Genomic DNA, 71,760 nt, shown 5'->3' on the forward strand with positions numbered 1-71,760 from the left:
CCGGGGCACTCACGCGGCTCTGAGACGTCAAGCGCGTCCAACCCAACAACAAGCGAAGGCATGTAGAGAGCGCTCACCGTCAACATACTCAAGCTAGGAAACCAAAGACGGTCGGGGTAACGTTCAGACAGGCAGCGATCCACCCCGAATACACGAAGTTTCTTGAACGACAAAGTCCTCCAAAACACTGGGTGGTTAATGTTATGTGAGATTTTTTCCATACTAAAAAACGTCAAGGCCCAACCCAAGCGCGGATGTATGGCAACCCCGGCCCAAAGAATAGAGCCCGGGATTAAGACAAGTCGAGCTCACCCCTGAGGGGACCTCTCATCCCGACCTCCAGGCGAGCTCGACCTCCAAGCGAGCTCGACCTCCTGGCGAACTCGACCTCCATGCGAGCTAGACCCCCAGGCGAGCTCGGACCCCAGGCGAGCTCGACCCCCAGGCGAGCTCGACCCCAGGCGAGCTCGACCCCCCGGGCGAGCTCGACCTCCAAGCGATCTCGGCATCCAAGCAGGCTTGGCCTCCAGACGAGCTCGACCCCACGCGAGCTCGACCTCCAGGGCGAGCTCGACCCCCCAGACGAGCTCGACCCCAGGCGAGCTCGACCTCCAAGCGGTCTTGGCCCCAGGCGAGCTCGACCGCCCAGGCGAGCTCGACCTCCAAGGCGAGCTCGACCCCCCGGGCGAGCTCGACCCCCCCGTACGAGCTCGACCACCGAGCGATCTCGGCCTCCAAGTGAGCTCGACCCCAGGCGAGCTCGACCCCCCAGGCGAGCTCGACCCACCAGGCGAGCTCAACCTCCAAGCGATCTTGGCCTCCATATGAGCTCGACCCCCAGGCGAGCTCGACCCTAGGCGAGCTCGACCCCCCGGGCGAGCTCGACCTTCAAGCGATCTCGGCATCCAGACGGGCTTGGCCTCCAGAGGAGCTCGACCCCAGGCGAGCTCGACCTCCAAGCGATCTCGGCATCCAGTCGGGCTTGGCCTCTAGAGGAGCTCGACCCCAGGCGAGTTAGACCCCCCAAGCGAGCTTGACCCCCCAGGCGAGCTCGACCTCCAGGCAGACGACCTCCAGGCGAGCTCGACCTCCAAGCGAGCTCGACCTCCAGGCGAGCTCAACCTCCAGGCAGACGACCTCTAGGCGAGCTCGACCTCCAAGCGAGCTCGACCTCCAGGCGAGCTCGACCCCCCGGGCGAGCTCGACCTCCAAGCGAGCTCGACCTCCAGGCCAGGTTCGACCTCCAGAAAGAAGTCCAACCCAAAAGTTGTGAAGGCAATCCCAGCCCTGGTAAAACTCACAAAACCTGAGGTTCCCTCCGGTAAAGCTCACAAAACCTGAGGTTCCCTCCTGTAAAGCTCACAAAACCTGAGGATCCCTCGAGTAAAGCTCACAAAACCGGAAGATCCCTCCGGTAAAGCTCACAAAACCAGAGGATCCCTCCGTCAAGTTTCCATAACTTTTCACATTCAAAATCCTATAAATACCTCCAGATTCCTCATTTGGAGGTAAGCTCTCACACTCACAAAAACCTCTGCTTTTCTCTCTAGAACTCAAAACACGTCACCTAGACTAATGTTGAGCGTCGGAGTGCCCGCCGGAGGAAACCCCTCCGCGGTCCTTTAGTTCGCTTTTCTCTCTTTTCTCAGGTGACGAGTCGTCGGAAACCCTTTTCCGGTACGGCGAAGGTACGAGTGTTGGGACAACTTCTCCGTTCGACCACCGCGCGGTCATAGGGTCCGGCCCTAGACCGAACCGCGGACCGGTTCTCGTGTTGATCCATTTTCAGGCATTAACAAGTACCAAGGTGATTCCCGTGCATATTACACCAACGATAGCAAAGAAGAAGAAGGCGAAATGGAGATGCAGATGAAGATGATAGAAACGAAGAATTAGAGCTGTAGCATATGATAACATAATAAAAGAGTTTTTGTTGTCCCAATACTTTGATTTGTTTGAGTTTAGGAATAATAACCATTATGCGTTTAGGATCTCTTCTAACGTCTAGCAAACTGTCTTGTATATATAATGTACTCAATGTAATACATAATGATTATTTTTTAATTAAGTAATCCGTTTATAAGTATTCATATTGGTGAAACGTAATCGATGATAAAAAGTGATGATTTATATTTTAAAAAAAAAGTGGCAATTTTAATTAAGAACAACACTTGTAAATTTATTGTAAATAAGCTCGATATAATTAAATAAGACATGTAAGATGAAATTTTTAAAATGTCATCAGAAATAAATTTACAACACCAACTATGACATTTAAAAAATGTCACTAAAAGTTAAGAACTTTTTCCAGCACCTCATTCAATGACAAGTGAAAAAATGTCGTAAAATATTTTTCACGACATTATTTACATGTCATTAAAACCCATTTTTCTTTTAGTGGTAACAACATAGACGTACTATACATGACGATATTCTATTAAGAATACATTTAAAAGCGTTATTTTATGGTGCGCGATGTCGCTGAGTTTTGTTGGTCGGGCGTTTTATTATTTTCCAATTGATGATTAGATAGCACGTACGTTGCATTGAATATTAAAAAGCTGCTAATGTACTATAATAAAGGAGAGTCAAAATGGAGGGTTGGAAACGACGAAAATGGAGAAACTTGGATCTGTCGTGTTTTTTGGGGAAAAAATCGTTGTTACATAAATTGATTTCCAGAATTGAAGAAACAAACAAAAAAGAGAACACCAACAAAAAAGAGAGTTAATTTATTTTCAATAGCTTTAAATATAACCATATTGTTAGAAATATTACGTAAAAATATTTATTTTTTTCGGGAAAGATAGACAAACTTGGTCGAAAAAATAATAAAATAAAATAAAAAAACTAGCGAAATAGCCAATTAAAACGTTGGCAATTGCTAAACAGCCAAGGTTTTATAAATATTAGGTAAATAGCCACTACGATGACGTGGACAAATCATATTTGTTTTCAATTCCAGAGCGTGTCCTTTTATCATTTGAATCTGAAAATTTTTAAATTTTGAATTTTTCAAATTTCCCAAAAATCAGTGTTAACAAAATTTCGGTGGTTATTTCGGATCCTTATTTTAAGCAATTGTAATATACGTGGGTTATTTATTCCTTTATTAGATTTCCATATATATATATATATATATATATATATATATATATTTGTCGTATTTATTTATTTTTTTACAAAAATTAGCAACTGAAATATTATCTGATTCTTATATAGTCGAATCTTATATTTGTTTACTTATTAGTTTTATTTCCTTAATAGTTGTTTATTCTTATTTAATTTGAAGCGCTCATTCTGTTTCATTCAAACTTCTGGAAATTGCACCGATCCACACCATGGCTAGGTTTTCTTTGATTGAATCAGGTGGGGTTCTTTCTTTTTTTGAATATCTCGGCCGTTTTCGCACAGGTTTACGTTAAATTACCCTTTTATTTACGTATATTTATTGTCGTCGTTATTGTGAGCGCCTTATTTTTTAAGGCAGCTGTTTTCGTTCTCGCCATCGTGGTTGAGCCCTATTAACCACGTTTGCAGTAAATACGTGTTAATATTCCAATTTAATAATTTTTTTACTTGACAATTTCCGAAGTAAATACGTAGAAACAAAATTATGTAAAATACCTAGACATCATATTCATGACCAACTTCATACCTAAATCATTGACATATACATGCAAACATATTATCATTATTTACACATCAAGCCATATATAACCCGAAACCCCCTAATCTTGTCTACAAGATTTAACAACTTTGTTGACTTGACAATTTCTGCAGTAAATACGTGTAAGTCTGTGTAAACTCACTTATGTTTAATCTTCGTAAATACACAGATGAAGAAGATGAACCCAATATCGGCGTCCATTCAATACTCGTTTCTAAAAAGCTCATTCTTTTTTCTTTTTCTTTTTGTGGGTAAATCTCTATCGAAATGAAGTAAATACTAATTTAAATAAGCACACTTCTTCTAATTTCGGCAACTGAAGATGCTCGCCAGGGAAGATGAACGGATTTCCTCGTCGGGGCAGAAAGATGAACATCCGCTTTTTCGGGAACCCCCTTTTTTTTCTTTTTCCAAATATGGGGAAATGAACCGATTATGGCTCTATGCATGCGGTTATCAATTTGAAAGTTAATGCCCTTGATTCGCGCATTCAATTCCAGATTTACTTTTTATTAATTAAATATTATTAAAAAGTCTGTTTGGACGGGAATGAATTTGGGACAATTTTGTAAACTCAGCCGTACCATTAAAATCTGAGGGCTATTTATCTAATATTTACAAAAAATTGGCTATTTAGCAATTTCTAACGTTTGAGTTGACTATTTTGCTAAATTACCCTAACATAAAACAATATGGTTGAAATAAAAAATAATAGACAACAACACGGTAGAACAAGAGAATGATGGAAATAAAGAAAAAAAGAAAAAACGTCGAGGACTATTCGACGGTTTCCTTAAAGAAATATTGCTCTCCCAGGGTGCTGGAAAATCGACGAGCAATTTACCTCCCATGATACAACGCCGAAATGAGAAGAGCTTTGGACCAAAAGAACTTCTCCGGCGAACTAAACCCGACTACAAAGAACACAAAGCAATTTATGGAGGAGAGGAAAGAAGAGATAACACGGATTTGAGGTGTGTTCGAATGAGAGAAGGAGCCTCCCTTTTATAGGCTAAACCCACCTACGGTTACAATGTTTAAATCAAAACCGTTCAGTCTTAATTCTCCAACCTTAATGCCAAACCGTCCAACTTAATGCTCCATCCTTAAAGCAAAAACGCCTAACTTAATGCTCCAGCCTTAATGCAAAAAACCGTACAGACTTAATGCATTTTAATACCATTACAAAGTTCAGGAGTTTTTATTTGTATGCCAAAAATGTGCCATTCAATGCATGGTACATCATTAATTCCCATCATAACAAAATAAGTTATTTGTGGAGTTAAATTTTATGAAGTGAAATTTCAATAAAAAGATAAGGATTACCACAAACGAGCTCGAGCCCGGATCGGCTCGGCACGGCACGGCATGACCGACCGGACGGACGGCGGCGGCGCGCGTGTGTGGTGGACTTGGGCTTCCCTAAGTCCTTGCTCATCTACAAAACTAGGTCACCCTTGGGAACTCAAACCCTTTGGCACAAATTGCATATATAAGCTTACTCATTTGTCCATTCTCACTCAATGTAAGACTCTTGTATTTCACTTCCTAAACAACTAATGTTTACACAATTAATGTGTTTCTTAAAGCACACTTTTAGCATCAATTTCTCATTCATTACAGCTCCAATTTTGGCGAACTTATAACCAATATTATACCCCATTCCATAAGGAATAATAATACCCTGGAATTATCCAATTCCATTGAGTGAACCCCACTCAAATCTTTTCCAAAAATCAGCTGCTCATACGATAATAAATACTGTTTATTATCCATAATCTCCACTTTATTCCTACACATATCAGATATATGAATCAAGATCATGGAATTCAACTTCCTCGGTGCTTCTGGGTTGCAATAGAAGCTTGTGAATTGTAAATGAATGTCCATAATATTCTTTCATCTTCTTCGTAATAAATTATATTAAAGGAATAAAAATTAAAATCAAACGAAGGGGAAAAAACGTAGGAGCGGAGATAGAATTTTGATTTTGGAGCTTCCAAAAATCGAACAAAAATGGTGAGACTAATCACAAAGTTTCTCAAAGAAGTATTGAATAGCCTCCACAAGACTCTCAGGAACAGGAACAACCATTAAGGTTTGCCTCAGCAAAATTCGACTATCTCGTCTGTAAAGTTTTTATTTGATTTCTTTTGATTTCAAATCGATTTTATTTTAGGCCATTGCCTAACTATAATTATAAGGGGACGTTCGTTACAACCAATGGCCTAAAATTGAGCTTTAAACATAGTAATTTATTTATAAAAAAAAATTTCAGGCTTGTTTTTTCTAAAATTTGAGGCTTTAATTATGGGCAAGAAAAATACACTAGTACAAAAAATAGCAACAAGTGCGATTTTTTTCGCACCTGAAAGTCAATTTTCGCACCCAGTGATACCTTTGGGTGCGACTTTTTCGCACCCTAAAGTCCGCACCTAAAGGTCGTGGGTGCGACATTTAAGTGCGACTTTTCGCACCCAACTTTACACAAAACATAGTTGAAAAGGCGGGGGAAAATATCGGGTGCGAAAAATCGCACCCAAAAATTTGGCGGTAGAGCTTACTTACTTACTTCATCATCAATACAGCATATTACCATCATTCCCTTGTCATTGAGAGACAGAATACTTACTTAATTATATAATCGATTTGACTCCACGGACTCGATTTGCCTCTGAGACTCGCTTTGTTGCTGCTTCAGCCTTGCGATCGTAGCTCGGAGACTGTCGTGGTCGTGTTTGATCGGAGACTATCACAGACCCACACAAACAGAACACACAAAGGCTAAGAACCGGATCTGTGTGTGGAGCAGAGAATCTACAATTTAAAAAAATTATTAGAGCACACAGTAAATACACACACACACATACTCAAAGACATGAAAGAACATGAAATATCCAAATATCCAAATATCACAGAATTCAACCTGAAGGTGTGAGCAGTGATGGCTTGAAGCAACTGGGGAGGGCTCTTGAGGCAGGTGAGGATCACGGACGTGACTTCCTCAGGCAATTCCGCGTCGAAATCAAAGCCCAATTTAGTGGTGGCTTCAGATTCAGGACTGGGGTGCACGCCGAGTCCTTCGTAAGCAAGGAAGGAAGTGCGAATCTTGTCGAGCATGTGGTCGGCCAGAGACTCGCATGTCTTCCTTATGTTTCTTTCACGGTGGTCTCGATGAGGATGACTTCGTCCGCGGACTTGCTTCCGCTGAAGCTCACGACTTCGGTCAAACTCAAAAATCAAAATCAAATGTCCAAATATCCAAAAACGATCCATTGTAAACACAATTTTGAGCATAATTGCAATCCGAGAATCATCAAAGCACGTCCAAATCAAAAACCCCAAATTTCAAATGAACAAACCTAATTTTCGGCCAAAAATTTCAAGGAAAAACCAAACAACAATTTCAATCCATGAATCCGAGTTCTAATCATCACAACCAAGTTTAAACAATCAATCATCAAAAGTCAATCAATTTCACCAAACGAAGAATCCAAAAACCCTAAAATCAATTCCAAAACCTAATCCTAAAATCCATCTCAAGTTTAATTTCTTACCTAATCTTTGTGAGATTCACTCTTCTCGGGGGTTACTCTCTCTTCCTCCGGCGTTCTTTCTCGGGCGGCGGCCACGGCGAGCTCGCGGCGGTGGCGCTTTGCTCGGTCGAGGCGCGTGGTGGAGCTCGGTTGGTGCGCGAGGAACTGAGCTACGTGAAGACGAAGAAGATGAAATGAAGGAGATGTATCGGCCGATACTCTTCTCTCGGCTCTCTCTCTCATTCTCTCGGCTCTCTCTCTCATTCTCTCGGTCTCTCTCTTTCCCTTTCTCTCTTCTTTCTTTCCTTTCCTTTCTTTCTTGCTTTTCTTTTCTTTTCTTCTTTCTTTTTTCCTTTCCCGATTCTTTCTTTCACTCGTGTTGGTGAAAACAAATAAGAGGGAACAAAATCCCGCTAAATTTTTAGACCAAATGTTTTGGACTTTTGGGTGCGACAAACACAGGTATGATTAACTTTTGTTTGCGACTTTTCTCACCCAAAATTAAAAAAATCAGTGAAATTTTTTGTGCGACTTTAGTGACTTTTGGGTGCGAAAATTCGCACCCGAAAGTAGTTTTGGGTGCGACTCTTAGGAGCGAAAAGTCGCACCCAAAAGTCATCCGCACCAAAAAACTGTATTTGTTGTAGTGATATTTGACCTTTTGTTCATTAAAAAGTATATGATTTTAGGTCATTTTCTAACTAGTTTAAGCCATAAGCCAGATTTGCATATATTAGGGTGTGAAGTTATGATACAACTTGTGCGATATTTTCGTATGCAAGTGCACGTACTCACTCAAGTAGTTAAGTCATAAGAACGAGTCGATCCCACGAGAACTATGATTAACCAAATCTTAACTAGTTAGCAATGAATTGAACTCAAGTAGAAGAAGATGATTATTAACTAATTTGCAGAAAATAAATAAACAAGAAAATTAGCATGGGTGAACGGATGAGTAGAAGGCAATTACAACGGTTTGGCAAAACTCTCCTATGGTTGGAATTCCTAGAACTACGCACGATTTTTTATTCCCTCTATTCACTAATCACACTCACTTAATATTATCGTTAAATCTCTCTCTAGCATCTAACAACCTATATCAATACCGAGGACCTCAAACCCTAAAAATATGATAAGCATTACAAACAAGAGTGTACACATGACTCCATAGCAGCCTAACTATCTCTAGCTTAGGAATGTATTATGGTGAACTAATCTTTATCCACGATTATGTAATTCTCTCTCGAGCAACTAAAGAATTCTAAAAATCATGAACGAGCTAGCTAATTTCAGACAAGCATTAAACACGAAATTAATTTAAGCGATAGAGAAGATGGACATAAAAAATACTTCAATTAAATAATTATGAATCCAAACCATATTCAAGCAAAGCTAGGCCATCACTCGTAAGCGACGAGAGTAACAGAACATAAACTAAATAAACAAACTCCATAAAAATTATATCAAAATAAAACATAAATAAAAGAGAGTTCGAAGGAATAAGATTAGAAGGAAAAACTCTGAATCGCGGTTGTCTGTCGTTGACGAGCGGTGATCTTCTTCTCCGGTTTCCTCTTATGTCCCAACTACTCAAACAACTAATAAAAACCTAAAATAAAATCTAAGATGTGTGAATGAATGTTTTGAGGTTACAAGGACCCTTTAAATAGGCTTAGGGGTGTTTTTTTCGGAGCAATATGAGCCTTTGGATGAGATTCAAAGGCTCAAAAAAGCTTAAAAATCAAGTAATTAACTAAAACAACGTTTTTTGCCCTAAAAAAAGTGGACAGTTGCGCAATGATTTTGAATGAGCTATAACCTCTTGGTCCGATGTCCGATTTTCGCAAATAAACATGTGTTGAAAAGCTAAGAGAAAGCTCTATTCAAATATGAAACTAGATCATCCAAAATATTCAATTCAAAATCTCAAAATCGTGCAGAAGATGACGTCATATTTCTTGTTTCGCTCTGAATTGCCCAAACGTGTCTGAATCATCTTGAATTACTCGGATTACATCCTTAAGACCAAAATACTCTCTCAACCTGAAAATCACTCACAAACACATTAACACATTAAAAGTCACTCGAGAACCAAATTTAAGCTGAAAAATAAGAGTTTAACGCAAATAAAACGCACTTATCACAACACATAACCCTCAATCTCAATTTTTTATTTTTATATTTCCTAAAATTCATTTAAATAAAAAAAATGCAAAAAGTTAGGTAAATAGTCGACTAAACGTTTGGAATTGTTATATAGCAAAAGTTTCGTAAATCTTAGGTAAATAACCATAAAGATGATGTATCCTAATAAATGGAATTGTCTATTTACGCAAGATTTACGCCTGTAAATATATGGGAGTGATTATTTACCTAAGATTTACTAAACGTTGGTTATTTAACAATGTCAAACTGTAAATATGGCTATTTACCTAATAGACCAAAAAATGATATTTATAGCTAATTTAGTATTTTTAACCCTAATTTTTTTTATAGAACTCGTTTAAAAATATTTGAATACTATGAAATTAAAATAGTATTATTTCATTATTACCCATAATCTCTCTCTCTCTCTCTCTCTCTCTCTCTCTCTCTCTCTCTCTCTCTCTCTCTATATATATATATATATATATATATATATATATATATATATATATTAGCTCCTCCTCAACTAGTGTTTTTAACTTCTTCACTGGTTAGAATTGGAGATATGAATATTTTGCGAAGAGCCATTTTTAAGACTTTATTTTTTTGGGCTTTATATCCTTAAAATATCATGTAGTAAGGGAAAAACAACTTCTTAAAACGCTTAAAAAACACATTTATACCTTTTGTCATTCAAAAAACATATTTATGCTTTAAAAACACATAAATATGTGTAACATTATTTTCATCGTATCCTTCTACGGAAAAGAAAAAAATATATATAAAAAAATTTGTATTTTCAATGTGTAACATTGTAAAAAAAGTTTTTTTTTTTTATAAAATTTCAAAAATAGTAATTTTCAATCAATAAGCAGTATTTGAGATTGTTTGTTATAAATGAAATTTTAAACAAGAAAACAAATCTACATAGGGACAGAGTAAACAAGTTTTTTTTTAAATGATTGTTTACAATTTGAAAAACACCTATTTTTGTGATAAAAAATTTAAACATGCTATTTTTAAGATTAGTTTTAAAAGAATATGTTATTACATGCAGTTTTTGGTCTTACACAAACTGTTTAATGGGGAAGGAACCAAATTTCAGTATGAGCCATGAGCCCATATCAATAAAGTCTCTTAAGTTGAAAACGACGTACACTCATGCTTCAGTTAAAGAGAAGATCTGTGAGAAAAAAAAAAAGTAAAAGAGAAATTGTTGGTTGAATGATATGATAAAAGGATTTGGATATCATTATTAGTAAAATTAAATATTTATCTAAAATTAAGCAAAAGCATGATTATAATAAATGTATTGATGACTCCATAGATGTATATGTAAATAAATAATTTGTTTTGGAAACAAATTCATGATTTAATGACATCTATATCAATATCGTTTCAAAAAAAAAATGACATCTATATCAATAAATTTCAAATTTGCTTACATATTTTCATAGGACCCACTAATCCATCTTTCGTAATTATCTTTGGGTTGATTTGGGATTATACATCTACATAATTTTTTAAAAATTAAAATGTTATGGAAAATAATTTAAAAATATATAAAATAAAATACATGTTTATAAACTAAGTTTCAATTTAAGATTACATTATATATATATATATATATATATATATATATATATATATTGAGCTTAGACTTCAATAGTTAAGAAAAATATGAATTAAAGAAAACATGCAAAACATTTAATTTCAAATTTGACAATACTTTGGCATCTCAAAACACGCACTAACCATTGTGCGTGTAATTTTAATTATTAATCCAAATAAAAACATTAGTAGATATTGCCATCAAGTGGATCCGTGGCGCAATGGTAGCGCGTCTGACTCCAGATCAGAAGGTTGCGTGTTCGATTCACGTCGGGTTCAATTCCCACCACTTCAATGTTTTTCATTTTCACATGAACGTATTCGAATAAGAACAAAGATGCAATACTGTTCACATGTTAATTTGAACGAGAAACAAAAATGTAAATTTTTGTAACCTTGTGGAGTAATATTTGTTTTTCTTCCTATCGGCTTGCTGTTGACGACAGATTTCACATATAGTCAATGAGCACAAGAATTCTCTGAGCATAGTTTGGGACTCTGTGATATGGACAATGTAAGAAACTATATAGTAATAGTAAAATATATATTGAAAATGCAAAGAACAATAATGTGGCATGTGATTGTGTGCATTGTGATATACACATTGGAAAACCGGCATTCCATTTTCGTATGTATAATAAATAAAAGGGAATTGAAAGAAGCAATAATAATTAAATTATACCATCATGTGAATGCACGGCAAAAGTCAAGCAAGGACCATAGAAGAAAGAAGAAGGCAAGGAGAATCTTTTCTGCAACTCAACCCCATTATATGCACAACAAACACACACACACACTAAATATGTATATATATTATACACACACACACACACACCGACACGACAGCATATGTATTGCCACCTAATTGACGTCAATTATTTATAGCATCTCTCGGAACAATACTTGCTCTCTCGCCATGTATCTAAATGGACTCAAGTACTTTTGCTACTTCGTGGGAATAGTGAAAAAAAAAAAAAAAAAAAAAAAAAAAAAAAAAAGTAAGCCTTGGATCAAAGATATCACAGGACATTTGTATCTTCTCCACCTTAAAATGTCTAAAGAGTTTATGCCCATATTATTAAATGAGAAAAAAAGTAGTATGATGTAGTAATTCATTATCAATATAATGCATGTCTTTACCCTTTTATATACACATAATAACGTGGTAGTAATACAAATTGACGTGACACGCTCTAAATTACGTACTTTATGCACTCGGGCTGTGGCCCCTTGTGCACATGGGATCAGCACAAGCCTAGTATCATCATTGTTGTTTTTTTTTTTTTTTCACTTTTTGTTGTCAAAGTTCAATTCATTTGGTAAGAGAATTAATAGTTAATATGCACTTTTTGTTGGTGGTGCATCTTGTAAAATTTGTTTCCGTCTATGAGCTGAGGCTACCAATTGCATATGCCTTTAGTAAAAGGGTGATCAATTGAAATAGCTAAAAAGGAAAAAATATATATATCTTTTTATATTTCCTTTTTTTTTTTTTTTTTTTTTGAGTTGATTATATTTCCTTTATTAAAGTGAATATATCCTGCGTTCATTCCCATACATGAAATGTAAGTGAAAATTTAGTCAAAGTATATTATTAGTAGATGGTTGGAAATTCACTATTAACTAGTATATCATTTGATTAATTTCTCACATACACCTTAGATCTTTGGATGTAATAAAAATATATAGTATATAAAGCGCTTCCCCAATAAATGAGAAACGATTAGTATATAATTACAAGAGATAAAGACTTCAATAATTAAATCAATGATGACATGTATCTTTTAGACCACTTGCATTGGCATGATGATGGATGGATATGATCATACGAGCAAAGGACCTACCATTTACCATTTTACTGTTTTCTTTTACAACACTGAATTCAGCATCCTATTTCCGGTCAATAGTGGGAGTGGAGTGCTTCAGTGTATTTATTAATAGGTAGTTGGTGGGTGAAAATTCGAGGACGTTTTAGGTCACCAAGATCACGTGTATATATATATATATATATATATACATACATATATATATGTATATATACATATATACATATATATATATATATGTATTTTTGAGGAAGAGGGGTTCGGGGTCATCTAATAGAAAATGAATATAACACTCACAGATACGGCTTTAAACTTTCTTGATCCAAAGAACAAAAGTGACTTAGATCGGAAAAGATCGACGCTAACGTTAACGCTAACGCCAAATACAGATAAAAGTCCAATTTGTGCATAAAATGCACCATAAAAATAGAGCGAATTCAACAAGCTCTATCATATATCCCTTTATGGATGGTGGAGAGATCCAACCAATCGTAGTCCATTGACCAGGAAAAAGACACGTCTTCAGTCTATATAGACAAAACCCTAACAGAACTCCCCGAGCGGGAAGTTGGACTACAGTTAACCCGTCTCCATATCAAAACATACTACAACACGGTAATGACAAAGCTGAAACTAAAGAAAAAACAAAACAAGACTAAGACCCAAAAACAAATCAAACTCAACCTACACACAAAACCAGGCTGCAGAATGGTGGCGCAGACCTCTCGTCGTCCAAGAACGACTCCGCGAAGAGCCCAATCGAAGCCAAACCCCGAGGCGAGCGGCAGAGAAGACCTTCTGTCACCGAAGTTTGAGTCGACAATACGCCACGAAGATCTGAAAAATCTCAGATCTGGAAAAGAAAAAACAAGCAAAAAGCTGGAAAAGTAAAAGGAGAAAAGCTCTAAAGACTCCCTCCAGGTCGGATCACACCGCAACAGCGACGGCCGGGTCCTGGAGGGGCGGCGGTGACGGCGCCTCCAGCAACTCCAGGGTTAATATATATTATTTATTTAACAGTAATTTATTTTTTAAACGTAAGAAAATTTAATTGTTAAACATATATTATACAATAGTAGAACCAGATTGATCATTAATTAAACAAAACAAAACTTGCAGCAGTCTTACAAAGATCTCGAACAGAGATCATACTTTCATTCAACAATCAAATGTCTTAAATAGTTGAATTATAGTGATCTCGTCTCCAAAGGCCATTTTAATTCGGCCAAAACGATCACGAAGAACTGTCTCACTTCAGAGCATTGAAGCCTCTCTGTTAATAATGAGTAAAAATGGAGTTTTTTTTTACTTTCCGAGTGGAATACTAAAGCACTTATATGATAGTTCGAGATAAAATATTTGTCAATGTCCCATTTGATTGTTATGCTTACAAAATTTAAGGTACTCTAATTTGTCAATGTCCCATTTGATTGTTATGCTTACAAAATTTAAGGTACTCTAATTTGCCAATGATATACATACATATTAGAATCCAAAAGGTTAGTTCTTGTTGTGGTGATGTTAAAATTGAAGGCCCAAATAAACTCTAGGGAAATTCGTCGAGAAATAGTAGTACGAAGAAATAACTATAAATTAATATGCGAAATTATCAACAAACATAATAGTGGTTAATTAATTATCTGAAGTCAACAAAAATAAACCGCCAATTATAAAAAATACATACAAAAAACTTGACAAATATAATGAATCTAACACGTTACTACTAAAGCTACACAATCTTTCGATCAGCCCAAATGCGTCACTGTGCGCTATGTTGTTTCTTCTTTTTCAGTATCCCGTTGGAAACTCGCACTTGCCGAACTCTGAAAAAATAAGCAATAAAGAAAAAATTCAGCAAAGCATTGGCAATATAAAATAATATAATATCTTTGACTTGACATTGATACCAGAAAGAATCAAGACCCAATGCCCCTTTTCAACTCTCAATCTAGGCCTAGTCCCTATTATCAACGCATGCTACGTATTAAAAAAAAAAAAAGGTAAAAATTCCGAAACTCATGCCAATCTTGTCTTAAAAAAAAAAAAAAAACCGCGCACGATAAGGAGCAAAAAGCTAACGTACGCCGGTAGCGTAGAGAACGCCAGAGTTAGAAGTACTAGTACTACTAGTGGTGCCAGCCAACTGACACCAATATGGTCTAGTCTAGTCTCACAGAACAAAAATAAAAAAATGTATATATATAAAAAGACTAAAAAGAAGCAGCGCACGATAAGAGTGAAAACACTAAAGTGCGCCGAAAGATAAGAGAAAACTAACTGGGTGGTTGAGTGACGACGTAAGCAGCGCCGCCGAAGAAGCAAGAGCCCATTTGGCGGGAAGACTTCTGATAGAAGCTATTGAATGCGTACGAAGAGTGAGCCTCCACCGTGTCGGGATGGTAACACTCGCCGTCCGGCTGAATTTCCCGGCAGTCCGCCCCGCCCTCGCCGCACGCGTAGTCAAGCGCCTCCTGAAGCTTCTTCTTGTCCGCCCTCTCGTTCGCCACGCACCACGTCGCTCCGGTCAAGCTCTTCGAAACCCCTCCGCCGGAGCTTCCTCCTCTCTCCGACTCCGCCGGAGGATCTTGACTTCCCTCGAAATCCTTCGCCCCCTCCTCCGTGAAAGCCACCGTGTAGACCTTCTTTCCGTTCGGGTAGAACAGCCCGTAGTTCCTCTCCGAGGACGGTCCGGTCTTCTTGTTCTCGTTGAAGAGAGCGAAGAGGAACACCGTCAGGTCGGCTTTCGGCCGGAGGGGAGTCCCACCGCCGGTGAGGACTCTCTTGACCAGACCGCCGTTGTACGCCGCGGCATTTTGGACAGACGCGCCGAGCTCGTTCTCGTCTCCCTTGGAAGGCCATCCGGTCTCCGTCACCACGAGGTTGACGTCGGAGAATCCCAGCTCCGTCATGGCGGCGAACACCGCGTCGATCTGAGCGTCGAAGAGGTTCGTGTATCTCAGCCCGTTCGCCGGATCTAGAACTCCGGGGTTCTCTCTGAAGAGCGCGTACTCTATCGGGATCACGTCGGAGTTCGACTCGTACGCGAAGAACGGATAAGCGTTGACCATCAGGTAAGACTTAGTCTGACGGAGAAACTCCAGCATTGGTCGGAAAACAGGTCCGGCGAGCTCCTTCCGGAAAGATCCGGACGAAGCCGGGTACGAGTTTCGGAGAGCACTTAGAGCGATAGGGGACGAGACCTTGATTTTGTCGTCTAGTCCGGCCTGGACCAGAGCTCGGTGGAGATTCTTCATGGCGGGAACCAAATAAGCCGTGGTGTTGTGCGGGTCGACGAAGACTTCGTTTCCGACGGCGATGGCTTCGATTAGGGTTTTGGGGTGGTAGGCCTCGACGTTTCGGGCGACCCACGTGTCGGCGAACGACTGTCGTTTTGCGGCGGAGGCGAGGAGCTCGTTCGGGAGGTCGACGGTGACTCGGATTCCGGTGCCGGACATTGCGTGGAGTACGGCCGGGTCTGTGTCGTAGACCTTCACTCTGTTCAGACCCTGCGATCTCAGCAGAGCCACCACTTTCGTCGCCGATGGAAGGTCGTTCGCTATTCGACCGTAGTTCACTCCGATTGAACCCGCCGACTCTGCAACATTATCCATTCGCACTCAACTCAACAATGGCTGATAATATACTTGTATCTATATATATAATGTAGAGAACGTATGTATTACCTGAGAATGTGGAGAAGGATGAGAGTACAAGTGTTATCAGAAGGAACGAGATCACTGAGCGACGGTCCATTGTTTCTCCTCTTCTTCTTCTTCTTCTGAGTGAAAATGTGAGTGAGTGAGCAATGAAGAAGAAGAGAGAGTGAGAGTATTGTGACAGAGGAGGGTATATATGGAAAAGAACTCCGACAAATATTTGCTGGGATCGAGAGGGAAATGGGACCCACGTGGACCCCACTTTCTCAGCGCATCACGATGCTGAAGAAGAAGAGAGCCTGAGTCTCTCTGAGATCTCTCTGCACTTGCATAGTCGGGGTCGATGTTCGCCACGTGTACGGTCATTGTTGACGAGTCAATAAAGTTGCGTAAATATAGAGAGGGTTTTCTGAACGTTGTTTGTTTCTTGCTTTTAGAGTTAAAGCTGGATTACATCATCACACTCGCTCCCATTGAAATTGTATTTTATTATATTAACGTTACCATTTTTTTCGTACATTAACGTTATAAAACAAAAGCAATAGACTATTTCATCAACAGTTTAATCTACCTTTCAAAAAAAAAAAAAAAAACAGTTTAATTTATGCCTGTAATTTTTTTTTTAACAAGTCCAAAATATATTTACGAAAAGAAAAACACAAGTTCAAAATATCTTACATGTTAGAGTTTTTAACTAAAAATCCATATAGGTTTTCAAAAAAAAATGTTAATAATTTAATATATATAGTTTTGGTTACAAAAGGTGCAACAAAAAGGCTTTGGTTTGTTGGATTGAACGATCCAAGTGAAAATGGTCCCAAATAATGTAATTACAAAGGAGAGTCCACATTTACATTTGATTCAGCTATCATCTTGGAAATGTGCTTTTCAACTTCCAGGCCAATAATAGTAATAATAATAATAAAGTCTCTCAAAATAATAATAATAATAATAATAATAATAATAATAAATGGAAGTATACATTAGCCTTAAATAAATGGAAGTATACATTAGCCTGTTGTAGCAGAGAGGGAACATCGTCATTTCTCAGCACTATGGACTTTGTGATGTTTTCACTCCTTCGCTACAAGGAGTCAGTGTCGAGTTTCCATGGTTTCTTATGTTGGAAGAATTGTTAATATAAAAGTATTTATTAACAAGTATATAGGTGATTTGTGCCTAATATTTTAGTGGAGTCCACTCATCGGAATTGGTTCATTTTTGTGTATTCTTATTTCTCGTTGCGACGGGTATAAGATTGATTATTTGTTTGCCAAAATCATTACTATAATGAATGAGAAATTGATGTTCAAAGTATGCTTAAGGAACACATTTGTTGTGTGTAAATAAAGTGAATTTCAAGAGTCCCACATGGGTTTGGTAAGTGTGTTGTGTAGTGTATATATACTATCATCTTTCTTTAGTGGATAAGCAAGTGCAAGAGAGGAGAGTGTGGGTGGGTTAACTCTTAACCCTTCGCGCGCGCGGGCACACACACGTGCGCCGCCCCTGAGCCGAGCCGGGTCGGCTCGGGTTTCAGGAATGTCTCGATCTCGGGTTTGGGTCTTGGGCAAAGAAGATTCTGGAGTCTCTAGAACTCCCATTGACATAAGTCAACACTTGTCTAAGAATAAAGGTGAATGCATCTCACAAATTGAATATGTGAGAGTGATAGACAGTCTCATGAACTTGATGAGTTGTACGAGACCTGATTTGGCCTACTTTGTTAGTAGACTAGCTCAATATACGAGTAATTCAAGTGTTGAACACTGGAAAGCAATCGTGATGGTATTGGGGTATCTACGATTCGCTCGTGATTATGGTCTACACTATACAAGATATCTTGAAGTCATTGAAGGTTACACTAATGCGAGTTGGATATTTGATATTCAAGATTCTAAAGCCATTAGTGGATATGTATTCACTCTGGGAGGTGCGGCTATATCTTGGAAATCCTCCAAACAAACTGTGATAGCTAAATCCATGATGGAATCTGAGTTTGTTGCGTTGGATAAATGTGGCGAAGAAGCTGAATGACTTAGGAACTTCGTGGAAGATATTCCTGATTGGACTAGACCCGTGTCTGCAATATGTGTAGATTGTGATAACCAATCTGCTATTGGTAGAGCACATAGTGTGATGTATAATGGTAAGTCTAGGCATATCCGTCGACGACATAATACCGTTAGACAACTTCTCTCGTCTGGAGTCATAAGTATTGACTATGTTAGGTCCAAATAGAACATTGCGGATCCGCTAACCAAAGGGCTAAATAGAGATCTAGTAGAGAAGGCATCTAAAGGAATGGGACTAAAGCCCATGGCAAATAAAGCCAAGGCAAAGGAAACCCAACCATGATGATTGGAGATCCTAAGAGCTTGGTTCAAATGGACAACCTAGCTGCCAATGGCTAAGTGAGGTCACAGTGGGGGAAAACCCCCGATCCTATTCATATTAAAACAGTGATTCCCGTACAAGGTTAAACTTATAGCTTTTAATGATTCTGTGAAATTGGATTGTTGAGATTTCGAATGAGTAATGCGGGATTACTCTTGATAAAATAATCACATATGTGAGAGAGAAGTGGAGCCGTTTCGAAAGAGAATTAATTGGGCTTTCTTTAGAAACTCTTGCAGAACCGGACGAATGTTCAGGGCCAAAATGAACATAACTATGATAACTGAACCTGTGTCAGGGAGATATTAGTGGGGCATATGTTTATCGTTTATACAAAACGACTAACAGTTCAAGGACATCGTGTCTACTGAGTAGTCAGTAAAGATGGCATATCTTTCCGATGGAAGGTTCAAAGGCTCTACCTACCTATCCTATATTGGTATTGACCGTGGAATCTATCACCACATTGAGTCGTGTCGTGTCTTTATAATTGTCGTCTCACAATTTCATTCATGTGGGGGATTGTTGGAAGAATTGTTAATACAAGGGTATTTATTAACAAAGTGTATGAGTGATTTGTGACTAATATTTGAGTGGGGTCCACTCATCGGAATTAGTTAATTTTTGCGTATTCTTATTCCTCGTTGTGACATGTATAAGATTGATTATTTGTTTGCCAAAATCATTACTATAATGAATGAGAAATTGATGCTCAAAGTATGCTTAAAGAACACATTTGTTATGTGTAAATAAAGTGAATTTCAAGAGTCTCACATGGATTGGGTAAGTGTGTTGTGTAGTGTATATATACTATCTTCTTTCTTTAGTGGATAAGCAAGTGCAAGAGAGGAGAGTGTGGATGGGTTAACTCTTAACCCCTCACGCGCGCGCACACACATGCGCGTCGCCGTCGAGCCGAGCTGGGCCGGCTCGGGCTTCGGGAATGTCTCGGTCTCGGGCTTGGGCTAATCCTTAACTTTTATTGCAAAATTCACTTACAAAATGTTTTAATTCCTTAAATAACTTTTGTGTTATGTTGGAAATTAATTCATAGTGTAACCGTGCATTTAGTACATTGGTTTAACGAATGTAACCGAAGTTTAATGGCTGAGCGGTTTTGGTACGTTTAATGGCTGAGCTTAAACGGTTTGTAACCACTGCATTAAACTCCTTAAACGCCCACTAAATGCTTGGTCTAAAGACTGTAACCGTGGCTTACTTTGCCTATAAAAGCAAGGCCCGAGCTCTCATACAAACACACCTTGAGCCTTCCTCTCTCCCTGGAAAGCAGTTGTCGATAAATAAACTATTATAGAAACAACATTATACCTATCATTATACCTATGAAGAACTATACTCCAAATTTCATTAAACAAAGAAACCGCATCCTTAACGGCAAGAGAATGCCAGTTAACTAGCACGCGAAAGTGTATAACATGATTCTTCTGTCTATCAATAACTGCATGCATTGCACGATGAATGTGAAGAAGTAGACCATTGTCTCGGCAATAATGAGCCAAGGTCGTATTTATGGGTTCAAGCTTTCTCAAAAGACTCTCTTTATTTATATTTAAAAGAGAATTAGTCATATTAAATATATATAACTGAGTTATAGTCTTGGAATGTCTTGAATGCCATTGAAAGTCCGTAAGGTTGGGTTCGTTTGATCCCTCTTCGTATGGTGCATCCCTCTCTTGTATCCCCAGTCCCTCTGACTACCCAGGATCGTAAAAATTTATGATACGTGTATAGGATGTACTCAATGTATCCGAGCTTGCCCCACAGATGTATTAGAAATGATACCTTGGGACGGGTGTAAAGCTAAGAAAATTGCTTCCCCATCATGTGTTTTTCCCCATAATATGGTATTTCTTTAATTCGGCATCGCTCCCGGAGTACGCTTTTTCTCCGGTCGCTTGTTTCATTATTTATAACTTTTCTTTGAAATTGGTTTCTTTGTTTGCAGTCCAGTGGTAGTTCTGACTCATGTGTTCTAGTTCGCTGAAGTCAAGTCAAGTGGTACTAAGCTTGTCTTGTAATTATTGTATCCTAGGAGGCTTTCGCTCAACTTTTCCCGCACCTATGGAGGGCAATAAAAAGCTTCAAGGAAACCGTTCAACAGGCCTCGACGAACTTTCGTTGCCAACCTCTTCCTTTTCCTTTTCATTTCCGGTTTATGTTCTATTTTATTTATTTGCTTTTGTCTTAAATTTCTACCAATATTATTTGTAATATTGATAACATCTTAGTGTTCAGCTGAGTTGCAACCCGGTCAGTTCGCCCAAAATATCTCAAGTATCATTTCACCATCATTGTTTCAATGCACCACCTGAATGACACGGTTTTCATTTTTGTGTAAGGCTAAAATTTACTATAACCTAAAGGGGAGAAAGTAAAGAGGCGATGGGCAAATTTGCTAATGAGGATGGATGATTGATGGAGCTGATTATTGACCCAACTAAATGCTGAATTTTTACGCTTTAATTTTGATGAGGCCTTCATGACCTTCCAGGGTGGGACAACTAACTAGCAGCCACTAGAAAATGACAAGAAGCCCAACGATCAGGATGCTCATATCAACCATAAGGTCAAGGGACAGGTATATGGATTTGAAAAGTCTTTAACCTTTTCTTTTAGGGTTTATTTTCTTCCGATTAGTTTGTAGGGGTTAAGCTAAAATTTTTTTTTTAGATACAAAGACCCAATTCTCTTCTTCATTTTGTTATATTTCATTTCTTTCGAATCCTCCTACTTTCTTGTCGGTGTGTTTTTATATATGTATTTTATGTCTTTTTAATGTACTATTTTTCCTTTCTAATTATTATATCTTGATATTTTGAGCTCGCATATCAGTCCTTGTATAATTAGATTTTATTGGGGATGTCAGAGGCACAGTGAATAAAAAAATAAATTCACTTCCTCGCGATTGTAGGATTTATCGTACATTTCTCAACTTAGAGTTTGATTACATATACTATAGAGTTATTGGCGGCAAATATATTAAATATTTTTCATTTGTTGCAGTTTAATACTCATTCCTTAAAAATTGCGGGAGAAATACTCAATGTTACAATATTCTTCCACCGTTACTACTTATCAACTAAAATGGATGGAAAGACACATATAAGCCATCAAGATGAGCAAAAAAAAAATAAACATCATATTTTTATAATATTTAAAAAATTACAAAAATAGTTCTTTCTCTACCTTTGGCCTAAAATTTCTACCCCTCTAACGCATTTTCGTTTATTTTAATACTGAAAAAGTTTGAATACTCTTTGTTTTTAAATAAATTAATATATTAAATTAACAATAAATAAAGCGCTAGAAGCAATTTATTTAATTTTTCATTTAAAATTATTTATTTTCTACAGCGTTAAAAAAAATAAAAATTAATAATAAATAAAATGCTATCAACATGAAGTTTTCCAAAAAAAAAAATCATATATATAAATATACATGCTCATGTTCATGGTGAGGAAAGAGAGGAGATGAGAGAATATAGAATTTTAATTTTTTTTTGTTTTTTAACATAAAAAATAAGTTTATTTTTAATTTTGTTCATTTAAACAACTTACATGTGTCTTTGCATCCATTTTAACGAACAAATAGTAACATTGGAATGATATTGTAACATTGAACATTTTTCCCGCAACTTTTAAAGAATGAGTATTAAACTGCAACAAACAAAAAATATTGATTATTTTTACCGCCAATAACTCTATAATATATTATGCATTGGTATATTATAAGACACAAGAAGGGGAAAGTGAACATGTAGTTAAATTTTTCTTCCTTTCTTCTGGTGTGAAATGATAATTTACATGGGTGATCAATTTTCTTTTATGGAAATTGTTCATAGAAATTGTTTCTAGGATGTTACTTGAAGCAGCTCGTTGTATGGTTTCTCCTTGAGCATTTATATAGTTTTGTGTTGCATTGCAATCGAATCGAAAAGTTTTATTTTATGAGTCTGCAATTTCGTTTACAAATATGGATGAATCAAGTGGAAAAATGATGTTCTTGACTAGTCTCTAGGAATGTCCCTTGATTATACATATGTGAAGTTTTGAATTATGATTTTGTAATATTATAAATGTTGTTGTAAACAATCATACATGTTACACTACCAAAAAATTTAGAAAGAGGTCGTGCGTGTAGCTTTTTAGGTTTGAATAAAATTATATATTAATAATGATCAACATTTAAAGATAATAAATATCATATTTAAAGTCCTATGTTCTTCTAAAATACCAACAAACAATTGGCCGGAAATCATCACACTAATTCGGCCTTAGGCTACTTGATGTACCATGTTCTTGTGCCGCATTTAGTTTAGTAACTTTTATGCTTTTACTTAAATTAGCATTTTGCATATTACTTATGGAAGCGTTTTATTTTTTTTATATTATAAAACAATATATTTTTCCTGCGAAAAGAGTACATCTCAAAGTTTTTATGGTCAACAACCACGAATTGGTGAAATGATTTTAGGATGGAAATGAAGTCTTCATGGAAATGAAGTCTTTCAATACCGTGAATCCAATTCGCTAACATTATAAAGTAGTTCGTGATCTACAAATTTAGTCCTTGTGGGTTTGACATCTTTATTTAAAAATAAGTATAACCTAATTTTGTTTACTACATGATCCAAAATATCGCAATAGACATCGAGCCCCTGAAATTTAATAATGATTTTTGACGTTTTATCTCCGATGATTCTTGACCTTCCAAAACGGTCTTCCAAGTTTCATTCATCTTGTACAGAAGCCACCGACACATTACAACAAATAACTCCATTTTAGGTGTATATAGTTTGGAGGTTAGAGCGAGGCACATGTTAACAAAGTAATTGAAGACGTGTGAATATCGCAAAATGTGATGTCATCTCATTAGGCTTCTGAAGCTAGGCAAGAAATCAACACATGAGTGGCTTCCTCTTCGAGTTGGTCACATTTGCTACATACTACCATGCCACATCGTAGAGTATTTATAATCCTAGATAGATCATCATGTAACGCTCGCCAAATGAAGATATTGATTTTGTTTGGGGATGTTGAGATCCTATAGGGCTTTCTTCCGCTAAGTGAACATGTTTTTTCCAACATAGTTTCTCCACATAGCTCCTCGAAAGCCACAAGCCACATGACAACCATATTTCACAATAAAAATAACTAAATTGTCAAAATTCCGATTTCACAAACATGGTCGATGAATCAGATGAACTTTACAAAAATTTCGAGCAAAAAATCTTGATTAGTTATGGAGCTAATAAAATCCTCTCTAAACACATAAACAAACTCACTTTTTATTTCTTTCCAATATGCCAATATATACTTGAGCTTACAAGCCTATATATTTTCTAAATAAACTAAAAACTAAACATATTCCAATTCAATTATTATAATACCAATTGAATGAAAAAAAACATAACCACAAAAATAAATAACCATAAACCCAATCAGAAAATAAAACCTCAAAGTAATGAAAATAAAAAACTTGAGATTATAATATATGTAAAAAAAAAGTCCAAATTTGTTGATGAGTTCATTGGCCTTTCTTCACATTAGATACTTTAGATGTTCTCATCAAGCTACATCTTCGGTGACTTGTATCTACAAACAATATCTTTTTCTTCTAAAATATTAACATTATTTATGACCCAACTCACCAGGAATTTCAAATCCTTATGGGCATCATACTATTCTTGCAGAATTTAGAGATTTGTAAGTAAGTAGGCCACTTTAAACATGTGATTTTGGATCTAGCCTATGTTTGACAATTTTTAGGGATATAGTCAAATGGCTTATGTGGCAATAATTAAGGTATGATTTGCCCTTATTTATTAAAAAATTCGTCACTTTCTCTCTCTTATTTTTTTCAAATATTTTTTTTTTGCATCAAAACTTCAAAAATTCGTATCTTTCTCATACGAACTCGAAATTGAGTGATTTTAGATCCTACAAATTCGTGGCGTTGAGATCTTCAAAAATAGACCCATTGTGTTTGATGAAAAATTATGTTTAATACATCATAGTTACGTTTCCATTTATTTTTTTGATAATTTCAAAAATTTCCAGTTATTTCCATATTTAAGTAGTAACGTGATTTTTCTACATCTATGGTATTAAACATGATTTTTCATCAAACACAATGGATCTATTTATAAAGATCTCGGCGTCACGAATCCGTAGGATTTGGAATCACTCAATTTCGAGTTCATATGAGATAGATATGGTTTTTTGAAGTTTTTATGTAAAAAAAATGTAAGAAAAAAGTAGGAGAGAGAAAGTGACGAATTTGTTAATAAATAAGGGTAAATCAAACCTTAATTATTGCCACATAAGTCTGTTGGCTATTTCCCTAAAAATTGTGAAACATAGGCTAAAAACAAATTTCATAGTTTCATTTTGGCTATTTCGCTAAACTGTCCCAGAATTTATAGCGGGACAATTAAAAAGTAGAGTTTCTTTTCGCAAAGTAATGAAAAACATCTATTGAATTGCGGGGTGCATCGACGGAAAAGAGATTGTCAGTGTTGAGTGGATCAGGGAACGTAGAGTCCCTCTACAAACTATTTGAAACACATGATCCTGAAATCCCAAATCATCTATTTCATTTGGCAAATAAGTGGACTTTTCAATGATTTTCACCACTGCTCCTACGATAATCGGGCTATTGACGCTCATATGTTGTCACACAATACTGCAGGGAGTTGAAGATACTCATTGACTAAGCAAGAATGGCTTGGACTAGACTACCTACTTAATCAAGATTTATTTTTCACCCTCTTAGAAAATAGAGTTGCACAAACTTAAGAGTTTTTTGCCATAGCTCCTCTCAGTCGAAATTTTTTCTTTTTCCTCATTAGGCCATATCAGGGAGGCCGAGATATAGAATATGGGGCTGCGTATATCCCACCTCTAAGATTTTTGAAATGCATGTTCAATTTAAGATACAAAATCTAACCAATATGAATAACTTTATTTGGGGTGATGATTTTCTTTGATTTTTGTTCATATTTTAAAATGATGTTTACGGTCACCCTACAAGTGATCATGGTGGTATGAGAAGATCATATCAATTTCGTCCGCAATTAAAGAGTGATTGATTGAACTATTTAGTAAGCACGGTGAGCTTTTCAAAGCCTCTTTTAAGCCGTTTCTAGTCAAGAGAGACAAGAATCTCTCTCCATATAACATAGAGCCACAAAAAAAAAAAAACCACAATAGTGTTCACTTAAAATAAAATGTATACATTTTTGCACGTTGTACATTTATTACTATTATAATTGACATGTATTTACTCACACGCCACCTACTAATTATGTTTACAAAACCAACTGCCACAATAGTAGTAATGGCTACTTAATGGACCAAAAAGAAAAAAATCCAATAGGCGTTCAAAAATGCCCCACGTACATCCAAGCAATAACGAATACATTGATGAACATATAAAGAAAACAGAAATGAATATGATCTCCTTTTTTTTTTTTTTTTTTTTTTTTTTTGCACGATCTCTTCTTCTTCCAAAAAAAAGCGAATATGATTCGGTAGGAGATACGAGTTACTCTCGCAATATCATTATGTATATAAGATTTAGTTATTATCATTTTGTTTAGGAAAAATAACACATATATACCATATGTTTTAGTAAAATATCGAATTTAACTAATTTATCATTGATGTTAGTTTTGATATAAAAAAAATCAAACAAAATCCCAAATCAATAACGTAACCTTCAAATTTTAAAATAAAAAATAGCCCTAAATCGAAATAGACTAATAAAATTCATACCTTCCAAGAGATAGCTTCATTCTGTGTTCGAATTGCAAATCGGAGTTCTAGATTTCACGCTCGAATAATTGATTTTGATGACTATCAACAGTCGATTGTTACCTCTTTCCTCTGGCCGCGTTTTCGACAATTTATAGATTGTTGTTTGTTTTTTTGTTTTTAAATAAATTACGTATATGATACACATGAATAAAGGGTAAAATGAAGTTTATATATCAGTATTAGAGTCAACATCAATAAAAAGTCAACCAAATGATGGTTCGGGCACTGTAATCTATGCTAAGGTAATTATGTCATTTTAATTAAACAGAAGATACAAATTCGATATATGTGTCATTTTTCCTTTGGTTTATTAAATAGATGATTAAATTGTTTTGAAATAAAAAAGAAACCCTTAACCCGTTGAAGGTTTTAGGCCCAGGGCCAGGCCCAGGTATGAAGCTGGGCCGGAAGCTGTATCGGATCATCTTACTTCGGAAGTCAGAGCAACGAGTCATTAGTGTTTATCCAATAAGTTAGTGACACGTGTAAATCCTCACAACACCCTGTGTTATTAGTACATTACAATACCGAAGAAAATCCATCTGCATATAAAATGAATTAAAAACGATTGGTTTCCTTTCCTCGTCTCTTTTTCTTTTCTTTTTTATTTCATTTTCAGAGAGAAAAAGAGAGCCCTAGCTTCGTTGTTGCAGTGAGAGAGTTCGACGATGTCAGGGACGACTAATCAGCAGCCACCAGAGGACGACAAGAAGCCCAACGATCAGGGTGCTCATATCAACCTGAAGGTCAAGGGTCAGGTATGTGTATCTATCTGTGTGTGGATTTGAATCGTATTTAGGTTTATTTCGTTCCGATTGGTTTCTAGGGTTACGCTGCTGTTTTTATTTTCCGTCGAGAACATGGAATGGAAGACGAGATTCTCTGATTCGTCTTGCTGTATTTCATTTCTTCGAATTCTCTGACTCTTGTCGGTGTCTTTATTATAATTTATATCTATATTTTTATATATTTGCCTGTACTGTTTTTTTTTTCCTTCTAATTATTATATATATCAGAATTTTGAGCTCGCATATCAGTCCATGTTTTTATTAGGTTTAATTGGGTTTGATTGGGGGGTTTGGAAGACACACCGAATAATTTTTTTTTTATAATTTCCTCTCGAATGTGTAGGGTTAGGGTTTATCGTACGTTATTCATTTAGATTTTGATTACATAAATTATGTCATGCATTGGTTTCTTATATTAGAAGACAGTTTTAGTTTCAAGGATGTTGGTTTAAGCAGTGTTGTATGACTATTTTCTTGAACGTTCATATATTTTTGTTTTGCATTGCAATTGCATCGGGAGTGTGTGAGTTTTATGAATCTGCAATTTAGTTTACAAGCACTGATAAATCAAGTGAAAGTGAAACAATGGTATTCTAGACTAGTTTCTAAAGACTGTCCCTTAATTTAACTTATGTAAAATTATGATTTTGCAATAATTTAAGTAGACGGTTTACACGTAACACCGACCGCACATGTTAGTAGTTTTGAGAATTTAATAAGATTATATGTTTATAATGATTAACAGTTGAACATAACAAATGTCATCTTTAAATTTCTATGTTTCGTCTACAATACCAACAAAGAATTGGCCAAAAATCATTCAAACTGACTCAGCCGTAGGCTACTTGATTCCATGTTCATCTAAACGATTTAAATTCGACGCTGTCTTTAGTTTGATAATTTTTCTGTCTTTACTTGAAACAAGTGTATTTCCAGATTACTCTATTTGGAAGCGTGTTTTCTTTTAAAAATATTTATATATTTTTGTGGGAAAACATGATATCTTAAGTTTTATAGTCAACAACCAAGAATTTGGTGGAATTGGTTCCAGGATGGAAATGAAGTATTCTTCCGGATCAAGAGAAGCACTCAATTGAAGAAGCTGATGAACGCGTATTGTGATAGGCAATCTGTTGAGTTCAACGCCATCGCTTTCTTGTTTGATGGTCGTCGCCTCCGTGCAGAGCAGACTCCTGATGAGGTCTCTCTCTCTCTCTCTCTCTCTCTCTCTCTCCATTGCAACACATGACAATGAAACTGAAATATAACCTGTTCCGTATTTGGTATTTTTACAGCTCGAGATGGAGGACGGAGATGAGATTGATGCCATGTTGCACCAAACTGGTGGTGCCTCAATTGTGTAATGAATAATCAGTGTTTTATTGGGGTTCCTACTTTTTATAGTCATACTCTACATCGGTGGTTTTAGTTATGAAATATTAGGAGTAAGTTGCTAGTTAAATGAAGCCACCAAGACATCTCTTTTTGTGCTACTGTTATTATGAGGTTGTCTGTCGGATGCTCAAGAATGCTCTTCTGTCTGGTTCGCAAATTCTATCGGATATTATGTGAATGGAATCCTTTTTTTTTTTTCCGCTGCATGTTTATCATTGTGAATTTTAGGCGATGCTGCTGTGTTAACGAGTTGAACCAAACGATGCAGAACCGGCTTACGATATTGACATAGCTGTTTCCGATTTGCAACTGCATCACAATTTACATTCTGGTCTATTTATACATATTTACTTTTTTTTTTCCTTTACCAAAACTTGTGGAGAAAAAGTATTGAAGGAAAAAAAGCTCTCCCAGGACCAGGAGGATTTTCTTAGGGAGTATAATTGTAAGATCTCATGCTGTTGGACATGTTTTGCCTCCAAATGTGTCTCATATAAAGCCTCTGGATTCTGTTAAGTAGCTATCTCCGTTACCGATATTGGATTTGAATTTTCCTTCTGGAATCGGACTGCAGCTAAGATATAAGAACATAAAAGTTAAAAACAATAGCTAAGCATTGATTAATCAATATATCTCATAAACAAAATTATTTATATCAACCCAAGAAAAAACTGAATCAAAAGAACGGAAAACATTTTCTTCTGAAATGTTTAGTCTTGCTTTTATATGAACTTCAATGAACTATTTCTCAGGATGTTTATACTGAACTTCAAGAAGCAAAAATCATGCTGACCGTATTCCGAGTTTCCCGTCTGGGTCTACTTAATCTATACTCCTCGTGTCTTGATCTCCGAGATTGACCCAATAATCTTCGAGTGATCTCATGCATGTGATTATAAATGCTGTAGAAAAAAACCAATGCAGCAAAAAAACAACAAAACATCTGTGAGATTCTCTAGTCAAACTCGAAACCGTGAAAAGAGAATCTTTCTTTGCTCGACAACTTTGATACAGAACAGCAAAGCAGAGTTAGGCATCAATGAAGTAATTGACATGAGTTCTCTACAAAAAAACCCGTATCTATCAGATTAGCAACCATGTGACATAGAAATAGTCGTGATGATGAATTAACGAAGTAGGCTTACCTAAGCCGATGTCTATTACAGGCTGCGAAGAAGGCGACAAATCCATTCAATATACTCCTTACAGCACGGAAGATCTGAATATACAAACAGTTTGTGCAATTAATCAAACCATTTTCTTAAACCGTGTCGATTATTGTGACAGGTAACCATTTTCTTAAACCGTGTCGATTATTGTGACAGGTAAATAAGAAATGCAAAGAAAGAAACCTGGGAAAATAGGTCATTCCAGAGTGAACGCCAAATGGAAACTTCATGGGCAGTTATTGTTGCCTCAGAAGCAGAGGCAAGCCGAACAATGCTACTAATGAACTCCCATATTTCTCCAAACATCTCATATACGGACGTACAAGCGAGAGATACGAGATTGGCGAACCCAAAGATCAAGCGGATCGGTGCATAAAGAACTTCCCAGACTATCCGAATTATAGGATACAAAACTGTAGTTGCTGCAAAACCGAAATATCCCGGAATTGTTTCATTAACGACATTAAGATCTAAAAAGTATTTTAACATCACTAACAGAATGGTGCAAAATACGAGTGATGAAAATATAGCAGGTGACCTACCAATGTTCCATACAAGCGAGACAGCAAACCATATCGGGAAGAAGAAAAACTCCACAATGTCCCCCACGATACTGCAAGAAGAGTCAACTAGTAACCCAATAACCGAGAAGAACCCTTCTATGATTTTGACTGAGACATTCCACACCGGAAGAACAATTTCCAAAACTTCCAGAAGAGGCTCGGCAAGTGGCTGAGCGAGAACCGAAAAGAAAGATCTCGTCGTGCTCCGAATCGTAAGAAACCACTGAACAGCCTTCTGAAAGTTGTGCAGAAACAGCATTGTTCCGAGGCACTTTATCCTCGTTATCATCTCCCAAGTCTCGATCCAATCGAATAGAGGTCCAAACAAACGCGACGCAGTTGCCTTTAGAACTGGGACATTCTTGTACAGATCGTAAAATCCTATGAGCACAGTAACAACTGAGATAAGCACGTACAAAGCTCTTGCCAAGGGACACATCCATGGCCGATAAAGGTGGCAAAACCCCGGGTATGACTGAAGGAATATGACCCACGACGGAAGCCCAGCTTCCAGTAGAGTTAGTAACCGCACGTCGGACATGATTATTTTTCGGAGTGTGAATGGAAGATCACGGTCATTGAACCTTAACAGAATCAAAACATCCGTGTACTGGCTAGCTTCAACGGCATTTCCACAGCTTTCGGCACAAATTTCAGAGGGATCATCAGAACGGGAGTCAACTTCTACTCTTGGACTAGGCGAGCCGGTGATTTTCCTTCTTTTGTATAGTCCAACGGAAGGAGGCGGAGTTTGAAAACCTTTCTCATTTTTCCCAGTTCTAGATAATATATTCAACTTTTTAAAAAAGGAGCCAAGAGAATCATTTCCAGTAGATGAATTCTTGGAGTTGCAATTTTCATCATCATTGCTTTCATCTTCATCATCACCACAACTATCACTATCAGAATCACCATTGCCATCACCATCTTCATCGCTATCGGATAGAATTTCTAGTATATCTTGTTTAGCATCATAGAAGATTCCCCCTGAAGACAAGACACGATTATCAAAAGCAAAATAACAAATCTGTAATTTGAAGCAAACAAAGAAACTAAAAAACCAACCATCACAACATCTAGATCGACACAAAAAAGCAAATTGCTTACCTATAGTGGAGTTGAGATACTCTTTCAACATTAGTTTCTCAGATAATGTACCCTGAAACCATGATGATATACAGCTTGTTGCATGAGCTATAGTATCGAACTCCCATCTTCGCATAAATTTTGCCTCTAACGCCACAGATGTATCAGTCTGCAATATAAACAAATATCAATAAAAGAGCTCTACAAACATAAGATCAGTAGCGTGAGAAGTGAGTAATCTTAACCTGAAGCTCATTTAAATAGTTGATTCCTCGAACACTGCTCCAATCAACTTCGAAAACGATGAAACCATTAAATGTCCGGTGAAGCTCGCTGCTCAAAAGAGAAGAAGAATCTCGAAGCTTCTTGACAGGAAGCAAAATTCTCTTTTGAGACAGTGTCACCGCATCAACCAATTGGAACCATCTCGCAAATTTCTTCGAACCTGTAGTAGTGTTTATAGAGCAAGCCTCTTTTCCCTCCTCTTTCTTCTCATTCCGTATCTTTGAATGTGCAAAAGGAGATAACCTTGACTGAAAACAGAACCAAATTAGATCGCAATCATCAACCATCCCACTAAAGCCAGTTTTATCAGGCTTCAGATGGTAACCTTAGTAACCATATATTGCCAAAAGTGCGCTGGACGAGAGCCTCGATCTCTCAGCCATGGCCGGTTGTCCACTAAGACGTAAAGCTTGTTGCTTTCATGAGCGACAAAGAGGCTAAGATCCGAAAGGTAAGACTGCAAGTCTCTGATATTATACGAATCACAAAGTTATGAAACGAAATGATGAAAAAAAGAAGCAAGAAATCTATTAAGATAAGTAAAATCTCAATTGCCCTGCAAAAATTTCTTCTAGCAAGTTTTATTTACTGTTAATTTAAACATGGTAAAATGCAAGTAATTTTCTTTCCTTTTTTACTTTCCCCAATATAATGACGAGTAAAGCAAATTAGACCTATATATTGCTCTCCTTGGAAGACCACCACATCAAACTTCCAAACAAGCTATTTATTTTAGTATTTTTTTTTTTGCTTGTTTGAGAAGCACAAGAATCACAGCTACAAACACAGACAGATTTGTTTTAAAGTGAAAATTAAACAGCTAACTGGAGTCGATTTTCGAAATATCTACAAATTTCAAACTAAATTATGCAATTGAAAATATCAAACCCAATTCTATCACACAAGAATAAAAAACAAACTCGCGAATTGGAATTACCCGATTTGCAGACCGGTGAGAGGAAAAACGCATCTTCGCTCGTCACCACCAATCACCATCGAAGCTATTACCATCACCACCAATCACTGCATTGTTCACCATTAAAAATTCTTCGAATTAAGAATCACGCGAAGAAGTAAATTTAATTATAAAAATAAATAAAAAATAAAAACCTTGTTCGAAACTGAAGCTTCATGAATACGAAACGAAGAAAGATAAGATGCTGAAATTGAACTTCCATGAAATGCAACGAAGAAATCGATTGAGAGATAATGAGAAATCAACGGCGGTGATTGAAACAGAACTGGGAAGTTAGACGAACTAGAAAACAGAGAGACATAAATAGAAACCGAGCTTCGAAATCAGAAGAGGAGAGAGAGAGAGAGAGAGAGAGAGAGAGAGAGAGAGAGAGAGAGGTGTTCTTTTCTCGTCAACGACACGTTTATACAAATATCGACGATTCGGTTATGGAAGAAGAAGAAGGGTAAAATTGTAAAAGGATTAGTTCCCGCCAGGTTAAATGAATTTTTTTTTCACAGAAGAGGAGTTAGACGGAATTACGGGAATAGCCCAGACAATCAACTCTACGGTTGAGCTCGTACTCATGCTGTTTCCGTGTTACTTCTTATTCCTAATGAGTGACGACATACACTTAATAAAAATATTATATGCTTAATATGTTTTTTGTTTTATTTTATTTTATATATATCTATATATTTTTTTCACCATTAGTGCATAACTGCATATCAACAATAATAAAGTCCAAACGCCATAGGTATAAATGAACTCACAAATCACAATGGCACTTTGAATATTACTTTTTTTCTTTCATAAATAAGTCTTATTCGGGTTACTTGCAATTTAAGGTGATGCTGTAAAAGCAGGTAACTCTTTCCCGTGGTCCTAGGAATAAAGTATTCGAGGCAGTGAAAAAAGAATAAAATTAGTGTTAAATTTATCATTACATATGGGTATGGCATATAAGTTGTTCTTTATTGAGCTTTTGCCTTTGCATCTATATTTTTTGCTACAATTTTGGTATGGGAAATCAAACACATATCCGTATTCCAAATACTTTTTAAGTATAAATTTAGTTTATAAAATAATAAATAAGAGCTTAAATAATATGATTCTTCTTCTATTGCAATTGCCGGTGTAAGCATTTTTTTTTTCTCCTGTTGGAGAGATTATATTACAAATTTTTTTGGAACGAAATCTGTACTATTAATGATATTGATAAAGAGCAAATATATAAAATTCGCAACGTAGATAAACTCTTACACAATAGCTGAGAATGTTTAGTGAAAGAGTACAAAGTAAACTATAAAAAGAACTATGCTCCTGAGAATTAAATAACAATAGAGATGTCGAGATATATCTGACGGAATCGCTCATTCGCCCTCTAAAGAAGAAAATTAATTATATGGCTGATGTCGTGGTCTATTGAAAAAAAAAATGTCTTCAGACTGTATTGATAAAAGTCTAATGGACAACGACTACCCCATTTTCAATTCAAAATTAAGAACCACAAAAAGTAATGAATATAGTGCAAAAACAAAAAAATAAAAAATAAATAACATCACTGATAGAACCAAATACAAGAAGGACTCCAACGCCTTTTGTTCTATTACAGTCAATAAACGGCGGTGACAGAGAACTTTCGAGACGTAGAGGCTCTTGCGGGACGAGATTATATTACGTTTAGATCTTGTGATTCTAATACATCAATGTGATTATACTGTACAAACAAAACAATGATAAGATATGAATTTAATAGTAATAATAATAATAATAATACATATAAATAAGGTTTTATGGCACATGATTACGCAATGCGTACATGAATTTGAGATAAGAATGAGACGTGTACTTCCAATTCCATGGAAACCACCATCCACTTTGTGCCGTAAATGGTGGGCCCACTTTGTCGTTTGACCTATTATTCGTGCATGTGTATACACACTAGTATAATACTATAATGTCATTAGACCTAAGCTAAGTACTCTACAAATATTAAATTTTGCGTTTCATGTGATTATATCATCAAGTTTTTGGCATTTTGTGGTGAAGAAAGCGGCGACTCTGTCAAATGAAAATTTAAATAATTGGAACGACAAAAAGGCCATGCATGTGTGACAAATAATAATGGGTTATGTGCAATAAATAACTTATTATATAGTAGTAGTTGTATGATTAACCTCGATTATTTTCTACTTCCAGCTGATAGTGGGACCTTGTTGAAAGGTTTTTTTTTTTTTTTTTTTTTTGCTGCTGTTGTTGTTGTTGTTATTAGATCAATGAGAATATCAAGATACTCTTCCGTTGTGTCTTTAATATTAAGCTAAGCAAAATCTTTGGATATTTTGAACACAATAAAAGTCTTGTGGAAATCTCAACTATTTCATTTGTTTGTTTTTAATTCTATAATATATATATATATATATATATATATATATATATATATTCAAGTATTTTCTTACCGTTTTATTTTACTCTTTTTTACTGTTTATATATTATTTAGCTTTTTTCATGTTTACAAATTTATTTAGAATAAGGACCATCTTCAAATAAGCTATTTGGGAATTTTCTTGCAACATTCCGCTAAATATTGTAAATGATTAAATTAAGTATTCATGTTATGTTGCGTGTACTTTTTGTAATAGTATTCTTTTACATTTACAAATTAGAATATAGACCTTAAAGAAAAATGAAAAAAAAAAATGAAAATATACGTTATAAAATCTTTGTAAAAAAATTAATGTGATTGATTGCTTAGTTTCGAAGGAAATAATAAAAGCCTACTTGTTTTAGTAGGTAATTTATTGCAGAGGAAAGCGTTGCCAATACATAATATATATTGTCATCGACAAACTACTTGATAATTTAATTTATTTCTCCATTATTTTCTCCGGTTAATAAATAGGGCGGTGACAATATATCCTAGATTCGCGGGTCAAATCTTTCTAGAAAATTTGTGCCATTTCACTTGTTTCTTGTTTGAGTTGTTTCTTTTCTTCTATTACCAAATCACTTCCCAAAGTCAAAGGCAAGAAAAGAAAATTCGAGGTCAATCAAATGAGATTTGTTGATTATTTACACATGCTTTTATGTGGATATCTCGTCTTGAAAAACAAAAATAGAAATAAAGTGTGCTAATCTTCTGTCAAATAGATGCCTAAAAAATTCAGACATACATATGTGGAAGCTGGAAAATACTCCTCGGGTCATATTAATGTTATTAATCAAAATTCAAAAGGCTGACTTTCAGTTAAACATAACAAAAATAGTGTCTACCAAAATATTCGATTGAAACTTATTGATTAGCAAAATAGTCTAAATTTCAACTTTTCAGTAAAATAGTCAAATTTACGTTTTCAAATTTTTTTTGAGAACTAAGATTAATTTTTTTTTACAATTATTATAAGCAATTTATTACTTTAAAAAAAAATTACTCTTGACGTCAAATTTTTTTTTTTGAAACCAAAATACTGCACATTTTGGCTATTGTCGGGTAAAGGTGGCCATATGGGATCCCGCGGGACCCCGTTTCCCGTATTTTTGGTACCATATGGGAAATGAGAAAAAACCATATTAGGAAATGTAGTACCGGAACTTTTGTCCCAGAACCATCCGGAAAATGGGACGGAACTGGGATCCCCGTTTAGCACAATTTAGTACCATATTTTTAATATTGTATTTTTTAAATTGAAAATATATGAATTTTTATTTATTTTTAAATGTATTCATGATTAAAATAAAATAAAATAAATAAATATGGGAAATATGGGAATCCCGGAACCGCGAAATATGGTACCGGGAATTCCCGGTACCGTGGAAAATTGTTCCGGGATTTCCCGGTACCATTTTTTACGGTTCCGGGAGTCCCATTTCCCACAAAATATGGGACGGGACCAGGGGATCCCATTTCCCGGATTCCATATGGCCACCTTTATTGTCGGGGTATAAAAAAATCATTTATTTTTAAATTATATATATAGGACCTGTTCGATCAAAAGCCCAATAAATGATCCAGTCCTACTCAAGGAGAAAGCCCAAGCCCAGTCTGCAGAGAAGTGATCCAGTTCGTCTGTGTTGACCCAACCAAGTAGCGAAGTCGTAGTCAACCCGCAATGTCGCCAAGAAGAATCGGATCTAGGACTTGACCAGTCCGCGACGTGGCGAGGACGAGCTGATCAACACATGTCCAAGAGATGATCATTTATTCGTCTATAAATAATAATCGTTGTATTCATTTTTTTCCACACACAAGCTCACGTTATATAATTGATATTTATTCAAATTCTTTCGGTCATTTTTGTTGAAGTTTACCCCCTTTTGAGTTCGACAATTCGCCCTTCTTGTAAACAACTGATTTTAATAAAGATCTCTCCTCTGCTATATTTCGTGTTAATATTTCTTTTAATTAAATATTGTTTGTTTCTTATACGAAGTCTTTCTGAGACTCATTATATAAATTAAACAAATACATCTTAAATAGTATTTGTGATTGTTAAGATTTCGACATCAACATCTATTTCATTAAATTAAAATAAACTTGAATTATTTTGCAAATTCATAACTTTAAATTGACTCTTTAATTACATCACCCAAAAATAATAGACAATATTATTACCTTTAACACTACAATACTGCAAGGCAAGTGAAACGTAGTTATATGATTAAACTTTTGACTTTTTGAGGAATCTCTTTGAGTCAATATTACTTACAAGAGAACAATCAAAATTCATCTCATATAGAACCATCCCTTTCTCATGCCTTTTTCTTTAAAAAATATGTTCGATGTGAAAGTTCTCCCTAATTCTTCTAGTAAACAGGTGAAGCATTTTTTACCCTTCATTTTGGTCTAATAAATTGCCTCAATAATAGAGTATGGATAGGAGATCTTGTTTCCATTTTAATTCCTTATTTCCCAGATGATATAAAAAAATAATGTATGAGACGAAACTGACTCGGAATATCCTCAACCAATGTAATATAAAATAAAATAAAAAAAACTCCATATGAAAAAAACAAGAAAATTCATAAATGGTCTACATTAAGAAATTTGATAAAAAGTAATAATATTGAAGCAAATAAGAAAGTATAAGATGTATACGTGAAGGCATAATATTAACCTTCATTATTTATTGTTCCCAGCTGTGTCACTTAGTGAGAGATATCATGAAAGAAGAGAACAAGAACAACCAAAACTAGGAGATCCAAGCCTTGGTTTTCATTGAATATAGCCTTTGAATAAGCATATCTGTGAAGATAAAATGGCAACTTTTTACTTAATTTATAGACACCTCTCCTATACAATAGACACCTAGAAACTCCATATCTAGATTGGCACAGTTACCACTAAGATGAGCTTTTATAGTTTTATTGCGCAGTGCTCCATATCTACCAATCAATACAGAAATAAATGCACATAATACTGAAACCATGCTCTTTAGTTTTAGGCACATATTGGTAAGAACTAAACCAAGCTAAGTGAAAGCTTTGTATTCTTTTGGGTATGCTTGTTTTTTGGTCTAGAGATTTCAAGACATAGCATTTGAGTAATTTACATCCCATGCCTTGTTTGGGCTCACAAGTTTATTAAACAGTTGCATTAAAACAAAATTCTCATTTTATTTTGTTTCTCATTCCAACTTAGAAGAACAATATATTATTTTCTATTGAAACAACTAAGTTTTATAATTCTACATCTTTATCACGAAAAAAATAATATGGTGTTATCTCAATAGACTAATTTCTTTGTATAGTGCATATTTGTAAAATCACCATTTCGTGATCCAAGGATTTGTAATTTCTTTAGGTAGAATAACAGCACTCATTTTTTTGGAACATTGAATGCAAAATCATTTCTGTATAATATATACTGACGCATATAATTCAAGTTTAGCAAAGAGAAGAAACACACTTACAACATCTGATTCGGTTCAGATTACCCGATAATCAAAAGGTTCTAAGTAACACTCTTCTTATAGCGAAGGAGGCCAAGACAATCACCGATGGCTTGACACGACGGCCTGATTAAAGTCATTATCGCCCGATTCAGCTTCTTGTGGTGTGTGGCTGATCTGATTCTTGCTTTCCAGAGATTTTCAGTGCCAGGTCATCAAAGCCCGTCTCGGTTCTCCAAGGCGACGGTGTAACGCAGTCCGAGGCTCCCTGTGCCCTAGCCGGGGTCGAGGGCAAAGACAGAGCGGAATCACCGACTCTTAGGTTTTGAAGCGTTGAGAACGATTCTCTCATTGCAGACATTGCTTCGAAAAAACGGGTACACGATGCCAAGGCGACGGGAATCGGGCGAAGCATTTCCTGTGTAGTCACGAAAGTGAAAATATATAAAACGCGACAAACCATTTTATGAACATGCTGGCATTGATAATCTTTACTTGACTTAGTGTTATCTTCGATCTATGTCTTATTTACTATAGACCACTTACTTCGTCTAACTATCTACAAGAAACTCTTGAATTCTTAATCACTGTTTTTGATGCCAAAAACTGCTCTAAAACATTCGGTTCCTCAACTAGCAAGCAATAAAACAATGCAAGTTTTAAAGGTCTAAATATTTATAATAATTTCTGTTGGATGTTTTTTCAGAAAAGAAATCTGGGGAAATGTTTAAGCATCTTAAATGTTTTCGGCGATTTATTCATTCATTCTAAGCTGGACATCAAACCATAATCCCACATAGAGATCCAAAAGCACGGAAAAAACAACCAAGTACATTTGTTTTCGAAAAAGGATAAAATCAATTTAGAATAATATCAAAGCTGATTTTGGATGATCACATCGATTATCATAAGAAAATCCACAAAGGAAAAAAGAGACTCATGTGCAATGGATAAAGAACAGAGCGATCCACAGAAAAAAGTATAGCTTGGAGAGATATAGAAATAGAAAGAGAGAAAAAAAAAACAAACCCCCCAAACTGAAGGTGGTTCTTTGAATGTCTGACTCCACTGGAAATCTCCAACCGAGGCTGTCAAAGCCCCGTAATCACTGGCCGCTTTCATTAATAGCTCAGAGAATTGTTTCTGCATAACAAACCCGAGCAAATCAAAGACATGATATAACTTAGCCTCAGCGTGATATCAATAAGAGGTTAATACACTACAAGTGATAATATTATGCATAATAACAAAGAACAAACCTGATATTCAGCCTCTACGGGAATGCAATCCAGTGAATACGGCTGTTGAAGACGAGCAATGATGCGATCCTAACCAACACATCATATCCACATATTTAAATGATTTCTAGGCCCCACATTCATATTAACTATAATTCCCATGATCTACATGCTATTAGCTCGTTTTAGTTCATGTCCGAAATACTCTACACACGTATACAAGGCTGAGACATCATTACAGAAATTCAGACAATGAACCTACTGAGAATCAGATATGATGTAGTACAACACGTATATGTTTTCTTAAACACGCCGAGATTGACACGAAGATTACAATTACACTGATACTACCAACCAACAGAAAGAAAAAGGGAAAAAAAAAAAAAAAAAAAGCACTCCACATTCACATAATTTCAAGAGAATTTCGTAAATAATGTATGAATTTAAAGCTATTCATCATTTCGAGTACTGAAATAACCTTGTTCTGAATGACGTCTTTCAAGATTGTGGTGATCCTAGCCAAAGTCTCGCACTTCTTTTCCATCTCCGAAGCATGAGTCAAATGTGCCACATTTTTGTCATCCTACAGTAAATTCCCCAATAATATTCAGTGCTCATAAGAAAAAGAAAAAGAAAAACTAATAAACAGTTCAAACCTTCCTTCCTTGGAGTTCGACTTGCAGATCAGCAATCTTCTTTTGAACGGCCGTGAGTTCTCTCAAGACTCGGATCAAATCGTCGCCCTTCTCCCCGGGAAGATTCTTGAGATCCTCCTACACGACCAAATTGAATCACAAGAGCTCAGTAGAGAAGATAAAAGTTAGGATCTGAAAAGAGGAGAAGAAGAAATGAATTTGGGAGACCTGAGTTGATTGTGGAGAGAGAGAGAAGCCGAGATCGGAGGCAATGGCGAGAGCGTCGGACATTCCTCCGATTCGCCGGAGAGGCTTTTTTCCGACCCAACCACTCTCGCTCGCCATCGAATTTTTAAAATTTAAAACCAAAAACGTGAGAGCCTAACGGACGGGGAAGAGAAAAACGGCGATGAACCCACTTAATAGTGGAATTTACATCAGGGCTCCCATTTTGTAAACTATTATCAGAACCGGCTCTTAAGTCTTATTATTATCTCATTTATATCCTACACCTTTGTAAAGTCTGTATTGCCCTTTCATTAATTCTTCCCAAAATCTTCGTCTCCCTTTGATTCTAGACTTCTAGTCGATATTTTTCTCTCTCCTCTTCCATGGAGTAACCGTCGATCATTTCTTTCCCTCTACCATTGAGCAACCAGCGATTATTTCTCTCTCCTCTATAATGAGCAATTGTCGACCATTTTCTCTCTCCTCTCATATTGCTGTAGTATTTTCCTTCGTCTCTCTATGGTGGTGGTGGAAGTATCGCCGGAAGCTCCAGAGTGGACTTGCAAAAGAGAACTTTTCCGACTCTATTTCTGACGACCTGATTTTATGGAACGAAGATGGATCGAGCTTCTTCCTAGGTATACAGGCCAAGTTCTCCATGGATTTGCTTCTCGTACTTCAAGCACAACAATTTTAATACCTACGCAAGTCATTCTCTCTCTCTCTCTCTCTCTCTCATGTTGTTTCATATTCTAACTTTTAATCTACGCCCACCACATGTTCAACGAAATGTCACGGAGGTATGTAGGCACTCATGGACGTGGCTGTGTGCTATCTTGACAGAAAGGCTGATATGGTGGAGTTTTGCCCGCACGAAGCAAATCGCCACGTGAGCACCAAAGCCCGCAGTACCTAGGGCATGTTGATTTTTTTTTTTTAACTCAGAATCGCTGCACAAAACAGTGAATAGACAAAGCAAAATACACAGAGTGTTTTCTGGGAAAGGAAAAAATAAATAAACAAGGTCGGGACAGTTTTTGTGGCTGTGGTATTTTATCAAACACTTGCAGTGCACTAAAAGAAAAACCAGAAGATAAAATGTGAGGAATTTTTCTGGGCTTTTATTATCAAGAGGAAGAAGAATACAAAGCCGGAGATAATTCTCAAACGTATAGACTATTTGCTATTTATAAAAAAACTAATAAGTAACGTAAATACCACCATTACATCCTCACATAAATTCCAAAACTGTTACTATCATAATCAATTATCAATTACCAGCCAGGAAATCAAAACACACATTTATTCCCCTATTATTTCTAGAATAATGCCTTGAACAAGTCACAACTTAGACTCACATTCTCCCCCGTAAGCTTGACTTGGTTCAAATTTCTTCACACCGATCAGCTCTCGCATCTCCTCGAACTTAATCCTCGCCAGAGCCTTGGTGAGAATATCAGCTCGCTGCTCCATAGTGCACACAAACTCCACACAGATCTATCATCTCTCCACGAATGAAATGAAATCGCGTGTCAATATGCTTGCTACGTCCGTGAAACATCGGATTCTTCATCAATGCAATCGCTGACTTGTTGTCGACGTAGAGAGTTACCAGCTTCGGCTCATCACCGATCAACTCGCTGAATAGATTTCTCAACCACAAAGCTTGGCACGCAGCAGTGGTTGCTGCCATGAACTCAGCCTCGCAAGAAGACAAAGCCACAGTCCGTTGTTTCTGGGACTGCCATGAAATCAAACTTCCGCTGAGATAGAAAGCCATTCCTCCGGTGCTCTTTCGATCATCGATATCGCCGCATAAATCGCTATCAGTGAAGGCAACGAGTTCTTCAGCTCCTCTTCTCTTTCATACTTCAGCCCATAGTTCCCTTCACATAGTGAAGAATTTGCTTCATCGCCTGCTGATGCGAGGTAGTAGGCTTCTCCATGTATCGACTCACCATTCCAACGACATATGAAATATCTGGACGAGTGTGAGTTAAGAACCTCAAACATCCGATGACACGCCGATAATCAGTGGGATTCACTAAGCTTCCTTCAGCGTCTTTCCCAAGCTGCAACTTTGCTTCCATCGGGTATTTGGTCAGATTACACTCGGCCATCTCGAATTGCTGCAACAACTTCTTCGCATAGGCTGATTGCCTAAGTATGATGCACTCGTTCTTCTGATCCACCTCGAAACCAAGGTAGTACGAGAGAAGTCCAAGATCACTCATCTCGAACTCTTGCATCATTTGTTGTTTGAAGCTTTCGATGTCGTTCGCACTTGTACTGGTGACGATCAGATCATCAACGTACACACCAATGATGATTGCTTCTGCCCCATTACTTCTGTGTACACTGCTTCGTCTTGTGAGCACTTCGTAAAGCCAAGACTCTTTAAGCTCTTGTCTAGGCGCATATTCCACGCCCTTGGTGCTTGGTGTAGACCGTATAGGGCCTTGGATAGCTTGTACACCTTATGCTCTTGAGCTTCAACGATGAAACCTTTGGGCTGGGTGACATAGACTTCTTCTTGGAGGTCGCCATTAAGGAATGCCGATTTGACATCCAAATGGTGAACTTCCCACCCACGATGAGTTGTGAGGGCAAGGATAAGCCTGATGGTGTCGAGTCTGGCTACTGGTGCGAAGACCTCCTCAAAATCGACACCTTGCCGTTGCACGTACCCTTCACAACCAACCTTGCTTTGTGCTTGACGATGTTGCCTTCGCTGTCTTTCTTTAGCTTGAACACCCACTTCAAACCAATGGACTTGTGACCGGGAGGCAAGTCGGTAAGCGCCCATGTCTTTTTTTTTCTTGATGGCCTCCAGTTCACTCTTCATGGCCTCTTGCCATGCCTTCTCGGTTGTTGCCTTACGGTAGTTTTCCGGCTCCTCGGCAGCAAGTAACAACTCCTCGAAGTCTAATTCGACTTCTCGTGCAGTAGCATAGATATCGGCAAGAGATTGAAATCTCTTGGGGCCGTCATCTGTCGTAGAAGCTGCTGAGGTTCCTTGTTGTCTTGGAGTACTTTGGAGGGTTGTCGGTGTCGACGGCGATGTCATGTGTGGACTCGCTGGCGTTTCCGCCCCATGTTGTGCCGACGGGACAATTGTTGGCTCGTCCACCATTGCTGCCTCGTCTTCTGAGACTGTGAATTCCACACCGTGACGATGTTCGCTGTCGATTCCGCACCATTCCCAGCTCTTCTCTTCCTCAAACACGACATCTCTGCTTACATGAAGTTTTTCACTTCGAGGATCATAGAGTCGGTGCGCCTTGCTGCCATCTTTGACACCGTGATACATCATCGATTGACTTCTATCATCGAGCTTCTTATGGTATGGACCTGCAACTTTCACATGTGCGGTACACCCAGATACTTGCAAGTGCCCCCAAATGAGGTTTCTTACCAAACCACGCTTCGTAGAGGGTCTAATCGCCTAACACCTTCGTCGGTAAGCGGTTTAGGAGATAGACCGCATGCCGAACTGCCTCCCCCCAAAAATTTGCAAGGACTTGCATGCTCTTAAGTAGACTCCTTGCTGTGCCCATCACTGTCCGATTTCGCCGTTCAACTACTTCGTTTTGCTACGGGGAGTACGGTGCGGTGAGCTGATGCTTGAATCTTTCCTCTTCGCAAAACCTTGTGAAATTCTTGGACATAAACTCGTCATCTCGATCGGTTCGTAGAGGTTTCAGCTTCTGTCCGGACTCATTCTCGGAAAGCTTCTTGAATTGTTTGAATGCACCAAATGCATCTCCCTTTTCACTAAGCATGTGCACGCACATCCAATGACTATAATCGTCAACGAGTAGGAGAAAGTAACTATTACCGGCAAGTGTTGCAGAGCTGATTGGGTCGCAAAGATCGGCGTGCACTAGTTGAAGCGGTCGCTCAGCGCGGAAATTGGCTTGGGCAGGAAAAATAAGTCTCAATTGTTTGGCGACTAGACAGCTTTCACACAACTGATTGGGGTGTGTGTGTTGGAATTGATCTAGGGTTTAAGAAAAAGATTAAACGCTTAGGGAAGCGGCGGAATTTTAAAAAATTTCTTTTCAAGTAAAAACAGTTTTTACTAACCTAGACAAAGAGCAAGTACATGTAATTAAAACCTATTATGAGTATAGAAGTTTACTAACCTTTCTTGAAGCTTGAACTTTGTAGAAGCTTTTGGAAAGTTTGCAACGCTCGTCTCCTCGCAGCACGTCTCTCTTTCTTTCCTCGGCACCTCGAGCAACCACGATAGTTTCTATCACTAAATCACTCGAAATAAAAAGGAATCAGTGAGTGGGCACTTTTAAACACTACGACTTAAGAACGAGTCTTGAAGTCGCAGAGCTAAACTCTAGGTCAAATGAGGACCTAGGTGCCAAAACAAAATCGAAAATAAACTAGAGAGAGAGAGAGGAGTTCGGCCAAAGTTCTAGAGAGAGAGTCTCTCAAATCTCTTAAACTTGGATGAATGAAATGTGAGGAATGAGGCTCCTATTTATAGGAGGAGGATTACCTTCAAAAGGTAGTTTCCTCTTTTCCTATTGCCTTGCACGTCCAACATGCCTCATGAAGGCTTAGGATTTGTTTCCTCATTTGATTTCCTCTTAGTTGGCCGAAAATGCACTTTCCTTCTTAAGGAAATTTGTTTCCTCTTTTTCTTTTGGCAAGTATCTTCATACATCAATGCACAAAATAAACTCTCTTTCCCACTATGGCATGAACGAAATTCAGCCTTATTTTCCTTGGGTTGGACGAAATTTGAGCTTCTAGAAGGAGCTTCTAGATGTTTCTTCATTTGTTCATGACAACATAAGAAAAACCCATTAAGAATTTTCAAGTAAAATTCTATGAAATGAAATTAATCCTCAAGGCCCAATAAACTATTAATGGCTGAGTGTTTTAAGTTTCATTTGTCATCAAATGACCTTGTCAAAAAATTTATTGACATTCATTTCATCCTTTGTCTCAAAAGACAAAAATACCCTTTTAACTATTTTCGTTCTTGTTTTGACTTAGCTTCCAGTTTAACTATTCCTATCGATGTGATTCGTGACAGTGACCTCATGGACCCAAATGAACAAAGCTTGAGCTAAAACACTTGGACTCAAAAGTTCACAAACCTTTTCCAAGTTTAGCTTAATGCCAACTGACTCCACTAAAGAGCTGACACTGAAAATCTCTCGGTTCAAATGAATTTATTTTCTACTCAAGAATTCGACCTAATTATGATGAGCGGATCCACTGAATATTATCTATGTTTACCCTTCATGAATGTCATCAGCTAGTCGGGATTTACTAAATTACCATTTTACCCTTCTAGCTGTTATTTCCTCAACTCCTTTGTCGCTTGTGAATAAGTTAGAAACAATGTATTGACGAGGAGCTAACAAGTCACATTGTTTCATCCAAAAGAGTCAGGACTCAATTTGGACACTGGCCAGTTCATTTATTCACACTCCAAGGAACAAAGCATGAGGTGACATACATTGCATTTAAGCAATCTTGTACATGAATTCCATATCTATGAGAACTTCACAAAGTTACTCATGACATACTCACAACTTAGTACTTCACCAATAGGCCTTGTTCGGAATCACATAGTGAGTCCGAACTTTGACTTTCTCAAATGAGAATACTAAGGTGTGAAATGACATGTCTCATTTCAGGATTAATGTAAGCATGATGCAATTCATACATAGTGACTTCGAGACATAAGAGGTTAAATGGTTTGTTCTTATATTGTCTCTAGAAGTGCACTGGTCAATTCAGTACCTTCGGAAGATACCTAGAAGAACTATAGAGTCCCCAACTCTCAATGCCTCATAACCAGACATCATAGATTCTTCTAACAATCATACTAAGGTCAATAGTCCTTTGACCCTAAGATTGCGAATATATCGTTTTAAGCAAACTACAAAGAGTTTGTTCATGCAAATCTACATTTGTCTCTTCGTAAGTTGTTTAGTTTGTTTATGGACTAAAAGACTAAGGTTTTATCATAAAGCTTCAAACAAAGAAAGAATGAATGAACGTTTCAACTTTATTAATGAATAAGCAATTACAAACAAGAGTCTTCGTAAGACTATATGACATCAAATGTACATAAATAGACACTACTACTCTTCTTGTGGGCACCATTGACAACAGTGTGATCTTCGGCAGTCCCACAACCATCTCCTTCTCCTTCATCATCTTGAGCGCGTAGAAGTTTACGTGTCCAAGTCTTGCACGCCATAGCCATGCCGGGTATGCTAGCGACGTCAACAAACAAGTGGGCTTGTTTGTTTCAAGGAGTATCTTGTACAACCTATTTGGCAATTTCTCCACCTTCATCAACAAGGTGCCGCTCTCTTCGATCATCTTCAAGAATGGACCGACGATGTTAATCGTGTTGCCCTATTCTGTCATCTGTCCGAGACTTATGATATTATTTTTCAACTTTGGAATGTAATATACCTCGGTCATTAGTCATTGGTCGCCATTATTCTTGCACTGGAACAGGATGGATCCCCATCCTTTGATCTCGACGAGTGAGCCGTCTTCATACTTCAGGCTTCCTGTGATCTTCTCGTCGAGTTCCTTGAACTTCTCTTGATGGCCCATCATATGGTTACTTGCTCCATTGAGAAGGTACCACACGTCGGTGTGAGTACTCTCCTCGCCGTTTGCGAGGAGGTTCGCCATGACCTTCTCTTCATTGAGCATCACCGAGTTGGATTTCTCCTTGGTCGATCCTTGTGCGAGCGCCTGGTCACCTTTGCTTTCGAGGTTCATCTCCTCGGCGCCGGACAAAGGATTCATCACCCCCTCGACAAACATCAATGTTGGCTCCTAGTCATGGAGGCTGGTAAGATTTTCCTCCTCGCCTCGCTCCTTGCTACGGCACTCGGACGCATAGTGTCCATGCTTCTTGCAAGCGTAACACTTAATGGGGTGTTTGTCCTTGCGAGGAGTGCCTTTGTCTTGGCGAGGCGAGGTGGTGTCGCAGCCTTCCTTGTCACGCCCACGACCTCAACCACGGCTCGTCCCGCGGCCACGACCATCTCCACTAGAGCTGCGTTGTGCCCGCGACCATCTCCTGCATAGCCTCCGTGCCCTTTCGATCCCGTGGAAGAAGCAGCACCTCCGTTTTTCTTCGTTCGCGCCAGCCATTCTGCATGCGTGAGCAAGAGATGCTGCTCCTCTTCTTTTTCCCCATAGCCACGAAGTCCCTCCTCATGGGCCTTGAGACGTCCGACAACCTCCTCAACGAACATGGTTTTGAGATCGCCAAATTGCTCAATGGAGGTGACAATATGCATGAACTTCGGCGGCACATCTTGGAGAAATTTCTTCACTACAGAGATCTCTTCCACTTTGTCACCTAACGAACAAATGCTTGTGACGATCGTTGTCAACCTCATTGCAAAATCGTCCACCGACTCGCCACTCTTCATGCGAACAGCCTCAAATTCGGTCTTCGAGGTCTGTACTTTTGCCTCTTTGACACGTTCTGCGCCCATGTGCATCGTCCGCAGCGTCTCTCACGCCTCCTTGGCCGAGTCCTTCTCAGCCAGCATAAGTAGAACATCTTCCGGAACTGCTTGATAGATGGCAGCGAAGGCCATTCTATCCTTCTGCTCCTCAACTTCGCTGATATCAACTGCATCCCACACTCCTTGGGATTGCAGGTTGACCCTCATCTTCAAGGACCACGTAGCGTAGTTGCTCTTCGAGAGCATCGAGTAGTTGAGCGTCACACTCCCTTCTTTTCCTCCCTGCTGTGTCGTCACTTCTTCTCCGATGAGCAGGCTCGGTGATGGCATATGTTTTGGCATCCTGAAAGCTCTGATACCAAATGTTGGTTTTTTAATTCAGAATTGCTGCACAAAACAGTGAATAGACAAAGCAAAATACACACAATGTTTTCTGGGAAAGGAAAAAATAAATAAACAAGGTCGGGACAGTTTTTGTGGCTGAGGTAATTTATTAGACACTTGTAGTGCACTAAAAGAAAAATCAGAAGATAAAACGTGAGGAATTTTTCTGGGCTTTTATTATCAAGATGAAGAAAAATATAAAGCTGGAGATAATTCTCAAACGTACAGACTATTTGCTATTTATAGAAAAACTAGCAAGTAATGTAAATACCACCATTACATCCCCACATAAATTCCAAAACCGTTACTATCATAATCAATTATCAGTTACCAGCCAGAAAATCAAAACACACATTTATTCCTTCATTATTTCCAGAATAATGCCTTGAACAAGTCACAGCTTAGACTCACAGGGCCGTGATTAGTTTTTGCACGCTAGAAGCTACCATTGTCTTGGTGGTAACTTTTGGCCCTTCAGAAGAAGACATCTATCTCAATTTTACTCTTTAGTTAATTAATTTAATGAGGATTAATAAATTATTTTTTATTTAATGAAATAAAATTTAAATTAAAATCTTAAAAAGAGCTAAAAAAATTACTAATTCCAACAAATTCTTATTTTCTTTTATATTTTTCCTTAATATTGATCCCACTTTTCATTTGCATTTTCTCATTTGAAATGACACATAGTACATATTAAAAACGGGCGTTTCTCCAATATTGAAAAAGAACAATAATCATTTTAATTTTGTTTAACTTAGTTGGCTTATTTAAAAATTTAGCTCCTTTTAAATGTTTTTGCATACTACTCCCTTGTCCCCAAACTCTACTCCCTTCTACTCGAAATCGACGACCCGAGGAAATCGGTCATCCAAACCGCTTCGCTAACCCGTACCAATTTCAGGTTACAACAAACCAAACCGCTGGAGATCGTCGGACGGTTTCGGTTATCATCGCCAGAACAACAGGTCAAACCGACCCAACCCGTAATGAAGAAGCCCTAAAACTTTTTGTTTCCGTTTCCGACGCACTCGACGCCAAATTCCATTGACACTTCACTTCGTAAGTCGGTCAATTTTTTTCCAAGAACTTTGATATTGAACTAGATCTTCTTTGTTTTCTGTTCTTTGTATATAAATCCTAATTGTTTTTTTGTCAAAGTTTCATACCGTCCAAATTTCGTCGTCGTCGTATAATTATTTATGTGTAAGTAATTAATTTTTTTCGATGTAATGACTATTTATATTTATGATATACAATAGTAATATATAATGAACAAGTTTGTATTTATGAGATACATTGGTAAAGTTTGATAAGTTTGTAGAGCTCTAAGTATTTGATGTAAAGTCAATTTGAAGTGTAGATTACTATTAGTTTCGGGAAGAGACACAAAATCTCTATTTCCTCAGTATTTGGTTGTTTTTTTTTTCTCTTTATTTCTCTGTCTTGAATACTTTAAATCGTATATGCTCAAAAACTTCACAGTTATCTTAATTTATTTCATCTTTTTTTTTTTTACAAAGTGACCTTAAATCGTATTATTTTTTTATGATTATATTCACAAAATTCTTGTGCTTTTAATTAAGTAATCATCCTAGTGTTTGCAAACCTCACTTTATTCTCATAGTTATAATATATATTGTAAGTGTTTGAAAGAATGAACAATAGAGAGAGAACGAAGACGATCAAGAATGATCAACAATTCTTCATTGATTTGCTACAGTATTAACTAATTGTATTTATACAACTGATGCACACCAACTGAATATAATAAGAACTAACTAAATATTACAATACTACCACTACTCCTAACTAACATTAGTTGAGATAACGTGACTAACACGTCTTGGCGTATATGGCTAATTACTAGCCATCTCAATGACTTGGCTAACACTCCCCCGCAAGTTCATGGTGGAGCTTGTGTAACCTTGAGCTTGGAGCGTAGAACTTCGAAGTTGGAGCTTGAAAGTGGTTTGATGAGCACGTCTGCTAGTTGATCAATAGTTTGCACATGTTGAACATTGAGTTGTTGAGCTATAATCTTTTCGCGCACAAAATATAGATCTAGCTCAATAGCATGTAGCACAGGGTCGTTGCTAGATGCACTGTACTCAAATTATCCCACCAGAGCGTAGGAGTTTGTAAGCTGGTGATGTGGAGCTCAGACAATAGGCTTTGTGTCCATGTCACTTCTATTAGACCGAATATTTCCTAATGCCATTAATGGGCTTTGTATGCGAGAAATAATGTGGTCCAAGTGTATTACCTGTTAGGATTTAATAATAAATAAGATAAGTTCTATTGGTTAATAAATAAAAGGTAATTTCCCTATATAACATGATGGTGGGTCTATATAAAGCTAACCCTAGGGATTGGTTTTCTCTCAACCCATTACGCAGTTTTCATGAGCCATCAAACGAAAGCTCTCAAGTCTAAAAGGTCAAGATGGAGAAACCAATTCCGGTGATTCCGCCACCGCCATCATGGATCGAGGTAGGCTTTCTCACTCTCTAATAATTTGTGAAAATCACATAGCTCTAAGATCTTTGCTATTTAGGATTGTTTAAATTATGCTTACAACTTCAACTATCAATAACGCCAAGCTTTAGTCCTCTGCTTCAATGTAATGTTGACCGCATGTCTAGAGGATCAGAAGCCCAATCAGCATCACTAAATCCCTTGAGAGTCATTGATGATGAAGAGGAGTCACGAGTTAAACTAAAGCCACAGTCAATAGTTCCAATTAGATCATGAGAATTCATTTCACATACTTCTAGTGGTCTTCTAACAGCTTGTGCATAAAGTAACAGACTTTGAAAGCTCTGATCTTGTCATGGTGACATATTGGAGAGCACCCATAACGCTTCTGTGCACGTAAGGATCTTCGATTGGAGAACTTCCGTAGTTAAGAAACTTGTGCCCTGAAGTGAATGGAGCTCTAGTTGATTTGGCTTGTTGCATGTTTGCCTTGTAGAGAAGATCCTTGATGTACTTTGACTGACTCACAAAGATACCAGTCTTAGATTTCTTGACCTCAAGCCCCAGTAAATAGCTGATCACTCAGGTCCTTCAGAGAGAATTGCAAGTCTAAGCTCTAAATCGATTTCTTCATTGCAGCTTCATCATTTCCAGTTATGTGAATATCATCTACATAGACTAGTATGAAGATAGTCAGTGTAGCTGTACGTAGAGTGAACAGAGATTGATCGGATCTAGCTGGTGTAAATCCTTGAGCTAAGTAAACATTGTATGCTTCTCAAACCATGCTCGTGGTGCGTGTTTAAGTCCATATAATGACTTGATCAATTTGCACACATCACCAGGTGTTTGTTGATCTTCAAAGCCAAATGGTTGTTTCATGTAGACTTCCTCTTTGAGATCCCCATTTAGAAAGGGGTTGTTGACATCCATTTGATGTACAACCCAACTCTTTTGCACAGCTATAGAGAGAAGAACTCTGATTGTTGCAAGTTTAGCTATAAGACTAAAAGTCTATGAGTAGTCAACCCCTGCAACTTGGTTGAACCCATGAAAAACTAGCCTTGCTTTATGTCTCATGATGGTGCCATCAGGGTTATCTTTGAGCTTGAAGATCCATTTGCTCCCTATAGCTCGTCTGTCACATGGTAAGTCAACCGATTTCCAGGTGTTGTTCTTCACGAGAGCTGCAATTTCCTAATCCATTCCGTTCTCTTCAATCTAGATTGCTTCTTTAGATGTGGAGAGATAGATCTTAGGCTTGAAAACGTCATTCTTTGAGCGAGTGATCATGTGATGACTTGAAGTAGTTGCATTTGGTTGAACCTGTAAGTCTATAATCTCTGTGGAGACAGGTTTATCAATATCCATAGCATGGTTATGCGTTACAATCTCCATATGTGCATAGGGTACGATTTGTGATTCATTTTGCTGATCGCTTGACTGTGTTTGACTGGGATTGGAACTAGGACTGTGATTATGATGAGGATTTGTGGTTGTAATAGGAATGAAACCTAGGGGTAGAGAAGGACTTGGAGACTCAGACATAGTTCAGTGAGAAGAAAAGAAAAGGCTCTGTACTCAACACCCCCCTCCCCCCCCCCCCCCCCCCCCCCCTCCTTTTTCAATCACTATATATGGTTTTTATTTGAGTACATATTAAATAGTTTGAAGGCGTGAACAACTTCAGATTTGGTTCTTAGCAAATACACCCATGTATACCTAGAGAAACTATGTGTGAAGTGGATGTAATACTTATAACCATTTGACGAAACGGTAAGACAAGGTCCCCAAAGATCAGTATGTATGAGTTCTTAAGGTGTAGAGTATGTATAAGGGGAGTTAGAGAAAGGTAATTTGTGCAACTTTCCTTGACAACAAGTACCGCAAACATAATTTTGTGTTTTATTGATGGCATTTGGATTACAGAGTTGTAGCACAACTTTGATCACTTTATCTGATGAGTGACCAAGCTATTGTGCGATATTTGAAAAGTAGGACTAGATGAAACAACATTATAAACATGAATCCTAGGTTTACAATATGAAAGGTTATAACTACACGCATTGACAGTTTTGTGGTAATTTTGATCTTGACTTGACTCTGAAGACTCTTTTGACACTCCAATGGCTCATTGACTTTGACTAGAGTGGCGTATGTTGATATCTGTGAATTGTAAAAGACGTATAACACTTCCCTAAGTTGAACTTTCATCAAGATTGTGCAACTGGCATTGTCCTTAACAAAGCACACATCAAGTCTAAATTCTAAGAATACATAATTATCTTTGACGAATTTTGACACAGAAATAAGGTTCTTTGTGATTTTGGGGACATGTAGAAGTTGTTTTTGGCAAATGACATGATTATGCACAAATGGAGAATGAAAGCAAGAATAACCAATGTTCTGAATGTTAATACCCTTACCATCTCCCATTTGCACTTGATCAGTGCTTGGACCTCAGATTTTGATCCAAGATTCCCAAGATCAGATGTGATGCGGTTGGTTGCCCCTGAATCTGGATACTACTCATAATCCTCCGGTGTGTACCAACTTTGATCTTGGAAATTTTGTGTTGTTGCAGCTATGGCATGTGATCAGGGTAGGAACTGTCATTCATTAACCCTCTCTGACTCTGAAAAAAATGAGCAACATTGCCTTGAATGGGACTGGAAAAGCTTGGTGTTTGTAGTTGGCTTGGTCCTTAGAAAGAGTCACTACTAGAAAAATGATATTTGGTGGCACTTACAAAAAAAAACCGCCATTTATCTTTACTTTTTAGCATCAATTGTATTTAAACGGCCATTAAATATGTTGGATATAAAACTATGGTGGTCTTGATTTAAGCGCTTCTTAATCTTATGAAAGAAAGCGGTAATGACTGCCGCTAAAAATCTCGTATCCCGCCTCTTTCTTCCAAAATTTTAGAACTTCCTCATTGTTGAATGTGGGTGGGGATGAATACTCACCTTCCAAAATGACTATTAAACTTAATATCTCCCAATCATCTCAGTCCAAAATGTGTGTTAGTATTTTTCGTTTACATTTACTTTGCTTTTGCATGTATCTTATACACACACACACACACATATATATATATATATATATATATATATATATATATATATATATATATCGATTATGAAAGTAATTATAGTAAAATGATGGTATGTAAATATGAATGGTTAAGAATCCCAATATTGTTGTATTCTTTTTCTGATAATTTGTTATATGCTTCGTGTTTGCAATTGCAGGTCTTAAATATGAAATAATTTATATTTACCTATTTTTTGTACTTTTAATGGCAGGCTATTCTGAATCGCCACTTAAAATTAGACCACTAGTAAAGAGTAAATGAGTTTTAGTGGCATTCACATATGTATCACTTTTTTAGTGCCATCTTTTATTTTTAGTGGCATAAAAAATCTGCCGCCAAACATCATTTTTCTAGTAGTGAGTGGTCAAAGTGATAGTAACACTGAGTCGTTGTGTGACCCATCTTTCCACAGATTTGACACTGAACTCGGTTGTTTTGCCAAAATCATTTGCCTCTCCCTCGTCGTGGTTGGAAATTTCCTCTGCTTGGTTGACCTGCTCGTCAAGCATTGTTGTTGTATAACTAATTTGGAAAGAATGATCGTTGGTGTTGACTTCTATTCCTCGAGGAAGATTGGTTGTAATTGTTCGGTCTTCGAGACTGCTGATTTGTCCTCGCAAGATTTGCCATTGCTAATAAATCAAGAGTCTCGCTTTTGTTGTGAGTATAAGAGACTCGAGATATATGTGGCCGAGTAAGGCTCAGTACGAAGATTGATTGAAGTAACAAACATCTCGTATTATTCAGGGAGCCCATTGAGAACTGCATCGATGTGTTCTTTCTCTGTTGTTTTATGACCAATAAGAGCCAGAAGATCGACGCAGTTGCAAATCCTCATTAGGAAATCATTGATGATAAGATTTTGCTTCTTTGCATTTTGTAACGTCAATTTTTATTGCGATACTTTAGCTCACACTTGAGATCCAAAGAACAACTCCAACGTTGCTGATATCGTGTTGTGGCTTTGATAATTCTTTCATGGAAGAGAACAATTAAGACAGAATTAGCTGATCATGTTGTTCCCAATCCATAAATTCGGCATTTAGGTTGTCGGCGAGCTCATCTTCGCGTGTAAGGAACTTCATCGGCGATCTGAAGGTGGTGGATATGAAATTTCGAGGCGATGCCCTCTGATAGCAAGAAGAACTTGTTTCCTCCATGAGAGAAATTTGTTTTGATCCAGTTTCGTCCCGATTGGATGAGTAAAGACCACTAGCGTTGCAGATCGAATCGCCCCCATGGAATCGCCGGAAGTAGTACCAGAAAAGGTTTGGGGATAGAGCCGCTCTGATACCATGTAAGTGTTTGAATTAATGAATGAGAGAGCGAGTGAGAGAGAGAGAGAGAATGAAATTCTAGAAAAAAATTGTAATAGGTACGATGAAATTTACAAAATTCATTCTAAAACTTTATATTATTAACTCGTACGGTGCAACTCCGGCTCTACAAAAATGACCATAGGAGAGCAATAAACAATAACATTTATAATAAATTAAAGATCTATAACACAAAAAAATAAAAAAAAAATAAAAAAGTAAAACTAATCTCTAGCTAGAAATTCTGTATGTTATATAGCAAATGAAGAAAGGATAGTGCCAAAACCCTAAATCCGATTTTCATATTTTGTGCAAGGCCCAATTGCTTAAAACCCAATTAATTATTTATTTACTTGGTCCAACAATAAACAAATAATTAATAATTGTTTATTTACTTGATCAAACAATAAATAAACAATTCTACCATAAATATTTATTTAATTCTACGAATACCCGTTTTCCAGAATTAATGCTGTCAATCACAATTACAGCAAGTGAGATTAATAATGATAAACATTATTATACGAAAGTTCTTATCCGCCTTTATCAGAGCCGAATCGGGGACTATGGACCTAGTAATAGGAGCTTAACAAATCCGATGAAAAAGACGAAATAGTCCTTTCTCTTTTGTCCATCGATTCGTCTAATCTTGGTCAAATACTCCACCTTGTAAGTCAAGACTGAACTCTCCTTTATACTAGAATTATATTTACTCATCGTGACGAGTGTCCACTGATATAGCCAGTTCGTGATCAAGATCCTCCAGGTTCAACCCGTGTCAAGAGAAGTTAATTTTTCCGTTATACTTCTCTTGATACATATCAGCCCTAAGCATTGTTGCTTTCCCAGCGAAAGATTCTTTCGAACGTTACTTACTTCGAAAGTGCTAGCAATCTATCGGTTCTGGAATCAACCCTTAGGTGAGTGAACATTAACCTTCTTTCAGGAAGGCTGGATTCCGTATCTGTAAATCACTTCCCACTCGAATCATGCTCTGAGAAAACTCCCAAGACATAAGTTGTGATTAGCATGAATAGCCTTTTAGCGAATGAGTCAAAGAGCTCAGTAGCATAACCCAGTGTCCATGATCACTTCAGGATTTAGATTAAGTCTCAATGTGACCATCATAGTGGCCTCGGTTAGTGTGTCGTAACGGTCCTTAAACGACACATCTACAACCAAGACCTGTCCAAGTCGTACACTTACCACAAGTGTAGAATGCTCCCACATAGTGATCAGCCTTCACCTATGTGTTCCACATATATGACTTTAGATATAGCTTTCCAGGCGTATATCAGTCATCGACCATGTTTTAGCACACTGCCCGAACTCAGGTGCCCAGCACGTGACTCAGTTAGATACGGAGGCTATGGAAGATAGTTGTTATTGATTCTAATTGTTTAGAACTCAACCCACTAATCATATAATGCTAATAAAGTAATCTTATTATCGAATTTAGTAATCATTTATTCATTATCTTCAAGTGGGCAATATTCCCAACAATGACATCAATACTTTTAGCCCAGGCGACACCGACATCCCAACCCAAAGAGTCTCCGCCACCGATTATTTTTTCGATAGAGGCTCCACCACCGACTCAACACCAGGTAGAGCCTCCTCTTCCGCCATAGTCGCCCACTCGATCCCAGAGAAAAGAGAAGGCATCGAGCCAATACAATGGGGGGTGTTCGTGTACGGCTCCAGAATCATTTACATGTGTTGATACTATCGATATTGATGTGTTGGACATTTTATCTCTGATAAGTGTAAAAAAAGGAATATATGCAAATAAAGCGGCTTTGTTGAAACATATGCGGAATGATGTAATCAATAATCATTATCGTTTCAAAATGAAGAACTCATCTCCGCTCAAACTTCATGTCATTTGTGTAGGTCAAAATTGTGATTGGGCGGTCCGGGCAGTGAAGCTGAAGAACACGGACTGTTTTGAAATTAGAAGGTAAAATTTCATCTACACTCAAACTTCATGTCATTTCAAACTGATTTGATAAAAAATTTCCTAACTTTGTTACACATCAGTCACAAAATAGATGCATTTCGTGACACATCTGTCACGAAATGGATGCATTTTGTGTAACGAAGTTTGGCAATTTTGTGACTTGTGTCACAAAATCAACCAAAACAAGTAACAAAATGTAATTGACCGTGCTCTTGAAATACAAATACATGTTAGAACAAAAGAATCCAGGTTCTCTCATCGACCTAATAATTGATCGTCATAAATATTTCATCTACTTTTTCGTTTCTTTGGCTCCGTTCAGAGAGGGATGGAAGCATTGTCGGCATATCATTATTGTTGATGCAACCTTCTTGACAAACTATCATAGGGCAGCATGTTTACGGCTTCCGCGACGGACGCGAATGAGCAAATATTCCAGATTGCCTATGGTGTTGGTGAATCGGAAACTTCCAAGTCCTGGTTTTACTTCTTCAACAAACTTAAGGAAGCATTGGGGGAAAGAGATAACATGGTCATCGTATCTGACCGAAACACCGGGATCATTAACGCCGCGAATAAATTTTTTCCAAGAGCTAAACATAGTTTTTGTGCATACCACGTGAAGAATAACGTCAAGGCGAAATTCAAAAAACTTTACAAGGAATTCAACTGGAAGTTCTACGGTGCAGCCAAGGTGTATACTATATTTGAATATCAAAAGTTTATGCGCATGTTGGACAAGTAAGACCAGTTGATACGGCCGTACCTTGTGAACGAAGTAGAAAATAAGAAGTGGGCATGTTGTTTCTTCAAGAGCTCAAGGTATACGATCATGACTTCAAACAACATAAAATCTTTGAATGCGTTAACCGTCAAAGAAAGATCATTTTTAATAGTGAAGTGCCTTGATTGGTTGAGTGAGAGAATGCAAGTTTGGTTCTACCAATGAAGAGAAAAGGCATCATCAACTCAAAGTGTATTGTCCGTGGAGTATCATAACAAAATGTTAAAAAAAAACTCGGTGTCTCGGAAAATAAGCAGGTATATGTATCTTTGGTATTTAATTTTGTTTATTATAAGAAAATATAATCAACATGCACATAGAAAAACTCAATTATTAAAAGATTTGATTCACAAAAAAGACCACAACAATTCAAGAAAAATAAAATTGTAATACTCAATTAACTGATGTAGTTAATTAATATAAAGAGCAAGTCAATTGATTAACTGGTTATATTTGTAATTTAGTAAAACATCGACTATAAAGATCAAGGAGTGAATTATCAGTCGAGGACAAAAATATATCTCATTCCTTAAAAATAGCTTATTACATCTTTATTTAATGTAAAACCTTTTTTTTTTTACTTTATAAATACATTTGTTGGTGTGGGCATTATTTTGATCAAGTATGGCGACCTTAGGGATCATGAGGGCATTAGATGAGTTTGGCACTTAGAGACCCGGAGATTAGTCCTTGGTAATTTCTTCTTCAGGTTCCTCGAAGAAGCACCTCTGTATGCAAGCCCGTAGTGAGAATTCGACCAAGGCAACACCCATCTCCGAGGAACAATAGCAAGCTCCATGATAAGCACGAAGAACGATTCGTATTCCATGCAAAGAGGGACCATGTGGACGGCGTGGTGAATAGAGACCTTACTTACTTTCGAGCGGGAAGAACAATTCAAGAAGGCATGTAAATTGATCCGAAGACTTCATCTAAGTCAAGGAACGAGAAGCCGATGTTCGCCAAGGACGTGGGCTTTGGAAGCAGCTATAAGACTACTCAAAAACACACATCTCACACATTTTTATACATACACCACATTTATTTACGTCTTTCTTCTTGATTTCCGTTGGTTATTTCCCCTTTTTATATTAAGAATTTACCTATTATAGGACTAAATTGGAGGTTTATTCCAACTTTTTTTTTCAAAAAAGGTAACAAATAGGACTAGCTCAGGAAAAAAGAATTTTTTTCTCTCCTTTTTAGCCCCACTTTGCCGAATTTTAATGACAATTTTACCCTTGTTTTAGCTTTCATTAGAACATGTTAATTTGAATTACGGAAATTAACTTCTCACTTGCTCTCTCTCTCGACATCTCCGCTTCGTGACCTTCATCTTCTCACGAAAACTAAAAAAAAAGCTCACCTTCCTTGCCGACACAAAGGACCTTCGTCAACCCAATCGCCGTCTTCTTCTTCTTCACTCTCCTTGGCCGACAAAAATGAAGAAGAAATCTGGTCACCCAACCAAGAAACCCATAAAACCTAAAAATCTTTCGAAACATGATCCTCATCAAACACCCACAAAAAATCATCCGTTTGAGACACATGCAACGCCGCGTCAGAGTCAACGAAGGGGTTATGACGCCAAAGCCGTAATCGAGAAGAAGGCGGCTCATGTGACGAAAAAATCGACTCTGGCGAAGAAGAGAAAGCCCTCATCGCCGCCAAAGTATTCTTCCAAACGCCAGAAGATCGAGAAAATCGAGGACCCTGGTTCGTCTTTCTCCTCTGAGTTTGACGTCGACACATTCGTCATGGCCCCGTGCATAACAGAACCCACACCGAAAGGTTAGTTTTTTTTTTATAATTAGGTCTGGATTTTATTGTGTTTCCCATGGATTTTGATGGAGATTGTATGGTTTTCAAGGATGTGGATTGTCGAATTTGGTGACTATTTTGTAAAAATGTGTTGATTGAAAATTGTTAGAAATATCCTAAGCATTGATGTATTATTTGGTAGAAATGTGGCTTGATAAACTACATTTTTGTGTTAAAATAGGTCTGGTTTGTGTTGGTTAGAATGCATGTTAGATGTTGCTCTAGTTTGTGTGTTTTTGGTTATTTTTCATTGATTTCGTGATCATTGTTGTTACAAAATCTAGTGATTGTTTCGTGACTATGTTGTAACAAAATTCAAATTTGTTTCGTGACAACGTTGTCACCAAATTTATCTGTTTATGTTATGTGTTAATAATTTAGTGACCTTATTTATATGATTTCATTATAGGGTTGGAACCAACATTTAGAAGAACGGGGTATCATTTCACCTTCCACGGAAACCTGAATGGTTTCGCAGAAGAGACGGGCATGACATCTCCCCAAAGAGCTCTATTCCGGAAATCTTGTTTCGGGCAATTCCTGGACTTTCTTGTACTCACTAAGTCTTCCAGGATTATTAGTCACCTAGTATTAAGAGCTTGGTATTTTGACGGGGCTGACAGGTCAAATGACTCGTTGTTCATAGAGATCGGTGGACGAACGAGGGCGTTCACAAAGGAGCATTTCGCTAAGATCACAGGATTGAAGTTTGATCCCGCCTACGGAGTGCAAGAAGAGTATGAGAATGTGGTTGATAAAGGGCTGTATCATGACACGTTCTGCATGGGCGTTCTCGGCCAAAAATATGGCAACATTGCTACAGTTGCGAGGGAGGTCAACGAGCAATGGAGTGACGAGAAAAGAGTGAGATTTGCACTCCTACACTTTCTGTACAATGTCCTCCTCACAAATAAGAAGAAAATCAAACTGTCTACCTTGAGCTACATCAAGATGGTGGATGACCCCGAGGTGTTTGACGCATATCCATGGGGAAACTTCGTATGGGACTACATCCTAGACTCGGTGAACTCGTTCATCAAGAAGGCGAAGAACATATCCGTCGGAAAGAACCTGAAACTCCATATTCCGGGTTTCCTGATCCCACTCCAGATTTGGAGCTACGAGTCTATCCCCAAATTTGTGGGACTTCAGTTTGTTCGAGTGTTGAATGCCAATGCAACGCCATTGATTAAAAGATGGACTGCTGCTGAAGGAAGGGTCTTCGAATCCCATCTACAAAGGATTCGCATTTCATAGCTAATAATTTGTCAATTATATATAGAACTTTTAGTGTTATACTGATTTGTTAATTTTTTCCAGATCGACTTCAGGCCAATTGGCGGTGAGATCGAATAAGCGTTGCATGTGGTTCGAACCCCCCAATCCAGGAAGAAGAGGAAAGTTCAGTTCCTCGGTGGCAATCGTGTCATCACCCAAGCGGAAGGCCCAAAGAGTAAAACTGATATCTTCTTCGCTTGAGAAGTCTGTTCGGTCAAGGAAGGCCCCAGTGCATTACATGCCTACACCTCTGCCGGCTCCTCTTCAGAGGTTCGCAAGACCACTCCGGAAGCCATCGGTCTACCCACTGTCCGATCCAATGGACCAACCTTCCGAGGGTGACTTGGATGCCATGGAGAAATGGATCAAACTTGGGCTGCAAAAATCATTAAGAAATCGGTAAAAATCTTTAAGAAACTAGTTCAGTGTTTTCGTGACAACATACTCGCGTAATCCGGTGTTCTGGAATATGTGACGACTTTGTCACTAATTATCATACTTATTTCTTTTTTTACAGGTCGATGTACAAGGAAAAGACGAAAAGTTGAATCCTCCATCCAACTATACTGTGGCCGAAATAACTAGCAAGACTTGATTTTGGACTTTATGGGAGGCAGAACAGTGGCTGACTGGAGAGGTACGTCAAGAACAAATGACTTTTTAGCGCGAAGGACAACCAACACCGATATATCCGCCCACTTATTGTGTGCATGTAAACTAGGAATAATATGTTTGTTATGATGATTTTTTCGTGACTATGACTCATGTTGTGACATCTTTGGTTTTTTGCTGAAGTCCATGGAACCAAACAATAATATCACTTTTTTTTTTATTGTGTGTTTGTATCATCATCAATGACAATGAATGATGTGCTAGTTTTTTTTTTATGACTTTGATATAATACAAATAATCCTTGATTTTTTTTAAATGGTTTTTAATGCGACAATAACACGGTATTTAGTGACATAAATGTCACTCATTTGTATTATAGAGTATTCAGTTTCTAAGTGATCACTGATTATTTTGACACGTGAATTCGTGACTACATTATGACTAAGTGCACATATTAATTTCCTTTTCTTAATGCATTCTCTCTTAACATATCAACATCTTTCCTTTACGCATCACATCAACATCGCATTCTACTACTTAAGGAAGAAGGGTAGTTACGGGAAAGTTGGACAAAAGTTCACGACAACTGACTCGTACTTTTATAACTTTCTCATTGGCGTAAAAAAATGGGATAAAGCGGCCGACAAGGACAACTATAATTGGTCGAAACATAACGATGTTATGGAGTACATTACGACTGACGCAAAAACCAGCTTCTCTAATACACCATGGGTTGATGTAGACAATATTTATATCCTCATCAATGTGCCGAGCCACTGGATATTTACTATCGTAAACGTGAAGCAAAGACGTATAACGACGTATGACTCTTTGCATACAAATTTTGCTCGATCTTATCGGGAAATGATAAAAGAAGTGCCAAAATTTTTTCCGATTTTTCTCAATGTCCTAGATCTTGCTGAGGGCAACTCCGAACCATTTAAAATATACAAAGGGAGCATGCGACAATAATCCTCCGAGTAAGATTTGTTGTCTTATTAAGTAGTCTACATTGTAATGGTGTGAAAACCCTAATGTTAACCAGTATTTTAGGGGCAATTGTGGTATGTTTTGCATAAAGGGTGCTGAATTCTTGATTCACGGAGTTCCGCTTTCTAATTTAGAGCAACGAGATATGTCCATGTACCAAAAGAAGATGGCACTTGAGCTGTTGAAGCGCGGGGCGTTAAAGGTCATAAACCAAGGATACTCGGTTTAAAATAGAATGTTCTAATATTTAGGTAATATGGTATGATATTTTTTGTGTGACAACAATGTCACAAATACAATTATGAAAAGTAACTAAGTTTATGTATGTAAGTAACATATGCTAGTTTTTTTTGTAACTTATGTGATGTAAGTTACACCTCCTCGTCTCCGGCCCTGAAAACACTACATTTTTGCTTGTCAAGTGGATCCGATCGAAATTAGTAAAAAAAAATATAAATTTCATGACAGTTGTCACACATTATGGGTTTGCATAAATCCATATATACCACTCCTGTTCCATGGCATATATTTCAGATTTATGTTTAGAAAGTTTTTTATTCTTGTGTGTGTGCGTTTTCAAAGATAAGGAAATTCTATATTTTAACCAAATCTCATTGTATTTAAAACTTATTTTTGAAAAATTATATTTGTGGACAAAATAATAATAGTAACTATCTCAAGATCTCCTATAATGTTGGCTTATTAGGTCCATATACGCACATTTTTTTTTTATAAATTCGACACCTCCTCGTATCCGGCCATGGAACCGCTACATTTTTTCAAGTCGAGTCGATCCGATCAAAAAATGAAAAATAAATAAATAAATTCACATGACTAGGTCGACACGAAATATGGGTTCTTCATGACAAACAAATTCGTTTTCGTGACTACGTGACCACGATTTTCCAGAATTCGTGACGACATGTGGTCACGAAAGTTCGAAAATTCGTGAAGTGTTAGTCACGGAAAGATAAATTTCCTGACTTGAGTGGTCGTGAAACTTTGTTCTCCTCTTAGAAATCAAACTAAAACTTATTTGTTCGCCGAAAATTGAGGTATATCAAGAACCATTTGAAGTTGTGTGTAAGAGTAAAACAAAACAAAAATATAGAATACATTACACCACAGAACCCGTACTCACATTGTGATGAAAATCTTTGTTGCTTAAATTAAGGAAAAAAAAACATACATCTTCTGAAGTATACTTTTCTTTATATAACTAGAATTTTAACATAAATATTACATTTAAACTTATATTGCAAAAATTATATTTGTGGACAAAATAATACAAGTCACTATTTCAAGATCTCCTACAATGTTGGCTTACTAGGTCCATATACGTACTTTTTTTTGTATAAATCCGACACCTCTTCTCCGGCTATGGAACCGCTACATTTTTTCAAGTCGAGTCTTTTCGATCGAAAAATGAAAATATATATATAATTCATGTGACTAGGTCGGCACAAAATATGGGTTTTTCGTGACAAACAAATTCGTTTTCCGTGACTACTTGGCTTTGCAAGAAGTTGAAGGTTGTCCGGAAGGTTCAGATGATAAATAGCTTCCCTGAACAGTTATACTTCTCGTGGATAAACGTTCTGAATAATCTTTTGAACGTTTATCCACATAAACAATAGCCTCATAGTATTTCCCGTCACAAGCCTCTATTGTCAAGTAATATTGTGGAGCCTCGTAAGGCAATCTCCAGTTTACACGGATAACTCTTCACAACTTCAGCCCTCTTCTCTGCCAATATTCGAAACAACGTTAACTATAAACACAGCGAATATGTGTCTGAATACCAGAACGCACAAATGAAAAAAAATTAGTTACTTGTAATGCAAACTCGGCCTCCTCGGAAGCGTCACGGTGGAGATTGTAAATCTGAGAACGTACCAGCTTGCATTTAAGCTTGGTTACTGGCCATTCACCAGCGCATAAAACCCCTTCAATCATAATTAAGATAAACCTAGTCAAATCATGTGAAAGCAAATTTGTATGAATGAGCAAGTAGATTCACCTCCGTTTCTTCTATAAGCTTGTTGTACTTTACAGTGTTTTCCTTTTTCTTATAGTGCTCTCCTGATCTTGGTCTCATATTGTGCTCGAGATCAAACTCTGCTCACAAAAACAGAGAACAATCATTGATGTTTATGAATAATATATACATGTATATATACCGTAGCTATCGCGGTTCAATAAGATGAATGGATCATCGAGAGGACTATCTGGGTGATCCTCCGAGTCGCTGCTGCTGCTGTCCAGTTCCAACCCACCAGTATTTCATAATTCTGCAAATTCATTTCAGTTTCATCATAACAATCGATCATGAATTAAAAATGTCAATTTCGAGCTCATCGCCATTCCCGACAATCCCAAATCCGAGGAGAAGGAGAAGGAAGAAGCTAACGTGGACACTGTGAGGGGTTGGGGAGCCCGCTCGCGGTGGTGCGGTCTATGGTGGATGTGGCTCTGCTGGAGCGGGTCCCATTCACGCTGGTCGACTTGTTGGCGGTGGTGCTGCAATCTTGACCCAAAAAAAGCCAGGCTTATTTAATTAAGTTAATAAGAAAAATGTTATAATTAGAATAATTAATAAATAACAACCAAATTTGAATTAAAAAATTAAGTATTAGCTGCCATGTAGGATTTCTGTTAGTATAAACCCGGAGATACTAACGGTGACACTCAAAACGAACAATGGTTGCGTTTGGTTCAGATTAAAAAGCTCTGTTTTTTTTTAGAAAAAACTAAACTGCTTATCTAGTGTTTGACAAAACTGTTTTTACAAAAAACTTCAAAAACGATTTTAGATTTTGTACATGAGATGAAAAAGCTAGGATTCTTAGCTTTTAGAAAAACTGTTTTTAAGTTTGGTATATAAATTACTGTAATATATGTTGAGCCGATTTCTCGTCCCAACAATCTATACTAGATTGTTTCGAATTATCTCCTATATTTATTTATATAAGTTGAGGGTCTCAGAATCCGATTATGAAGATCGAACCGAAATCCGAAAGAGATTAATAGGTATTATGAATAAAAATATAGATAGAGCGAAAAGAAATTCCTTTTATTGATTTTTTAATGTAACCCTTAAAAGAATAGAAAATTCGAACGAGAATGAGCAAGAAATAAAATAATTAACTCAGAAATTATATGGCAATCTTTCGAAAAATATTCAGTAGTCCTAAAATGAAGATGGAGCGAGCTTTTATAGCTAGCTCGCTGATTCTCCTGCCTCTTCAGATCGATACACGTGTACGTGCAGAGCCGGTCTTCGATCCTCCAATCTCGCATATATCATCATCTTTAGGCGATTTGACCGTTTCTTAGGAGACCACCCATTTGGATTAATTGGCGGGACCGTCTAGGAGCATTTATGGGCTCGGGTCGAGTTGGGATCCGATCTTTGATGTAGTATTCCTTGCCATTGTCTTGGGCCGATCTTGCCTTTGCCTTGCCTGGGATTTTTAGGCCGAACTGGGCTTTGGGCCGACCTAACAGTTATCTTCATCCCCTTTGAGCTGAACTTGCCTTGGGCTTAGTTGGTCCAACTCACCTAGTGGAAGGGGGAGATATCTACTCCCACAATCAGTCCCCCAGTATCTTCTATATTATAAGATAATATAGAATATACTTTGGCGAACCGAGATTTTTCAGAATCTGGTTGAGATTCGACGAAATATTCGAGTATTTCTACCTTTAGGTTACTTTTGAGCAGACGCTAAGGACACGTGTCGCTACGTCCGTGCCTCGATAACCCAAAGTTTTCTTTAATTATAGCGATCTTCTCGGGATTCTCAACCGTCGATTTGACGCTTAAATAAAGCTGTGACCCTTCGATTCTTTTCATTAATACCAACTCACTCGCATCCCAGAGGTAAAAATCGCAACTTTATCATCTTCTTCTTCTTTTTCTCTGCGTTTTCTTGAATTTCTTTGCTTTCGCCATTTTTTGCTGTGAAAACTTTTGAGATTCTTCTTCCTTCTGTTGTACTAGCGGGTGTTGAGTTTTCTAGGTTTAGTCGATCCCAGGTTCTTGCTTTTCCTTTTCTTTCCTCTTTGGAACTAGCCTGTAAAAAGAAATGTCGATGTCCGACAAGAAGAGCGAGGATCCCAACAGAGAATTTTCGTTGCCGTTGTCACTGACGAAGCGCGACCTCGCCGACATGGGGGAGCGATACAATTTCCCTGATGGACTGAGGGTGAAAGTAGGAGGCCAGTCCGCCGATCGAATTCTCCCTGGGTATGTTTGTGCATACCAAGTATTCTTCGAAGAGTGCGGACTGCGTTTCTCTATCCCCCGATTGATCATCGAGTTTTGCGACCGTCTGAGACTACAGTTCGCCCAAATGTGTCCAAATTTTGTACGCCAAGTGATGGCATTACTGCTATTGTCTAAAGAGGCTGGAGTCTCTTTAGACGTTAATGACCTCGGCCGCCAGTTGGTCGCGAAGCGTAACTCGAAGCACCATCCGGTGTGCTTCTACTTGGAGAACCGACCTCGTCAAGGTATCGTTACCAACCTCCCAGGCAAGGACAAGAACTGGGGCTCGAAATACTTCTATTTCGAGGTCAGCGAAAAGACGGTCGAGGTGGTGAAGAGTTGTTTGTCTGTCCGGTGGAAGACGGACTGTGGTAATTAGGGGGGGTTCAGCTGGCGATCTGTGAACTGTCTATTGTTCGCCCATCGTGAACTGACGCCTTTTCGTTTGTTTTGCAGAGAAGATCGTCCTCTACGCGTCAGATTCATTTGATCTCAAGGTTCAGAAACTGCGCGCCGGTGAGGTTTCTTGGAAGTCCTTCTCCGAGGCTCGATTCGTAGCGGCCGATCTTTGGCCCGTTGCTTCTTCAGGTCGGTTTTTATTTTCGAATTCGCTTTTTATTTTATTTTATATATGTATATATTTTGTTTTTTGTGTCCTTTTAGATGAATTTTCAGACGATCTCTCCTCCTCGTCCGAGATGAACAACGAGGACGTCGATTGGCGGGCCAAGAAGAAGGCCCTTAGAGCGACCAATGAGGCCGGGGCCTCGTCCGGATCGGCCGAGAAGGCCAACCAACTTGTTCCGGCGGCGCCGGTCTCTACTCCTGACTTTCAGGAGCTTTCGGTCGTGGTACCCCCGGCCACGCTGCTCGTCGAGCTCGACGACGAGCCTAAGATCGCCCAGACCGCCAAGACCACCCCTGCCGGAGCTATCAAGGCTTCGATCGCCGAAGTCGCAAAGGCTTCGACCGCCGTGGCTAAATCCACGGCGGCTCCTAACTCTCAGGCCAAGAGGAAGGATGTATAAGGTGTCCCCCAACAGCAGGGCGATCCGAAGAAGGGTCGAGCTGAAAACCGTGGGAAGGCCGTGAAGGGATCCGGCCAACCGCAGGGGTCTCCGCCGGGCTCTTGCAAGTTGGAGTTCAACTGGAACCTCAACAAGCCGGTCTGTGATGACCCGGCGGCGGCGGGGTGTCTCATGCGCCAGTTCAACTTTCCCGAGTACCGGCTTTCGATTGTCACGAGAATGCACGGGGCGAGCTACTATCGTTCCGTCAGTGCGGCCGGTTCTCGGGTAGGTTTTGATTTTATGTTTTGGCTTCTATATCATCTCCCAAGGCTAACTCTCATTTTTGCAGTTCATGGCCGAGCTGAACAAGGGCTTTCTTGGTTACGAGGTGATGTACGACCGCCTTTCCCTCGCGAACCAAGATCTGCGAACTAAGCTGAAGGCTTCCGAGGACGAGCTCACGAAGTGCCAAGTTTCCCTTGACCAGATGGACCACCTCATTGACCAGTTACCCACTTCGAGTTCAATGATCAAAGCGTCGTCATGGGGCCCGTATAGCCTTTTGGTATCGTCCTCATTGAATGATATCGTGGTATCTTCTGCCTTTCGGCACCCAGTTGACCTTGGTGTACCTTTGAGTTGACGCTGGTGTGCTTTAATGGAATTTACGCTATCCTTGCAGAATTTTGAACCTCCCATGATATAGTCGATTCTGGGTTTTGCTTGGGGGGGACGTCGTTATCGTCCTCCTTTGCCCTTCCCCTTTTCGGGGAGGGATTTCCTCGGGTTCTGTTGTCAAATTCCTTTTCCTGGGGCGGTGGTCCCAGGTCGACATTCTTCAGCTCTCCATTTTTATACTTTTCAATAAGTACTTTTCGGGCTACGACACAATCCAGGGTGTCGTGTCCGTAATTTTTGTGGAAATCGCAGTAATTTTTCTTGTCACGCGGCCATTTCGGGGTGCCTGCTTCGGAAACTCCCTCGTCGTTTACGTTAGAGGCATGTTCCGAGATATTTGAAGGTTTCCTCCATTCATTGTTTCGCTAAGGTCTCATTCCGGGTGTCATGGCCACGGCCGGAACAGGCGTCATGGAAGGGGCCCTCCTTGGATTATGTTTCTTTGACAAGAGGGCCCTTTCTTCTTCGGATTTCGCGTAGTTCGAGGCGCGATGAATTGCATCCTCGATGGTGGATGGTCTATTTATAGTCATTTCCTCCCGAAATCTAGACTCGTGCCACAATCCATTTTTGAGAGCGTTCAGAGCCGATTCTCCCTCCACAGAAGGGATTTTTGACATGACAGTTTTAAATCTCGTCATGAAGCTTTTCAGAGTTTCGTCTCGGGCTTGTTGGGTATTCCATAAGTCCGCCATGGTCGCTTCATCTTCTACTAGCATTGAGTAGTGTTTGATGAACGCGGCCGACAGCTGTTGAAAAGAGCTTATCGACCCTTCCTCGAGACGTGAAAACCAATCTAAGGCGCTTCCTGACAGATTTTCGGCGAATAACTGGCAAAACCCTTCTTCTCGCTCGTTATCTCGTAGACATGCTCGCCCCATCGCGATGCGAAAGGCCGTTACGTACGTTTTCGGGTTGGAAGTACCTGAGTACTTGGGTAACCTGATCTTCCCTGTGTCCCCAACTTTAACTTGGGTAATACATGGAGCAAAAGGGGTTCGCCCAGTATCAGCCACCAGCCGGTCGATCTCGGGGGCCGAGCTCGTGGCATAGTGCATTCGGGAATCTATAGCCCGGAACTTCTCCTCCACCATTTGACGGAAGGCATTGAACGCGGGGTGATCATCCCTCAGGATTTCTACGACGAACTGCTCTTCCCCAGTTCGGATTTCTCCTCTCTGAAGGTTTCTTTCTGGTCGATCTATCGGCTCGAAATAGCTCGGTTCCTCAGGGACTCCTTCCTCGCGGGGGAGATTGATGATCTGAGGAACATATCCAGGAGGAGGGGGCGGTAGGTCGCCCTGAGTCGGTCGAGCTCGCCAAACGCTGGCCTCGACCTGTCCATCAAACTGGTCAATTTCGGCCGTATTGCTAGGGCCGGCCGTGTCGGGTGACATATGGATTCCGGAGAAGCTTAGCCGCCTCCCCGGTGGGGCGAACCTTTGTCCGTTTGCGGTAGGCGGACCAGTCAAACGCAGCAGAATAGCTCGCTCGGTGTCGAGCTGCTCCTGAAGCGAAGACTGCGCAGCTGTCAAGCTATCGAGCTGGGATCGAGTTGATCTCTGGAATTCAGCACTGGTTTCAACGAGTTTCAGCAGAAGAGCCCGTGTTTTCGGATCGGCTCCAGAAACCGGGATTTCATGCTCGCTGTTAGAAGACATTCTTTCAGATCCGATTTGCGTTCTTCGGTGTTAGGTTTCTGATAAGAGTCTCACAGACGGCGCCAAATTGTTGAGCCGATTTCTCGTCCCAACAATCTATACTAGATTGTTTCGAATTATCTCGTATATTTATTTATATAAGTTGAGGGTCTCAGAATCCGATTATGAAGATCGGACCGAAATCCGAAAGAGACTAATAGGTATTATGAATAAAAATAAAGATAGAGCGAAAGGAAATTCCTTTTATTGATTTTTTAATGTAACCCTTACAAGTATAGAAAATTCGAACGAGAATGAGCAGGAAATAAAATAATAAACTCAGAAATTATATGGCAATCTTTCGAAAAATATTCAATAGTCCTAAAATGAAGATGGAGCGAGCTTTTATAGCTAGCTCGCTGATTCTCCTGCCTCTTCAGATCGATACACGTGTACGTGCAGAGTCGGTCTTCGATCCTCCAATCTCGCATATATCCTCATCTTTAGGCGATTTGACCGTTTCTTAGGAGACCACCCATTTGGATTAATTGGCGAGACCGTCTAGGAGCATTTATGTGCTCGGGTCGAGTTGGGATTCGATCTTTGATGTAGTATTCATTGCCATTGTCTTGGGCCGATCTCGCCTTTGCCTAGGATTTTTAGGCCGAACTGGGCTTTGGGCCGACCTAACGATTATCTTCATCCCCTTTGGGCTGAACTTGCCTTGGGCTTAGTTGGTCCAACTCGCCTAGTGGAAAGGGGCGATATCCACTCCCACAATATCCGCGTACAAAATATTATTCATATATATGTATATAAATAAGCATATTAATAATTATTTAATTATTAAGAATATGTCTAATTTAGTCTTTTTACTATAATATATTTATTTTACCAAACATTAAATCAATTTTTGTTAACAGCAACAACTGTTTTATAAACAGTTTACCAAACACCTTGTCAGTTTAAAAAAAAAAACAGTTTTTTTTAAAAAATGAATCTAAAAACACTTTTTTTTAAAACAAAGCTATGCCAAACGGGGCCAATGAGTATTT

General features: G+C 38.1%; 5 protein-coding genes and 1 non-coding gene across 8 annotated transcripts; 2 read left to right on the forward strand and 4 right to left on the reverse strand.

Annotated features, from left to right (window-relative positions):
* The first annotated feature begins 11,169 nt into the window (after window positions 1-11,169).
* Window positions 11,170-11,241, forward strand: TRNAW-CCA (transfer RNA tryptophan (anticodon CCA)). The gene has a single exon. It is a non-coding gene; the product is annotated as a tRNA-Trp (tRNA).
* A 3,120-nt stretch (window positions 11,242-14,361) lies between these two features.
* LOC149407512 (O-Glycosyl hydrolases family 17 protein) lies at window positions 14,362-16,609 on the reverse strand. The gene is made up of 3 exons (XM_089614263.1): window positions 16,472-16,609; window positions 15,067-16,383; window positions 14,362-14,611 (listed from the first exon to the last, which is right to left on the reverse strand). Exons 1-3 carry the CDS (start codon window positions 16,539-16,541, stop codon window positions 14,577-14,579), a joined length of 1,422 nt encoding a protein of 473 aa, XP_089470389.1. The 5' UTR covers window positions 16,542-16,609; the 3' UTR covers window positions 14,362-14,576.
* Window positions 16,610-27,220: 10,611 nt separating this feature from the next.
* On the forward strand, window positions 27,221-29,058 carry LOC149407513 (small ubiquitin-related modifier 2-like). The gene is made up of 3 exons (XM_089614280.1): window positions 27,221-27,437; window positions 28,519-28,668; window positions 28,763-29,058. The coding sequence occupies exons 1-3, from the start codon at window positions 27,348-27,350 to the stop codon at window positions 28,829-28,831; spliced, it is 309 nt and encodes a 102-aa protein (XP_089470406.1). The 5' UTR covers window positions 27,221-27,347; the 3' UTR covers window positions 28,832-29,058.
* Window positions 29,059-29,168: 110 nt separating this feature from the next.
* LOC149407514 (G1/S-specific cyclin-E protein) lies at window positions 29,169-33,313 on the reverse strand. 3 transcript variants are annotated; one of them, XM_089614276.1, is made up of 10 exons: window positions 33,076-33,313; window positions 32,916-32,988; window positions 32,291-32,432; window positions 31,926-32,213; window positions 31,702-31,849; window positions 30,574-31,581; window positions 30,215-30,453; window positions 30,008-30,081; window positions 29,656-29,764; window positions 29,169-29,436 (listed from the first exon to the last, which is right to left on the reverse strand). In XM_089614276.1, exons 2-10 carry the CDS (start codon window positions 32,933-32,935, stop codon window positions 29,392-29,394), a joined length of 2,073 nt encoding a protein of 690 aa, XP_089470402.1. In that variant the 5' UTR covers window positions 32,936-32,988; window positions 33,076-33,313; the 3' UTR covers window positions 29,169-29,391. The 3 variants fall into 3 exon arrangements, with proteins under 3 accessions (XP_089470402.1, XP_089470396.1, XP_089470398.1); XM_089614270.1 differs by having other exon boundaries at window positions 32,903-32,988; XM_089614272.1 differs by having other exon boundaries at window positions 29,169-29,430; window positions 32,903-32,988; window positions 33,076-33,310.
* A 5,446-nt stretch (window positions 33,314-38,759) lies between these two features.
* Window positions 38,760-41,309, reverse strand: AUG2 (HAUS augmin-like complex subunit). The gene is made up of 6 exons (XM_089614284.1): window positions 40,913-41,309; window positions 40,706-40,822; window positions 40,528-40,632; window positions 40,071-40,139; window positions 39,841-39,954; window positions 38,760-39,229 (listed from the first exon to the last, which is right to left on the reverse strand). Exons 1-6 carry the CDS (start codon window positions 41,027-41,029, stop codon window positions 38,963-38,965), a joined length of 789 nt encoding a protein of 262 aa, XP_089470410.1. The 5' UTR covers window positions 41,030-41,309; the 3' UTR covers window positions 38,760-38,962.
* A 1,902-nt stretch (window positions 41,310-43,211) lies between these two features.
* Window positions 43,212-44,222, reverse strand: LOC149407516 (uncharacterized). Its single transcript, XM_089620516.1, has one exon. The coding sequence runs from the start codon at window positions 44,220-44,222 to the stop codon at window positions 43,212-43,214; it is 1,011 nt and encodes a 336-aa protein (XP_089476642.1).
* Window positions 44,223-71,760: the final 27,538 nt, after the last annotated feature.

Source organism: Urtica dioica, chromosome 1 (genome assembly GCF_054948205.1).
Source record: "Urtica dioica subsp. dioica isolate 48M chromosome 1, U.dioica_male_clone48M_v1_H2, whole genome shotgun sequence".
In the NCBI taxonomy this organism is placed as follows: domain Eukaryota; kingdom Viridiplantae; phylum Streptophyta; class Magnoliopsida; order Rosales; family Urticaceae; genus Urtica; species Urtica dioica.

Excerpts from the sequence above, each read along its gene's own strand:
- LOC149407512 (XM_089614263.1), bottom strand. The coding sequence starts at position 16,541 with ATGGACCGTCGCTCAGTGATCTCGTTCCTTCTGATAACACTTGTACTC. Across the intron at positions 16,384-16,471 it reads ATCCTTCTCCACATTCTCAG|AGTCGGCGGGTTCAATCGGA; the intron begins GTAATACATACG and ends ATAATGTTGCAG. Across the intron at positions 14,612-15,066 it reads CGTCGTCACTCAACCACCCA|AGTTCGGCAAGTGCGAGTTT; the intron begins GTTAGTTTTCTC and ends TTATTTTTTCAG.
- LOC149407513 (XM_089614280.1), top strand. The coding sequence starts at position 27,348 with ATGTCAGGGACGACTAATCAGCAGCCACCAGAGGACGACAAGAAGCCC. Across the intron at positions 27,438-28,518 it reads ACCTGAAGGTCAAGGGTCAG|GATGGAAATGAAGTATTCTT; the intron begins GTATGTGTATCT and ends AATTGGTTCCAG. Across the intron at positions 28,669-28,762 it reads CAGAGCAGACTCCTGATGAG|CTCGAGATGGAGGACGGAGA; the intron begins GTCTCTCTCTCT and ends GTATTTTTACAG.
- LOC149407514 (XM_089614270.1), bottom strand. The coding sequence starts at position 32,976 with ATGGTAATAGCTTCGATGGTGATTGGTGGTGACGAGCGAAGATGCGTT. Across the intron at positions 31,850-31,925 it reads ACTATTTAAATGAGCTTCAG|ACTGATACATCTGTGGCGTT; the intron begins GTTAAGATTACT and ends TTTATATTGCAG. Across the intron at positions 29,765-30,007 it reads TGTAATAGACATCGGCTTAG|CATTTATAATCACATGCATG; the intron begins GTAAGCCTACTT and ends TTTTTTCTACAG.
- AUG2 (XM_089614284.1), bottom strand. The coding sequence starts at position 41,029 with ATGGCGAGCGAGAGTGGTTGGGTCGGAAAAAAGCCTCTCCGGCGAATC. Across the intron at positions 40,823-40,912 it reads TCTCTCCACAATCAACTCAG|GAGGATCTCAAGAATCTTCC; the intron begins GTCTCCCAAATT and ends TTGGTCGTGTAG. Across the intron at positions 40,633-40,705 it reads TCGAACTCCAAGGAAGGAAG|GATGACAAAAATGTGGCACA; the intron begins GTTTGAACTGTT and ends AATTTACTGTAG.
- LOC149407516 (XM_089620516.1), bottom strand. The coding sequence starts at position 44,222 with ATGTATCACGGTGTCAAAGATGGCAGCAAGGCGCACCGACTCTATGAT.